This window comes from Malus sylvestris, chromosome 1 (assembly GCF_916048215.2).
Source record: "Malus sylvestris chromosome 1, drMalSylv7.2, whole genome shotgun sequence".
NCBI lineage: Eukaryota > Viridiplantae > Streptophyta > Magnoliopsida > Rosales > Rosaceae > Malus > Malus sylvestris.
In genome coordinates this window covers 15,711,728-15,772,230 of record NC_062260.1, presented here as the reverse complement: position 1 = coordinate 15,772,230, position 60,503 = coordinate 15,711,728, and the positions used below count along the sequence as shown (strand labels likewise).

The following is a 60,503-nucleotide window of genomic DNA, read 5'->3' as shown; positions in this document are numbered from 1 at the left end:
TTGATGCACAAAATCAGTGGGAACTTTGCTACAACAGAAAATGTTAAGTTTGTGACCTTCGCTAGATTGCTCCGGTCACTGGTGTGGATAAGTAAGTAAATGGATAGGGACAGGGAAGCAAACATAAGATGTACGTGGTTCACCCAGATTGGTTACGTCCACGAAGTAGAGGAGTTCTCATTAACTGTGAAGGGTTTAAACAAGTACATAGGTTCAAGCTCTCCTTTAGTGAGTACTAGTGAATGATTTAGTACAAATGACATTAGGAAATATTGTGAGAGAATGATCTCTATTTATAGAAGATAGTTTCTAATTTCATTCTGACATTGACACGTGTCGTGTTGTGATTGGCTTCTGATGTTGACATGTGTCGCGCTATGATTGGCTTCTGATGTCGACACGTGTCGCGCTATGATTGGCCTCCTGGTTGGAGGGAAACTCTTCTGGGTCCTTGACGGTATAACGTTGACCGGTACTCAGTAGTTTCAGGATTGGTCAAGTATGGTACAAACAAGATTAGTCAAAGTGTTAAAAGTAAATGAATTTGTTTGCAATAATTTTTTTCAATAGCCCGGACTATTATGTAGTTCAAAAAATTGAACGCTACAAATGGATTTTAAGAAGTCGAACAGTATAAAAATTTGAATTTACTTTGTATGTTGGACTATCAAAGAATTCAAACTCATTTTTTTAGACACATAATCCCATATTATAAAATCCAAGATTTAAGGACATAAGGCACACAAAGTAAAATCTACAACTGAATTAAGCACCAAATGTGCAAGAAGACATACATGAATGTATTCACCGTTATCAAGACGTTTCATTCCTATAAAATGGAATATGCAAGTGTTAACATCAATATATAATGTATTATTAGATCAAGATACCACCTTATAATGACTCGTTTTATGTAAGTTGCTCATGAAATTGTAGTAAACTTTATTTTCTTCAACGTTGAGAATCTTGAGACCAATAATTATTTGACAATTTATAGAATCCACAATTGTTAACCTCTCCCTCCCTCCCTCCCTCTTATCGTCTGAGTCACTAACCACACTCTCTCTCACTCACACTCTTTCTCCCCCTATTTTGATCGATTTAGTCACTAACCACACACATACACACTCTCTCTCTCTGAGATGAGGCGTTCAAGCGGAAGGACCCAATATATTTAAAACAGATCTCTCTTTATCTATCTGTTTGAGTGTTTTCCATGGCTTCATTGCTGCTCTTGGCATTCATAACATTGGTGGAGGTCGTGATATCCATGGTCTATTGAGGGCCTGCCGTTGTTCTTCCTCTACGGCCGGTAGTCCCCACTCGTTATCCTGCTCTTGGCGTTCATAACGTTGGTTAATTTTAAAAGCTGAAGTTAAACCAGTTGCTCATCATTCCTCAATCCGTGATCCAACCGGTTGCATTATGCTAGTACATATTAATTGTTCATATGACTGTTGGTGCACTTAGTTTTCTGCTCCTTAATTAAGCATTTTTAGTTAATTTTTCACTCTAGTTGTTCGTCTTCAATTTTTATGTATAGTAGCTAATGTTTGAATATGTAGGTTTTATGTGATGAAAGTAATGTTGGGCTTTCGCTGAGAGAGTTTGAGTTGTTGTTCGACACCAGTAGCGACGTGACGTGGAATTCGTTTCGTTTATGTTTCATAGGTTCCGTTCACTACTTATGACCGTGGTAGCTCATGGACTGCCGGGACGATCGGTTGCTCACACCAACTGTGCATTGGTTTATGTTATCTTCATAGCAACCAGTGCACTTACAATATCACTTACAGAGATGGAGATGAGGTTGTCGGGTATTATGTTTATGATAAAATACATTTTGACATGATTACCCAGCAATTTACCTCTTCTGAATCAATTATTTTTGGGAAAATATTTTAAATTTATTTTTATTTTTTGACAACCATCATACATTTTCTAGTTTATTGACGCTTAATACTTCCCTTGGGTGCTGTCTTGGAAATAGGTGTACTACCCATGAGTCTGGCATTATCAGGTGGAGCCCATACAATGGCATACTTGGGTTTGGCCCAGGAGATGCATTATTTTGCAGTTGTCATCTCGGGGGTTAGCCCCAAATATCTTCTTCCATTGTCTGAGGAAAGATGGCAATGGAGGGGGCGTACTTGCTATTGGGGAGATAATAGACCCGAGGATGGTTTATAATCCACTCGTCCCAGCAGTGTAAGTCTTTATTTTATATGAATTTATTTTGTGTGATTAAGTTTTTTCCTCTAACTAAATTAACTAACTCCTAATTGGTTTTTCAGGAATTATAACGTACATCTTCAGAGCATAGCTGTGAATGGAAAGATGTTGCCTATCGATCCAGCAATCTTTAGCACATCACACAACCGAGGCACATTAGTTGATTCGAGAACAGTGTTGACATATGCAGCGAGGGTTAATTTTGAACGATGCTATGTTTGAAGATAGTCTTATGCAGAGAGAGGCGTGACTTGTTTTTAAGACCAAACGATGGTGTATGAATTTATTTAAAAATAATTTCCTATAAGACTAAAATTTTGAATGACGCTATGTTTGTTTGAAAACGATCTTATAGAGAGAGAGGCGTGACTTGTCTTTAAGACCAAACGATCCAACGAATAACTCACCATTGAAGTCCAAGCCCACATTAGCGTCTTAGGTCTAAACCCAAAGGAGGCTTGGGAACAAGTGAGTGTTTCGTTTCGTTTCGTCATCTCCTTATTTCTCCCTCCCTAACTAATCGACTGCTGCCTCTATTCGTCGCCTTTAATTAGACCCGACAGTTTTTGACACGACACGAAAATAACAGGTTTCGGGTCAACAGGATAACTAATCGGGTCATTATCCGGTGACCCGTTAATAACGGGTATACACGCGGGTAACACATGGGTAACCCGTTAAGAAAAAAATTATTTTGACAATTTTAAAGTTTAATTACTAAAATATTTATTATAAAATACAATAGCCATATTAATATATAATATATTCTATATTAAATATATAGTTTTGTATTATTATTATTATTATATATAATATAAGTTAAAAAAAAAAAGTTTTAGTCATTTTTTATTTTTATTATGAGAGTTCATTGTTATTATTACCAAGATAAATTTTACTTAACATGTTGTTGTCCAAAATTAAAATAAACTAGTATAGTATTTATATAGGCAAGAACTAAAAGGACATACATACAAATATGAAAAATGTGAAAGAATATATAAACACTCGTGATACATCATTATTCCTCCATGAGTAGATAATGGTTACACTTACATCATCGTTTAGATTTTTAAAATCCTCCAAACTCTCATGAATAATGTTTTTTATTTGAGGGTAAAATTAATAATAATTATTGTAGAAGTGTAAAAAATATAAAAAAAAAAATACAATCACTCATAATGACAAGCTTTACAACTTTCATGAAGGGTTCAGCTTCAAAATCTAACACTATAATCCATAAACCTTAAATTTATATTTAACCGTCGATTGTCAATTACGTTTTATTCTTCTTACTGAATTTCATTTTTTAAATTTTCTTTTTTTAAAACATGATCATCTGGCGGATGTAAGAAGATGAACGGTTTAGATCTTTGATATCATGTTTCGATATTTACGGTTAACTGAAATACAAGTTGATGTCATGTAGTTTGTAGAAACTTTATAAACATCAAGCAATATTTTCATTAACCGTAAAACGCTAAACGATCCAAACCGTTCATCTTCATACATCCTCTAATAGATCATGTTTTCAAAAAACAAAATTTGAAAAAACAAAATTTGATGAGAAAAATGAAGCGAAAATGTAAACAACAATCAACGGTTAAATTTTGATCTATGATTTATATGATTATAGTGGCGAATTTCGAAGTTAAGTTCTTCACGAAAGTTGCAAAACTTGTCATTACGAGCGTTTATATATTTTTTCTATATTTTTTACACTTCTACATTAATTAAAAAACTATTAAAGACTTTACTTAAATAACAATAGTAAGATAAATGAGAGTAAATCTGTACCGTTAGATTATATTTCACTTGTATTATTAGAACTTTTTTTGTACAAAAAACCCCCTCATATTTTCCAATTTACCCATCTGATCAAAACAAAAACCCTAAATTCCCTTTCTCCCTTCCCACTCCTGTAACCCTCTCTCCCGACCCGCCGTCTGTTCTTCCTAGCCCCTCTCTCCCGCGGTATGTTCTTCTGGTAGCCTCTCTCAGTATCTCTTTTCTCCTCCCTCGTGCAGTGGACGCCTGGACGGAATAATTCTTGTCATCTCTTCTCTAGTCGTCACTACATCTCTGCATTCTCCAGATTCCACTCCAGGTTCGATTTTACCTCTTAATTTGGCTATTTACTTGGATGAAAAATATGTAAGACTTTGGCTATTTCGTGAATAAGTTCCGTTACTGCTTCCATAGAAACTATTCCTGATGATGCCAAGTACCATACAGCATGAAAATGAGTCTGCAACTGTTAATCTGAGTTTAGGATTAGATGTCCATCCTTCGATGTCACTCCTCGACGTCGGCAAGTTGGAGAAGAAATATGAATGCAATAATTCATTCAAACGAAATTAATGAATGAATTTGTATGATTCATATAAATACATTATACAGAGATAACTGATAGATTCTTTTCGTCTCTTTCCGTCTAAATGTTGTCACAGCCCAAAGATAACTCTTATACCAATGGCCTTGGCCTGGCATGACCAGCTTAATTCTCAAGAATGGGATTTGAGAACTGGATTTGGCACAGCCCAAAATGCGTTTTGTTGCTTTTAAGATTTTTTTTAATTTTTTTTAGCGACGTTGCTTTTAAGTTTTAAGTTGTTAATTTTGAGGCAGATTTGTAAGAATATTAAGTACCTTTTCTACTGCATATATATGTATGGATATGTGTATTGTTAAAGAAGCATGATATACAAACATATATACTTTTTGAGGTAATCTGGTAATCAGTGTTTATACTTTTAGTATGCTTATACTCTCCACTGACATGATATACATACATAAATACATATACGTGTGTGTGTGTGTGTGTGTGGAATGAAGCATATGTTAGAGTACTTAGTACTGATTACTCAGATTGCATATATGTATAGTAATGACAGAGTAGATGGGAAGGAAGCTTGCTTTTAATTGGTGGGTTAGAAGAGTTTGTTAATACTACTATTCTGTCTCTAAAATGATCTGTTCTGTTGCTTGTTAATTTTTGAGTCATTTTGCTGCCTTTGCTTTTATGGTGGTGAAAGATATTGCTCCCACATGTATGTTGATTCTGCTATATTTCTTTGAACTGCTTGTGAATTGCTGATAAAATGGTTCTTTGAACTGCTTGGAAGCCTGCACCATTCTTGCATGGCTAGAAGACTGATTTGTGTTTTGGTTCTAAACAAGCGATTGTGGGTTTGAGTCCCACTAGGCGTGCAACCTTTTTTTCACTCAAAAAAAGTATTATGTTTTTCATTTGATTATTTATAGGTTTAAAATATATTTTCCTTAACGGGTAACGGGTCGGGTCATTTTACCCGTTTAGTTTAACGGGTATTACACGACACTACCCATTAAGATATCTGGTATGATACGAAAACGACACGAACACGGAAAACATGACACGAATGCGAGGTCTACTTTTAATAGGGTTTTTTCAGAGAACACTATACCCAAGCGAGTGTTTTGTTTGGTTTTGTCATCTCCTTATTTCTCCCTCCATGACTAACTGATTGTTGCCTCTATTCGCTTTTAATAGGGGTTTTTCAGAGAACACTATAAAAATAGGGTTTAAGGTTTTTGCACTATCTGTAAACTTTGGTTGTCTCTGTGATTCGAAAGATGGGGAGAGCTAAAAAAGGCCCGAAATTTGCAGTCATGAAGAAGGTGGTCACCTCCAAAGCAATTAAAAGGTAAACACTTTTCATAATTTATTTCTTATTTGTGTTTATTTCTTCAATTTTCTGCATAAAAATTTGGAATTTTATTCGATTTTTGCTATTTGTTTTGAATTCAGCTACAAAGAGGCGGTTTTGAATCCGAACAAGAAGGATCTCACGAAAGAAAAGCTACCCAGAAATGTGTAAGTTTTTCCTTGAGTTTAATGTTTAATTTAATTTTTTTAATTAGAGGTTAAGTGGTTTTTGGGAGCAGCCTCTCCATAAATGGGGGTAAGGCTAGCCGACATTCACCTCTTCCAGACCCTGCGTAAAGCGGGAGCCTTGTGCACTGGGTACGACCTTTTTTTAGAGGTTAAGTGGTTTAGCATAATTAGTTTGGTCTTGTGATTTAGGCCAAATGTTTCTTCCGCGCTGTTCTTTAAACACAACACTGCTTTGGGACCGCCTTATCGGGTTTTGGTTGATACCAACTTCATCAATTTCTCTATCCAGAATAAGGTTAGTGTTTAAATACTAATTGTTGACATTATACATTTAATTGTTTTACTAAAATTATGTTTTGATGTGCAACGGAAGTTTTTCTATACATCTGTGTGTTTATGGTTGAAAATCTTGATACATGGTGGACTTTTTCAGTAAGTTTAATCACATTTTGCTCTTTTGATGAGTTAAAGGTATCGGTTAGAACTTAGAAATTATCTGTAGTGGTCATAGTTGACTGTTTTTCTCCTTCACTTTGTGCAGTTGGATTTGGAGAAAGGAATGATGGATTGCCTGTACGCAAAGTGTGAGTCTTAAATCACTCGTTTATTCACTTGTATAAATTTTCAATCTCCCTGGATAAATTGGTTTTGAATGCTGATTTTCATTACGAGAAATCTGTACCACGTCTTGATTGCAAATGCTGCTCTATTGGTAGCTTACATATCCTTTTGGTAATATTTTGTTTTTTTTTAACAATCTGTTTCTCTTCTGAATTGGCAGGCACTCCTTGTATCACGGATTGTGTAATGGCAGAGCTTGAGAAATTAGGTCAGAAATATCGTGTGGCTCTGAGGTATGTTCCGAACTTTGGTACCTCTTTTATTTCATTGTTAGAAGGTTTGAAGTTGTTGGATGTGCATATGCATGTGCTGCACTAATATCTATGTTCATTGTCCTGTTACTCATTTTATACTATTTCCTTTTACATTTTCTAATTATTCGATTATGATTTTTTTTCCTGTTTGTCAGGTTCTAAGATAACTGATATATTATGTGCATTAATAATTTATGCTCTTCAGTTCTCCAAAAGATTGCGTTACTAACAAAAAATTATTCTGTTCTGACAGGATTGCTAAGGATCCTCGTTTTGAGAGACTACTCTGCACTCATAAAGGAACCTATGCTGATGACTGTATTGTTGAAAGAGTTACCCAGGTACAATTTACAATCAGTAACTGCACTTTCCTGTTTTGCTCTTTGGAGTCTTTACCCCTCTTTCTAGTCAGGAATTGGGGGAGTTGGGATGGTGAAGTAGAGTCTTTAAGGCTGTCACGTTGTATTATAGTCAGTATAATAAGTAGTTGCTATCTAAAATAGATTGGTTGAACTTTTCTTGATTTATCCCTACCAAAGTTGCCGTAGCTCAACTTTTCAGCAATTTCTTCTTTCTTGGATTGTAAAATGGTATATTAAAAGTTAGATGGCTTTCGAAACAAAAAATGCATATTTTCTCTTCTGAAGCAGTTCGATAAAGACTATATTTTTAGATTTCATAGAGTGAATGTGCATCATTTGATTGTCTGTTCTGTCTATTTCTCTCTTCTTGTTAACATTTCTGGAAAAATTTACCGGCCAGATTGTGGTCCTTTGTTGATTCCAGTTGCAGCTTATCAAAATTTTCTGATGCATTCTTATGACTGACATTGACTGACCTTGTTGTTGGGTACAGCACAAATGCTACATTGTTGCTACATGCGATCGAGATTTAAAGAGAAGGATCCGAAAGGTGGAATAACAATTTAGAACCATTTTAAGCGACGCTACAACTTTAATTTAACAACTCCATAACTTTGCTTGTTTAAGTGTAGGTCCCTGGTGTGCCAATCATGTACATCACTCAACACAAGTATTCAATTGAGCGGTTGCCAGAAGCAACCATAGGTGGAGGTAGGCTTGGATACCAAAAACTCACATAAGTATTGTTAATTGCAAGGTTTTTAACCAGGTTGAGTTGTTCGGAAAGTTTATGGGCTTGTGTTATTATTTATTAATGTTGACACTGAAGTGTTTTTAGAACAAATCTAATGTGAATCTTATGGCCGGTTTTTCGAAATGTAACTAGTTTACTTGAGGTAACATAAAACATTTTGTTTTGTTGCAGCTCCAAGATTTTGATGATTGGCGTGTGACCTCTACAAAGCAAAGACTGGTTCTAGTCCGATTCTGAACAATGCAGTTCATCAAGGCTGAATTGCGCACTTTTGGGTTAGGTGAATTTTCTTCATAGGAACCTGTAAACGTTTCTAACATTTCTTTATTACAGTTATAAGAGAAGAAATCGAAGTGCACTTGTAGCAGTGTTAGTGTTATGATTTTACTTATGAAACTCTGAACTGTAGTAATTATATCCGTTTTTCGATTTGTCTAATGCAAGTGTGCAGCCACAAATAGCATAACCATGATGCATCCCACAACAAAAGCAGGGGTTATAACATAATTTTAAGACACCTTCCTGTAAATATAGTTTGACAAGATCGGCCTTTATGAAGTTGCGTACTTCAAATGCACGGAGAATGGTTGGTGTAGCTGGTAATGCGGTAGATATGAAAAGACTTGTAGAGCTCAAATTTCGGAGGATGAGTGGTTTTCAGCAACAAGAGTTAGAAAACTATTTGAGGAGCCGAGATCTGAGTTGAAAGTAGGGGTGGGCGCGATGCGGTTCGGCCCTCAAACTAGAACCGGAATTAGAAAATATCAACGGTTCGATTTGGTGCTGTTTTGCTTAAATTTATTATTAAAACCGTACGGGTGGTTTCAGCTTATGTCAGTTTACAGTTTCAAATACCAAATCATTTGTATGGCAAATCAACAAGGTATTCAAAGTTTTCTTGTATTTTTTTCTTGTTTTTTGCAAGCTTGCGTTCAAATACGTCTTCTAAAATGGTTATACAAAGTTAAAAATAAACAAATTCTTTTCAAATACTAAATCAAAATGCAAATGTCCTAGCAAAAAAAAAAAAAAACCACAATTCAAAATGCAAATGTCCATTGCTACCTACTTATGGAATGTTGGATCTGCTGCTGCTAACAGTGAATGCAATGTGGCTCCTTAGTTTTGAACCAAGCAAATTGAACCATAAATTCCATCGGATTTTGCCGAATATAATTGGTTTTGACCACTCATCTGATGACACTTGAATATTTTTTAGGTTAACACGTTTTTTTACGTGTGTTTATTGGCGAAGTGTATCCAATTCGTTGTGTAGTTTGTTTGTGACAAAATGACAGAAGAACTGGACAAGTAGGTGAGAAACTTCATAGTGCTGCGCTACTGGTGAATTTCTCACACTGGATGGGACCAAAATACAGGAGGTCTCATGCATATGTGAGACTTACGGATGACGCAGTCAAAGTGTAACTATCCAAATTTTGTCTGAGAAGTAGAACACTGATAACTTAAGAAACCATCAAAAGTTGCAAGTCGGTGAATTATTGTGTGTTGTTATCTAATAATTTCAAAACAATAAATTACTAAGTCAAGTTAATACATTCCCACTTGCATTGTCAAAACTTTGATTTGTTCGTCACTTGTTGCCTCAGCTTGTAGTTTACTTGTCAATATACATATCTTTGTAGCGTGATTGAGACGAAATGGTAGACGAATTGAGACAGCGTAATTCATATTCAATCGAAACAAAAACAGTAAAAACGGGTCAATTACTAGTATGCAAATAATAGTATAGTACATTTTAATTTGTTTTATTATTTAACCAAACACATTATCCTAACAAACTATTAAAACTTTGTTTTCCGAACCAACATTTATTCAGAGTTTGAACTACATTGCAGCTCTGGTTTTGGTGTAATTATTGAACTACAAAATTGTGGCAAATATTCGACAAAATTGTGGCAAATATTCGACATATATTGCTAGTCGAAGTGAGAAGATATTCAACAATGTTGCATTGAAACGAAATTGTAAAAAGTGCACGATGCGTTAGACAGTTAGCCTGAAGACATACTTTAGCCAGTCTACATTAAGCTCTGGCTGATCAGTGGTTTGGATAATGCTGACCGGAACTCCTAAACCTCTCCAAATGTCATGCACAGGACCTTCTTCAAGTGAATAAACCTGCAGTAATATAAACAACACGACACAAAACACCATCACATATACCTCCACAATGATACAAAACATTATACTGCCCAGAAAATCTGTATTAACACACAGAATTAGTGTAGATAAACTAACAACCAAAGGAATAATAGTAAAACTGGACCACCCATAGAACACAACTTCTTGTGTATGATCTGGTGAAAGTTTAAGTTCTTCTCGCACGAGTGAAAGTTGTTGAAATTTATTTACCAAAATAAATCTGGACCTCAATTATTCCTAACTTTACTTCGTTACGTACACAAACACTATCATCTGGAATTTGGTGGCTTTGTTTTACCAATGCAAGATAGAAAATATATAGTGAAACAGTCCTTTATTTTTCTGTAAAATTGAAGATACAAAGATACTCAAACCAAACCCCAGATTACAACTGCTTACATTCATTCAACTGAGAGATGAAATGAACTTTTCACATTGCAACACCAGCATCCATGTCCTTGGAACAATTGTTTGATGGTCTGGCTCGAGAAGGTAACCTTCTACCCTTTACTTTCTTCTTCCTAGCCAATTTATTCTCCAAGTCGTTCACTCTGCCGGTCAGGTTCGATATAGCGTGTAGCTGTTCGTTTCCGGCTTCCATGAACTTCTGCATCATTGCCCTGAGTTTCTCATTCTCTTCAATCAGCTTTCTACCACTTTCGAGTTCCGTGACATCTCCATCAATGGAAGATGCCTCGATTGCTACTTGTTTCTCAGGCAATGATTCACTCTTCTGCACTGGAGTGGATTGTATCTCACTGAAGATATCCTCCGCAACAGTTTCAGCAACATTAGGCGGTGCATTCTTGTTGTCCTCGCATTCGAGCTTGCTCTCCTGCATCTTTGCATCCTCTATAACTGTTTCTGCTCGCAGGTGCTCAGAGTCCTTTGTACTTCTCTCAATTGGCACTTCGTCCTCCATAGGCTGCCCCGAATGATGATCATGAATTATGTCCAAGGGTCCATCTTCATGCATAACATCATGAGCTTCGGTCTCAACAGGTAAGCTCAGCGCTTGGGTTTCAATCGATTCAGAGGCCAGTGGAAGAAGATCATCTTTGCGAACTTGTTCTTGCGGCTGGAGGTCTACCTCTACATCAAGAACTGAATCTGAAAGCATCTGAAAGCCGTCCTTCATGCTCTTGAGATCCAATCTCTACCTGCTTCTCTGATTGTACAATAGGTTGCTCCTCCACTGCTCCCTCTTGTCGTCGCTCTAATTGATCAGTATTTGAAGTTCCATCCCGTTGTGAAGTTACATCAAATGCCACACGATGTTCTTCTCCACTTTGTAGGGAATCATCTTCCGTCACTACTCCGACTTCTTCAATTTCCTTGGACTCATTAAGTGCATTGTGCTCATCAGTCATGCCCTGTGGCAGTTCTGCTAGCTCTTGCATCTCTGCTTCCTTTTCCGTCACATAAGCACAAGCATTTGATGAAGTCACATCTGGTGACAGTTCTACTTGTTCAACGATTTCAGGGTCCAGAATGGTAGATTCGTTTAGTGCATTGTGCTCATCAATCATGCCAGGCTCCAAAATGGTAGATTCGGTAAGTGCATTGTGCTCATCAATCATGCCCCGTGACAGTTCTGCTAGCTCTTGCATCTCTAAGTCCTTTTCCATCACACGGTAAGTGCATTGTGCTCATCAATCATACAGTTCTGCTAGCTCTTGCATCTCTAAGTCCTTTTCCATCACACAAGCACAAGCATTTGGTGGAGTCACATCCGGCAACACTTTCCACTTGTTCATCCTTTCCAGGCTCCAAAATGGCAGGTTCGTCATCAGTTACTCCTCGAGGCAACTCTCCAGGCTCTCGTCTCTACGTTTATATTAACCGCTTCGGAAGAGTTTCCTGTCAGAGTATGGTTTCCTTCTACAAGAGATAGTGATTCATTGCATTGCCCAAGCTGAGTAGAACCATTCTCCGTTTCTGCATCTCCCACCGCCATATCTCCAGTATGAGACTGTTCACCAACCACATCATCTTTTGTTTCCACAATGGGCGCAGAACAATTATCTTCAGACTTTAAGAAACTTTCCACCTGTTGCTCTTGATCACCATCTCTGCTGCAGCGTGCAACTCTCTATGATTACAACGGCCTGGTTCCTCGGCTCTCAAACCAGGCTCAGGTTCGACATTCCAAAGCATTTCCCCTTGACAATGGTCTGTGCCATGATGACAGCTATCACTGACACCATCAGGCAATCCTTCACCAAGTCCCGTCACTTCCTCTCTTCGCTGCTCTAGCTTGCAGTTACCGTTGTTGGTGTTCACACCGAGCTCCTCCATATGCTTAACAGTCCATACCCCCTGTGTCGGATTTTGAGACTTCTTAGCATTAAACTCGTCAAGCTTTTCCTGCAGAACTACAAGCTCCCTTGCCAAGGATCTTCTAATGTCTCTGGGGCTTGGTAACAAACCCTGTTGAACAACCACCAAATAACCAGATCAGCATAGTTTTAAAGCGAATCCTACAATCTAGAAACTTTTAGATTCAGGTGCCTCTTTCATTGCAAAGACCAAGAATCATCTAAGCACAAACTACACACGTCAATTACTTTTAAACGAACACTATAACAAGATGGTTCACAAATCTGTCCATCTCTAGACGTGTTTGAGTGCGTGCGTGTGCATCTATCTCCATCCTTCTCAGATTCCCGAACGGTTGGATTCCTAGAAACGTCCTCCTTAGAATTATCAGGAATCTTGGATGTGCATTTATTCAGAGTTTGAACTACATTGCAGCTCTGGTTTTGGTGTAATTATTGAACTACAAAATTGTGGCAATTATTCGACAATATATAGGGAAACGGTAAACACACATCAATTTTAGTTTCTCACACACCTCTGTTTATTCATTCTGTTGTTTTCATTTGATTTAATTTGATACAGTGGCTAGAAATAGAGAGATGTGTGAGAAGCTTGTGGAATGCAATGCAAGGTACGAGTGCCGGTTTTAGGTTTTGTGAGCTTCATACAAGCAAGCTCAATTTTAGTGATATGAGTTGGTTGTATTGTGCGACTTTTGTCCGTTTTAGTTTTGTCATTTCATACTCCGTTGATTTGATTACAATAAATAATGGCATGCATACAAATGAAGTCTGAGACATGAGTGAGAACTTGGGGGAAGAAAAGAATAACAAAAGATGTGCTTGAAGCATCTTTCGTGTCGCAAATGACCCCTTATCACAGTGGTAGAAAAGTGTTGAACCCTTGCATAACAGCATGAGTGGCTAATCTAACATCTAATCTAACAAAATTTATCGTTTGACAAAAAAAATAAAAAAAAAATCTTTCGTGTTGAAAATTGCATCAGAAATAATAAAAAATTCAACTTCACCCTTGTCGTATTTACCGACCGTTCTTGTTAAAAATGTACCGAGAATGAACAAACGGAATTGGAGAAAGAACAAGAAAAACTTTGACAAATTTACCGCCACTCGTCGACAGTAATGACCAGAACAAAGGGTGCATTTTCTTTTTTACATACAAAACCTCATGCACATTACAACTAAGTACACCCTTCCTCACAAAAATTAAAACTAGAGGGCAACGAGAAAAAGAATAATCAAATTAAGCTCCTACTTCCGGAGTTCCTAATCCGTAAAAATCAAATTCGACCATTAAATCCTCGTAACAATTGTTATGTTCGTACCATCTGTGGCTTCTGGTGGGGGCTTTACATACTTCCCGATTGCTTTTTGATGCGTTCGCCTCCTTATTCTGTTTATTTTTTCCTTACTTTTCTTCCTCCTATTCTCTTTCTCCTTATGCCGTAAATGTCTCTCTTTTTCATAGATACCTTGCCAGAAGACCTCGCCTGTTGATGGCCACAACCACCGCCTTGTGGGGTGCTCAAGATCTGATTCCTCCGCCAAGTCCTCGTCCATGCTCTTTAGGGTAGAGTATGAGAACCATTTGATCCACATATGACCTTTCCTGCTCTTGAACCTATGTTGCTCCTGCATCACACCAGTCTCAGGGTGCACATATACCATCCGCCTCACACTGTGGTACGCCCAAACATTTATGAGTAACTCAAGAAGCCGTGAATAGCAATGTTTGTCCTACAATTTGCAGATGCACACATAAGTACAATACAGCAAAACAAAATCAAAATTTTATCAGTAGAAGAATATTATTCAAGTACAAGCAAATTACTTTTGACAAACTCAAATAACAGCGGCCACTTGAATGGTGTTCATCATACATTTGTGCATCCATTGCATCTCCAAACATTCTGCACACCCACAAGTTCATGTTAACATTTAAAGAATAGCTTTCACGGTAGATTGTATGGTACATCATTTCTGAATAGACGCCAACAAGTGCAATATTTCTTACCTAGAAAACATTACAAACTCTAGGAAGGACTTCGTTGGCAAAGCCCAGCTATGCATGACAGACCACGTGTCCCCATCCACAGGCATGGGCGGTATAAATTCCAAATTGTAGTTTACGCCATACATCCTTTTAAGAGCCTCCGAAAAAGCAAACCTTCAATTTACCATGTGGAAAAATTAAGTCAAAATCTAACTCACATTTGAGAGAGAAAGGGAAGGTTCCGCGAAAGTATTAATGACAAGAATCAAATAAAGGATCACCAATCTTACTTGCAATTTCCAGCATTTATACCATCACAGAATGACCAAAAATCTTGTTTCAGAGGATTTCGTGGATCATCATCCATGCGTGCCCAAAAGTAGAGTGTGTCTCCATGCCTTCGTGTTTGAATAGCTTCTAACAATTCATTTTCAGCTATTCCAGATAACGAAGCCTGTTCCAGTCCCCATTCCCCATGTTAGATATAAAGGATCATATATAAAAGAATGGGCAGAAAGATGAAAAGAATTCATTTTTTTGTTTAGTCGCTTTCCATTCTCCTTTTCATTTGGAGACTGAGATCCAAGAATACCCCAAAAGTGGTTATACTAGCCACAACTATTCAGTGCACATGCTGCTTAATTTATTTATCAGAAGAGAACGTTATCATACAATTCATTTGTTGTTACTTTTCTTCTATGTGGATTTTATTTTAAAGCGACGTGACTTGTATAACATTTGTAAGTGCAAGTAACAACATTAGTCATTGACATGACGAGATGAAATACCCTAGGCTTCCTAGCCCATCATACATACGCAACTGGTTTGCACACACATGATGCCTATTGTTAATAACGGTGTACATATGCAATCATCTTTTAATGCCCCAGCTAGACAGTTCATTCAATTAACTCAATGCGTGTACTCAATAATGTTGCAACACTTTTATTGCTTAAACACAGAATTTAGAAAACATATTTTGAAACTTGCTAGATGGCTAAGATACTGTTATCATATGATACCTCTTCTGCTCAGAAAAAGCAAAACTAAAATGGAATACGAAACCTAGATCTTTTACTGGTTCCAAGGCCTTTTGACAAAGCAAATACGGCCTTCCAACATGCCACGAGTATAAACTGCTATGGTTCACTATGAAACTTCCAACAAGATCAAGAGGACTAGATAAAGATATAGATATGGGTATTTCCAGATGCTAGGAAGCTTGCTGAAATCATGTGTACAAACTACAAATGTAAGGTGTACAAACTACAAATGTAAGGCAATCAATACATAAACATCAGGAAGATCGGTACAGAGAGACAGAGAGAGAGAGATCCAATACCTTCCTCGCTGTTATTCTCCAAGACTGAAACCCTATCCATGCGTTCTTATGTATACGGTCAATTCGGTTTGCAATGGCAAAGAATGCTCCATGTTCACCAAGTACATCTCGATAATAAGGTTTGTTAAGAAGTGGAAGACGAGAAGGTGCTTCAACATCATCAGCCCTAGGTCTTCGACCTTTGGTGGACTACAAGAATTTAGTTTATGCAACAGTCAGAGGAAAATCTAAAACAAACAATCCCTACTAAATTGACAGCAAGGGATCTGACAACAAAGTGGCAACACAGGTTGTGTAGCATGCACCTTCAAAATCAATTTGTTTTGGACAGAACAATCACAATGGACATACGCATCCAAATAATGTTCAACTAAGCCTCTAAAATGAATACAAGAAATGACAAATTGGAGAGCTTACCAGTCCGATTCCGCGATAAAGAGATTTTAGGTGTAAGAAAGGCCAGGTTCCCTCACCAATGTAAGGTTCATATATACACAATGGTTGGCCTGTCCTTTCAAGCTCCCCTTCATCCCTTTCATGCAAATCATTCTTGGAGCGATCAATTCTTTTGGCATTTCGATACACTTCCTCCCATGTTCCATGCGATTGAACACTTCTATCCTTTAACTGCACAAAATTTCAAACTGTGGGTACTATATATAAATGGGCAAAGCTCCAAAAGCAAATAGAGGAGGCCCATGAATCGGTTCAATACAATAAAGGGAAAAAAAAAATTACCGCACACAACAGCCCTTACCATTTCTTCCTCTCTTCTTCTCTTGGTACTAACCATCTGAATGTATTTTTCTTCCTCCCATATACTATATATAAATGAATAATTGGTTGCAGAGGTGGCATTCAACCTCTCTTCTTGAGTACGATTGTACTGCTCCTCGAAATCATCCAAAAATGCATTACTTCTCAAATTTCTATCTAAGTATGTTGAATTTGATACTGCTTCAAATAAGTGCCATTGCCATCTTTCTTTCAATTTGGGAGGGATTTTTACAACATCCCTGGGCAGTGCAACTTCTGACGGAAGCATGAGAACATTTTCGAGAAGTGTAGCATATCCTTCGACAGTTTCAGACACCATTAGGCTTTTTGCAGTACCTCTCCCTATCGAGGCAATACCGCGAGCTAGAGGTGATAACTTTCCTTTTGATATAACTTGCAGAAGGATTTGCGAAAGAGCCCCAATATTTTCCTTCGGAAAAAGGTAGCCATTCACTCTATTATCAACCTGATTGTTAATGCCATTACAATTAGTAGTCCTCTTTGGAAACAAAATTATGCAACAATTTAACAATCCAAAATTCAACAAAAAGGAATCATTATGTAGGTTCACATCATGGTGCTTGAGATGCATTGTAAGCAATCATCATTACATGGCAACACATTTTATGCCCCACATTTCAGCAAATCCCTGCCAATAGATTCTACCTGGCCAAATTCTACAGTTTCCAGATAAGCTTAGCCACTTAACATTATTATAAGCGACAGTGGATTTTGTATGCCGATCATGGTGTTTGAGTTTGCCCCTTTTTAATTTTGTATGCCAGGTAGGGGACAAATTTCTGAGACTTTAAAACCAGCATGTCAAATTAAGGGACAATGTGCCCAGATAAAAGAAAAATGAAGAGGATGTTGACCTAATTGAGTGGAAAAAAGATAAATACAGAGTAATGCATGACGAGCATAGAAAGATTAACAGTGAAAAGGATCTGTATTGAACACCATCCCAAGCACTTGTTCCTGATTTAGTTTCAGTTCAACTTAGAACTCATGGTTATGAATGCTTAATTATAAATTTTTCATTAAGATATAATGTTTGATCATTTCAAGACATACGAGTTTGTAAGGTCAAGAAAAAAGTTTGTAAGGTCAAGAAAAAAGTACTAAGAAACATACATGTTTCCTGATCATGGAGAGATCTGGGGCAACAATTGGTTTCTCAAGGCACATCGCTTTGACTAAAATGTCTGGAAATGATTGCTCTTCAAGGAAGGATCCATATATCACAACATCAGACATACTGAGAACATTGTCTGCATCCATATCAACAGCTACATGCTTCACAATGCCACTTGGGTACTTCAAACTGTGAGCAATGGCCTAAGACCAGATCAACCAAAAAGAAGCATAAATAACATATCCTCAAGCTTCCTATAGAAAAATATCTATCTCCAAACAGTTTGAAGCAGAGTTCAGTTACACACCTCAACGACCGAACTGTAGTTACTTGCTGAGTCTCCATTCAAAACAATGATTTTGAGATGAGAATAAGAATTGTTAACCAATGAGGAATCCTCCAAAAGCGGTAGTACAGCCCGTAGAACAATGGAATGTTCCAGCCACAAGCCCCTATACAAAAATTGGCTTCCCACAATTGTAATTACAACGTCTTCAGACTCAAAACCCATCCTGGCACGCAGATTATTTTTGTCTGAATCCATTAGAGAATCTGCCTTGCAAGCTTCGGCAGGAGAACCCGGAATAACAAAAAAGTTTCCAGCATCAAATACTGAGTAAATCATCTGTGAAAGTAAAGAAACCAATCAAACTTCTAGAAATTTGGACAATCCAAAACTAATGATGGCATGGGTAACAAGTCAGATGAGAGACCTTATTAAGTATTGCAAAAGAAAGGGCCCGCTGATAGAGCTGGGCAGGGAAGCGTCATAATTGTCTAACACTATCACATCTACAATATTTAAATGATTGGTTCATTGGATGATGGTTACCACTCAACAATAAGTGCTTGTTTATTTGTACTGCATTCCCTAACTGATAAGACATCTGACCTCGACACTGAGAATGTAATATGGTGTGTAACTTCATTTATTTTAGTAAATTGTTCACTCCCTTGAGGTTAAGCCAAATGACAAGACGTATATGAAGTCTAGGAGGAATACACTCCACCCCTTTTTACTACACGTATGTTAACAGCAGTCTTCTATAGATGTTGACCCAAAAAAGTCTTCTATAGATGTTAACCTTGGGGGTTGGGAATGTGATTTAATCCTTTTCCTTCTCCCCTAAAACAAACAGATGGACCATGAAGCAGACCAAATGGACACAGTAAATCACGATTCACGCGTATGATAACGTGATAGAATGAGATGTAAGAAGTTAACAGGTGCTATAAAGTTAAACACTTGTTTGCTAAATTATGGCCTATGGGGTTGAGCCCACAAAATGGCAATATAAAGGCAAGTAATGACCACTCAGGTGTCCCAGAAGAACCATGGAGGGGTATAGACACAACCTCTTCATGTGTATGATCTGGTGATATAATGATAATCAACAATTTAACGAGTGCTATAAAATCACACTTGTCAAATAAATCTTACTGGCAGAAAATGATTTGGGAAGACAACAACAGTAGATCGGCTGAAGAGTCTTTTCCAATCATTTAAAAGTTCAATCTGCATATTTGAAGAGTACTTTCTTGATCGAGCAGCAAGTGCCTGTTCATGGATTGTCCATATTATAGGTAAAGACTTGAAAGGCTCCTGCAGAAAACTGCGACAAATAAAATCATTCATGTTGTTTGATAGAGAAGTTTCTGATGGGAAGAACACCAAAGCATCAACTATATTTAAGAAATACACACTAAAGCAAATGGCAGTTTCAATGGAAAAATACATGTTCAAATGATGTTAATAATTAGGAAGATCATGAAATTTATTGCAACTGAATTACATATCTTACCAAGAAAAGATGCCCTTTGCTTCAAGAGAGTTCACAAGTATGCCGTTATAACTGCAAGACACATGTTTTGATCAGATTCAACCGTCAATAGATCTAATTAACTGAACCATGCTCATTTACATTGACTTATTAAACAATGTCAACAAAATCAACCAAAACGGATGTAACATCCAGTCACAAGTCACATAAATTTCCAGGAAATCAAGGTGATGTTACATATCCTAACAACGATTCAAATATTCGCGGGAATTTGGTAATTCATTCAAACAAAGAGGAATCGTGGTGTGAGCATGGGATATGGTCCCAATGCAGCATATAAATACTCTCCAAAAGTAAATAGGATTAAGGATGTTGCATACAAACTATAAAAAAGATGAGTATTATAAGAACATGAAAGGCCTTATGTAAAGAAATGACGCGCATATTAATTTCAATAATGCTTCAAATGGTGTCAATCAAACACAACATATGTGCTAGTTGAAGTGAGAAGATATTCTACAATGTTGCATTGAAACAAAATTGTAAAAAGTCCACGATGCGTTAGACAATTAGCCTGAAGACATACTTTAGCCAGTCTACATTAAGCTCTGGCTGATCAGTGTTTTGGATCATGCTGACCGGAACTCCTAAACCTCTCCAAATGTCATGCACAGGACCATCTTCAAGTGAATAAACCTGCAGCAGTATAAACAACATGACACAAAACACCATCACATATATCTCCACAATGATACAAAACATTATACTGCTCAGAAAATCTGTATTAAACACAGAATTAGTGTAGATACTTATAGCGCAAAGACTAATCCATGAGACATGCATGTCCCTGGTGACAAACTAACAACCAAAGGAATAATAGTAAAACTGGACCACCCATAGAACAGCATATAATCTACGTATTCTACAATGTTATTGCTAAATTCGAAGTCAAATTACCGAAAGCGTGTATCCAATCTCCTGCAATGCAGCTGCAACAGTCACCATCAGTAACTGTTGTGAATCGACCGACAGATCTGCAAAAACCTTCAAGTAAAAGAACGAAAGCAGAAGGCCCAACAAACGAAAATAATCAGTAAAGAAACAGAGTAAGCAAGCACTAAGTCATACAAAACCCAATGAGTCAACAGATCCCAGCATGCAATACATTACAAGTACAAGAAGCCAAACCCAAAATACTAATCCAAAACAAAACACAATATCTGGAAATCAACGAAAAGTTGTCCGAAAAAATCGAATACTTACGATTGCAAGCTGAGGTTTTCTGTACCCAAAACGTTGCTGTCGCGTCCTGTTGAAAGCAGGAGAGAGACTAGCCTCTCTAGCTTCCTTCTGGAATTTCTCCAAAAGCTTTGAAGGCTCAAATCTAATGTCTTCCCCAAAATCCAACAATCCCAAGTCCTTCAAAAACCTCAAATCCTCCGAACTCCATCCCACATTCTTCATCAAATCCTCTGACTTTTCGTTTTCAATCACCGAACCAGGCAAGTACATTTGGAACAGCACCACAAAGAACAGAAACACAGCCACAGTGCAAATCCACTGGAGGTAATCCAGCCTCTTCAGGAGCAGAAACCTTGAAAACTTCGATCTGGGTCTCTGCAAAAAAGGGCTTCTGCCGTTCGATGAAGACCGCCCAAGTGGGTCCCTCTTCGACGGGACCCCACTTTCCAACGAACCCATTTCAGCTAGCTTCTCCTTCCCATCGATTCACACTGAAAAGCTTCAACCTTTACACGATTTTCCTTCAAAACCAGATCAAAAATCGAAAACCCACATAGCTTTTTATGCAAATTGAAGAACCCACAAAGCTTTTTCTGGAAATCGAAAAACCCAGAAAGTTTTCACGGTCGTTCACCGACACAGATATCAATGGCTTGTGCGTGCGTGTTTTCAGATAAGCGTTTTGATTTATCAAAAGGAAGCTTGTGAAGTGAGTCAAAGAAAAGTCAGAGATTTTTGCATAGGCTGAAGAAGCGGTGAAGGTAATTGGTGTTCGATATTGACGTGGACTATGAAAAGTTAATTTTTTTCAGATTTATTTACGAAATATTTGGGGAGAAAAATAAGGGTTTCTTTTGTGATCTAAGAAAGGAATTAGTACACGACATGATGTGTCCTAAGAATTTTATTTCTTTGTTCTTTCATAAATAGTTTCCCAAATTGATTTAAAATATTCCAACTAATGTAAAGATAGCATCTTTGCACCAAGGTTATATAGAATTTTGGGACAAGGAATCTCTTCGGATTTTCTATGGTAGGATCCGTTCATCATACGTCGAGCTGCAAGTTTTCGTTAAGTACTATTTGTGTTTAATTTTAAATAAAAAATTTATAATAATTTATGTCCGCACAATATACAATAATGGATAAAAAAAATATCCGGATGAGATCCAAACCCAGAATTTTAAGTAATTTTTTTTGTTGGAGAGAAGAACTTCACATTGATCAAAAGGTTTTTAATTTGTCAGCATTTGATATTATAATCTGCTTGATAATTTGTGTATACATCAAGTTAATAATTAAGAAATCTTTTGTGTCAAGCTTATTTTGATTTTATCATTATTTTTGTCGTAGTGAAAAGTTTTACATATTTATGTAATTAGAAAATCCTTCCGTATTGTGACAATCCGTCCCTAGTTCTACGATTTTATAAATTTTAAAAGAATGAATTTACGAAAATGCCCTAGAGGTGAAGGTTTTGACTTTCATAGACCAACGTGTAGAGAAACGTATGACTTATTCACTTAGCGCATTTGTGTAGTACTCCTTGGTACGAACGCAAAGGCGAAAGCCATTTGCGAGTTCGGATTATATCGGTATAGTTATTGACATTTGAAATTGGTTATTAAACGTTTAGTTATAAATTAATTCAAACTCCCACCATGTGGGAGTGGTAACCAATCAATTTTAAGAGAGGAAAATGAGAACCAATCAGGAAGGGAGAAGGAAAGAAAAAAAAAAAAAAAAAAAAAAAGAAACCTTCCCGTCGGGCAGTGCACCCGCACACCCAAACCGGCCAAAATCAGGCCAATTTCTACCATTTTGTTTCGTGGAACATCATATCCACCACCTGCAACATCTTCCCCAATCTTTCTTCTTCCATCTTTGCTCAAGATTGAAGAGTTTTAGGCCCAAAAACGCGAAGAACATCACCGAAGCATTGGAGGTGTTCGATGGTGATTCCTTCGATCTGGCGAGTTTCACCACCCACCACCACCCTTAATCAACTCCTTTTGGACCCAGAAACAAGACCCAAGCAGTTGTAGGGGTGTTGAAACATCGAGTAAGTCGAATCGAAGAACACCCATCTTAGGGTTTCCGGCGGGTTTGAGTAAAATTGGAGCCTTTCCCGGCTAAATTGGACTTGGCCACAGATATAAAACTTGTTCTACTCATTAAGATCTTCATTTCTGTAAAATTTGGTAATTTTTAAAAATAGTTGGATTTTCCGACGAATCGGGGTTGCCGACCGCCATCTGCGGCGGCGCGTGGCCAGCGGATTGAAGATGTCGTTCTAAGTCATTTTAAGTGCCTGAGTTCATAGTTGATATCCATATGATGTGAATGGATTATTCTAAACCTAGGTTGATTAAGCTATATCACTTGATTAATATATGAATCGATGATCCGACCGTTGGATTGTTACTAAACTTTAATATGTAATAACACATAATATTTGAAGATTATAGGAATTGACGGATTGGGAATCCAACTTGTGGATCTTCCCGAATTGGATTTGCAAGTTCATAAAATAAACGTTAACCTCCACCTTGTTTTGGCAATTGACGGAGATCCAACCGTTGGATCATAGTGAAATTTTAGGATAATATTTTAGAAGCATAATGTGCATCTTTGGAAGTTTTTGATCCAAAATCTGAAGAGCAGGTCTTTCGGATCGAGTTACATAAAGTTATGGACCCTACCGTCGATCCTTGACCGACGGTTGACTTTTGATCAATTGTTATCAAATCATTCTAAAACGTCTTTAGGGATGTTTTTTACGTAAGTTACATGATCTATTGATAAGGATTCTGAGATGTGATTTGAAAATTGTCCTAGGCGCCGTTCGTCTGGGATGTCTCGATGTACATGCTAGGAAAATGGTAGGGCGGACTCTAGGTGAGTGAATCTTTTCCTTTTTATCGTGTATATATATATATATATATATATATATATATATATATATATACATGATTGATAATTTCAAAAATACTCTTAAATTGAATTAAGCAATTTGTGCCATGTTATATATATTTATATGTTCTAAAGTACTATGAGACAGTTGAGTTTAGATTATGTCATGGTATATCCATATGCATGTTACCTACAAATAATTGATGTGAACTACGATTTGCTTGATCCCTGTTTAGGGTACGTAGGCAGTCTAACGAGACATTAGATGCAGCCATACAATAAATGAGATTAAATAATCGAGACAAAAGCATTGTTTGGGGAATTGAGCGATGTGAAGGAATTTGGTGAAAGGGTGAGATTTAACCTTATGATTTTGGTGGTTAAATGTTGGTCATAAATCAATGTGTGAGAAATTGAGAGATTGAAGTAAACAATCGTAAGTAATGATAGTTAATTAAACTAATATTTAGTTAGACTTGTTCCCGATAATTATTCCCAAAATAAATAGTTCAGGAGTGGGGCGTTGCAGATTATGCATATTTCGCCATGTTATATATATGTATATATTGGTAAATGCTATGACATGGTTGAATATTAGATTGCATGATGGCATATCCATATGTATACTACCTGTAAGTAATTACTGTGAATGCCTTGAAGTGCGAAGAGGAACGCAGGACGCATAGGTAAGTTCAGGTGAGTTATGGTGTTACTTGAAATGATCAAGTTATGGCATGACCATATTTATGCTTTAGGCAACTCCGACCTTGTCATACAGGTTGCAATAATAGGCAACTCTGACACTGTCGTACAAGTTGCCCATAAGTCGTATATGTTATAATAAATGCAATTAGAGCTCATAAACCTGCACCCCCGTGTTAGTGCTCATGCCCGAGGCCAATGCCTAGCCTTCACGTGATCATTCACCTCCGGTTCCGACTCATAGGTGACTTGCGATACTCCGCACAGCCTTCACGTGATCGTAGCACTTGAGCGTATTTATTTACACTGAGTTTGTCGTACAGACCACTTTAGGTGGTTCCGACTTGTGTGTAGGAATGAGTAGATGAGCTATATATGTGACTCTGACTTATGAGCTAGCATTGATTAATAAGATATGGATGAGTCGTACAGGTCATTATAGGTGACTCCGACTTATGAGCTAGCATTGATTGATGAGATATGGATGAGTCGTACAGGTCACTATAGGTGACTCCGACTTATGTACTAGCATTGATTGATGAGATATGAGTGCAGTCGTACAGGTCACCATAGGTGACTCCGACTTGCGTGCTAACATGGGTCATTAAGCACATGATTATTTATATTGCTAATGAGATGTTATGTAGTGGTATACTTCTGGATTTACTGCTAGTATACTTTTGATTTCATATTTATACGTAGTATGATTTTCTGGAAACTATACAGGTTTTACAGTGAGGGGTTACTACCTTTGATAATTGAAATGATTTTGAAAATCTTTGTGTTACTCACTCACACTTTCTATTTTTGCACCTCTCCAAGTTCTAGTAGCAAAGTTTCGTATTGACGAGTACTTGTGACACTTCCCAGTTCATGTGGCTCCTTATGATGGTATAATTATTATCTTACCTCACTGTACTTTTCTTATGCTCTGTATCACGTGTGAAATAGGTCTAAAACCGTTCACCACGCACTCATGTATCTAGGCAATTTTAGGTTCAAATTTATTCACATTTTACAAATTATCACACTTTATAGCTTCGTCACCTTCCAGGTGTTGGCCAGCACAACTCAATTCGGAGTCCTAGTGGACATTCCGGGTCTGGGTGTGTCAGTTTGGTATTAGAGCATAAGTTGGGTAGTATTGCGTTCAGCACACGCATGATGTGAACATTTTTTTATTCTTGAACCTAATTTCCGAATCTTGCCACCTCGTCGAATACGAAAAATGTGTTAGTTTTTCCTAAGTTTTGGGCAGTTTTGTCAACTTGTTGACGTTTTAGAAGATCATTTTGGCGAACGCCTCTAAATTATAAGGGAAGAATTTCCCTACCAAGGAAGGATGTAGATTTGGGGATAAGTTGATGGCCTTGAAGCAGGCCTACTATTGATAGTTATGTATCCCAAGGGGGAGAATTTCCTATCAATTCCACTACTATCTAGTCATTTCTTCTAGTCTTTTCAAGTTAGGAAACCATTAATAGTCTTGATTCCTTGGCAGTACCCGTTAATGTTTGACTTACCAGAATCTTTATGAAGTTTTAGTTTTTGTCGAAATTTTCAGAAATGTCTCGAGTGACAATGTAGTGTTATAGGGGTAGCACTCGATGAAAGAACATCTTGGGATAATCACTTTGGTCTCTAATAGCTCAAATTTTTCCAAACACGCAGGTGATCGTTCTGGATCTTCAGGGGGAAGATCAACTTTTGTTTAAGTCCATTCTAAAGTAGATTACTAGAAAATTTTATTTTTCTGACTTTAGAACACTCCAACTAATATTAAATTCCACATTACTTTTGGTGCTATACTCGTCATTTTGATGAGCATTGGCACATGAGTAAGAATCGTTATATCTAAGGTCAATAGAAATTCCCAAAGTGGTCAGTTTTTTTTTTCCTAGAATTATGGAATCAGTTCCTAGTACATTTGAAGGAGGTTTACCTTTGGCATCAATTCTCAAATTTTTATTTGGGATTCTACCAAATGTGAGAAGTAGAACACACCATTGATCCACCTTGTGAACATCACATTTATTCTCCCGATTTCTTATAAACCAACCTTTGTAACTCGAGTTTCCTTGTGTAGTTTGATAAATTCATAATAGTCTTGTAGATGACTATCTTACATATTCTATTAACGAGATTAAATTCTTCAATTATCAACAGTTAGCTTCACATAAAATTCCTCGAATATTACCTTTGTGTAAATTGGTACTTCTCTTAAGAGATGTGATTTTCAATGATATTCTTTTCTTTTCTCCCAAGGTAGTAGCGGAAGAAAGTTGGAATTCTCACAAAGTATTGTGAATTTCAAGATATCTTTGGTCTTGTCGATTTTATCGACATATTGTTAGCAATTTCTCAGCTGTGGTGTTTTTCTTCACATACCAACCGAGGAAGGTCAATTTAGTTGAGATGTTGAATGTGAATAAAGTTTCTAACAAAGAACTGTTGCCTTACCTTACCTTTTCTTTACATCTTTCGATGACATTGATCATTTAGAAATCCATGATGACGTGTTCTTTAGATATTTTAATTGTGGGGGAGGTAACATGACGATGAATCGCTTAGACTTTCCAATGGTTAAAATCGTTCGAAATGAACCATCTTATTCATGACTAGAGTAAAGTGTTATTATCTTTATTTGAAAAACCAAATGATACTTCTTGGTGGTGAAACGTGTTAGAGACCTTTATCAATCTTGGACTTTTCAAATATATTCTCATTTGAAATAGGTTAAATTCTGATAGCGGTAGTGGAAGAACTAAATCAACTTTTATGATCATCACAATTGTGCAAATGTATTACTTTTTAATTCAGCAAAAGATTTATGTATACTTGAACACTTTTGGCCTGTCCTATTTCGCCTCAGTTGGAATTCACAGGTATTGTTTTGACGTTAGTTGCAAAATATCAAGAAAGGGTTTGAATGGTTATAATCACTTCTTGTATATGAAGGGAGTTGAGAAATATCATCATACACCTTTGGAACGAGGTATCTTGTACATGTAGTGATGATGATGATGATGTTTCGATGTTTATAGATCGACTTGACAAGTCAACCCATTTTTTTCATTGGCCTAGAAGGACTACATTTTTGACCACTTGATATTATTTTTAAATTAAGCAAATTGTCTAGAGGATTGCTAGGACATTAACATTTAGTCATGAACATTAAATTCTCAAATCACCCAACAAACACTACTAAACAAATCTTAACCATTGGTGATTGAATGTTCCAGAAGCTACCGTTGTAGTGAGATGTTATACATTAATTTCAATTACCTTGTATTTAAAATTTGATGGACTTATTTGACCCTCAAATTCTCGAGTATTATGTTAGCCTTCTTGACATAATTTTCGCTAAAGTCGAGAGAAATTCAATAGGAATCTGCTAATTATGGTGTTATGAATTGCATTGTTGAGTTATGTGGTGTGTATGTTGTAATAAATAGTTATTTTTTTTAATTGGTTGTAACTATGGTTACAATTTTTGGTTTCGAGTATGACATTGTTAAGGCGTACTGTGAAAATTTTATCGATAGCACATGACCGAAAATTTTATCCATAGTTGAATGATCGAGATTATGATATAGAGAATCTTGATATTTGTTGATGTTACCCGTAAGGGTAGTGCGTGAACACGATCAAGACTTGGATAAGATAATTTATGCTTATTTTTCCATTGGGGGGCATGATGGTAATATTGCACCTTCGGAAATCGGTTACTTACTTATCGGGACAATAGTGAGTTGCTGGTATTACGGGTTGTTGACTGTAATATTGGAAACTTAAGTGTTGAATTTGTTGAACAAGTAGACATCTAGGTCTATCTACGTTTAGTTATTTAATTATTGTTTGGGCTTGACCCAAAGATAGCACACACTCATCTTCGAGGCACGTGACGCTTATGGGTGTCTAGGTGAAGTTTTCTATTTTTTGTGTTGTTTTCAGTACAACTATTTTAACTTCACTTTATTATATACGTGCTTCGACATTACGTTGTTATACATCTATTTTTCTACCTTGTGTTTTATAAAGGACGGTATATTTTAGTATTGTGCTAAAGGAGAAGGAAAGTTTAAGTTTAGAGGCATGAAAGAGGAATTACTGCACTCTGACCGCGACGAAATGACATTCTCTGTTATGTAACCGCTCTAGCTTGATTTCCTCTTTCCATATGTGTATATATATATACACACACACACTTTTCCCTATCTTTTGGAGTACATTATGTTTAGCTAATGATTTCCAATTTCGGGGATGAATTTTTTTTTAAGGTGGGTAGATTGTGACAACCCGGCCCTAGTTCTACGATTTTATAAATTTTAAAAGAATGAATTTACGAAAATGCCCTAGAGGTGAAGGTTTTGACTTTCATTGACCAACATGTAGAGAAACGTATGACTTATTCACTTAGCGCATTTGTGTAGTACTTGTTGGTATGAACACATAGGCGAAAGCCGTTTGCGAGTCTGGATTATATCGGTATAGTTACATACATTTCAAATTGGTTATTTAAAGTTTAGTTATAAATTAATTCAAACTCCCACCATGTGGGAGTGGTAACGAATCAATTTTAAGAGAGGAAAAGGAGAACCAATAAGGAAGGGAGAAGGAAAGAAAGAAAAAAAAAAAAAAAACCTTCCTGTCAGTCAGTGCACCCGCACACCCAAACTGGCCAAAATCCGGCCAATTTCTGTCATTTTGTTTCGTGGAACACCAAATCCACCACCTGCAATATCTTCCCCAATCTTTCTTCTTCCATATTCGCTCAAGATTGAAGAGTTTTAGGCCCAAAAAAGCGAAGAACATCACCGGAGCACCAGAGGTGTTCGACAGTGATTCATTCAAGCCGACGAGTTTCACCACCCACCACCACCCTTAATCAACTCATCTTGGACCCAAGAATAGGACACAAGCAGTTGTAGGGGTGTTGGAACATCGAGGAAGTCGAATCGAAAAACACCCATCTTAGGGTTTCCGACGGGTTTGAGTGAAATTAGAGCCTTTCCCGACTAAATTGGACTTGGCCACAGGTATAAAACTTGTTCTACTTATTAAGATCTTCATTTCTGTAAAATTTGGTAATTTTTAGAAATAGTTGGATTTTCCGGCGAATCAAGCGGCCGACCGCCACCCGCGGCGGCTCGTGGCCAGCAGATTGAAGATGTTGTTCTAAGTCATTTTAAGTGCCTGAGTTCATTTGATATCCATATGATGTGAATGGATTTTTTTGAACCTAGGTTGATTAAGGTATATCACTTGATTATTATATGAATCGACGATCTGACTGTTGGATCGTTACTAAACTTTAATATGTGATAACACATAATATTTGAATATTATAGGAATTGATGGATTGGGAATCCAATTTGCGGATCTTCCCGAATTGGATTTGCAAGTTCATAAAATAAATGTTAACCGCCACCTTGTTTTGGCAATTGACGGAGATCCAACCGTTGAATCATAATGAAATTTTAGGATAATGTTTTAGAAGCATAATGTGGATCTTTGGAAGTTTTTTATTGAAAATCTGAATAGTAGATCTTCCGGATCGAGTTACATAGAGTTATGGACCCTACCTTCGATCCTTGACCGACGGTTGACTTTTGATCAATTGTTATCAAATCATTCTAAAACGTCTTTAGGGATGTGTTTTATGTAAGTTACATGATCTATTGACAAGGATTATGAGATGTGGTTTGAAAATTGTCATAGGCGCCGTTCGTCCAGGACGCCTTGATGTACATGCTAGGAAAATGGTAGGGCGGACTCCAGGTGAGTGAATCTTTTCCTTTTTGTCGTATATATATATACACACACACACACACACATGATTGATAATTTCAAAAATACTCTTAAATTGAATTAAGCAATTTGTGCCATGTTATATATATTTATATGTTCTTAAGTACTATGAGACGGTTGAGTTTAGATTATGTCATGGTATATCCATATGCATGTTACCTACAAATAATTGATGTGAACTACGATTGGCTTGATCCCTGTTTAGGGTACGTAGGCAGTCTAACGAGACATTAGATGTAGCCATACAATAAATGAGATTAAATAATCGAGACAAAAGCCTTGTTTGGGGAATTGAGCGATGTGAAGGAGTTTGGTGAAAGGGTGAGATTTAACCTTATGATTTTGGTGATTAAATGTTGGTCATAAATCAATGTGTGAGAAATTGAGAGATTGAAGTAAACAATCGTAAGTAATGATAGTTAATTAAACTAATATTTAGTTAGACTTGTTCCCGATAATTATTCCCAAAATAAATAGTTCAGGAGTGGGGTGTTGCAGATTATGCATATTTCGCCATGTTATATATATGTATATATTGGTAAATGCTATGACATGGTTGAATATTAGATTGCATGATGGCATATCCATATGTATACTACCTGTAAGTAATTACTGTGAATGCCTTGAAGTGCGAAGAGGAACGCATGACGCATAGGTAAGTTCAGGTGAGTTATGGTGTTACTTGAAATGATCAAGTTATGGCATGACCATATTTATGCTTTAGGCAACTCCGACCTTGTCATACAGGTTGCAATAATAGGCAACTCTGACACTGTCGTGCAGTTAGAGCTCATAAACCTGCACCCTGGTGTTAGTACTCCTGCCCGAGGCCAAGGCCTAGCCTTCACGTGATCATTCACCTCCGGTTCCGACTCGTAGGTGACTTGCGATATTTCGCACAGCCTTCACGTGATCGTAGCACTTGAGAGTATTTATTTACACCTAGCCTGTCGTACAGACCACTTTAAGTGGTTCCGACTCATGTGTAGGAATGGGTAGATGAGCTATATACGTGACTCCGACTTATGAGCTAGCATTGATTAATGAGATATGGATAAGTCGTACATGTCATTATATGTGACTCCGACTTATGAGCTATCATTGATTGATGAGATATGGATGAGTTGTACAGGTCACTATAGGTGACTTCGACTTATGTGGTAGCATTGATTGATGAGATATGGATGAGTCGTACAGGTCACTATAGGTGACTCCGACTTATGTACTAGCATTGATTGATGAGATATGGGTGCAGTCGTATAGGTCACCATAGGTGACTCCGACTTGCGTGCTAGCATGGGTAATTAAGCACATGATTATTTATATTGCTAATGAGATGTTGTGTAGTGGTATACTTCTGGATTTACTGTGAGTATACTTTTGATTTTATACTTATACGTAGTATGATTTTCTGGAAACTATATAGGTTTTACGGTGAGGGGTTACTACCTTTGATAATTGAAATGATTTTGAAAATCTTTGTGTTACTCACTCACGCTTTCTATTTTTGCACCCCTCCAAGTTCTAGTAGCAAAGTTTCGTATTGACGAGGATTTGTGACACTCCCCAGTTCAGGTGGCTCCTTATGATGGTATAATTATTATCTTACCTCAATGTACTTTTTTTATGCTCTGTATCACGTGTGAAATGGGTCCAAAACCGCTCACCACGCACTCGTGTATCTAGGCACTTTTAGGTTTAAATTTATTCACATTTTACACATGATCACACTTTATGGCTTCATCACCTTCCAGGTGTCGTCCAATACAACTCAATTCGGAGTCCTAGTGGACATTCCGGGTCGGGGTGTGTCAGTTTATGGCTAGATTAATTCCATTTTTCATTTCTTAATATTATCAAAGCTGTTATTCAAACAGTAATAAAATATTATTACTCAGTACTATGGTTTGATAGTATTCTTTTTCTTATAAGTGAGAGGTTTTAGGTTCGAGTCTCGTGAATGGCGAATTTAATACTGAATTAGATTGCTCATTGTGTGACTTAGCTGAACTCCTCCTTCCATTAGTGTAAATATATAGATGTACTAAAAAAAATACACTAATAAAATATTAACAAAAATGGAAAAATCCACTAAATTAGATTTATACAACGAGTTGGGGCCTGTTGGGGATGATGCCTTGCATGTTATCTGATTGACATATTATGCATGATATAGGATTTGGATCCTCTCCTAAGCAAAGGAGATGGAGCCTCCTGACCTAAAGACACGGACCATTGGATTTTGATCAATTACTACAATTATTATAACTTTTAGAGAGGTTCCCTATTTGTAGCCGTTGGATCACAATCCAACGCCCCGTGTGTTTAGGTGAGGAGGATCTGTCTCCCTTGCTCATGAGAGGATCCAAATCCCATGATATATATAGGGCCTTTTATGGGGGAGGGATAAATATAGGGATTAGTTATGGAATCTATTCTACATCGAATTTCAACGATTTAAACTGTTTATATTGTAAATCTTGATTTATAGATCATTCTTGTAAAAATTCAATACAATTCAAAATCATTTGCCATTCAATTGTCACAATGAAATTTCAATGTTTCTTAGACCATATTGTTCGTCAATTTCTTTGAGCTTAATTAGATATCTTAAATATTTTCGATTGAGTTGCAACATAAAAAGTAGACGGTTTGAGTTTTTAAAGTTTGATGTCATTTAAACCCCACAACTAGTCTCATTTTTTTCAAAAATAGGGATGCCTTGTAAGTTGTCTGACTGACATATGCATACACAGTTCACACTTACTTTTACATCTCTCATGCCGGCCTCGAATCGAATGAAATGAAGAAAATAAATTATCAAAAGTTAATAATAGTGTGTGACTTATAAAAATAAATGTGTAATAGCATTATCCATATATATATATATGTGTGTGTGTGCGCGCGCGCACCCTTTATACGAAGGGTCAAAAAAATAGAGATTAGATGTGAGGGTCACTCCATATCGAACTTCAACGATCCGAACGTCTATTTTGTAAGTCTCGATTCATAGATCATCCTTGCAAAAATTCAATTCAATTCAATCTGAAACCATTTGCCTATTTAATTATCAAAATAAAATTTCATTGTTTCTTATATAACAAAGTATTTGTTAATTTCTTTGAACCTAATTAGATGTCTTAAACATTTCCAATTTGGCTAATATTTTATAAGGATAATCTATGAGGTGTAACTTGAAAAATGGACAATTCGGATCATTAAAATTCGATGTAGTGTGGACCCCACAACTAATTCTCATTTTTATATAAAAAAAATGAGAATCTGTTCCTTTAAAGATTTCTTATATATATACGAAAAGTTTTCCCCTTCTGAGATTTTATTTATTTTTATACCACTCCATTACATTACCACTTGACACAATCTCAATTATTGTTCTTGATTTGGAAATTTCTGAATAATTTTGTGCCCTAAACTCATATTTTATACTAGTGGTTTAAAAGGTTCCTTTCCAAGTAAATTGACAAATTTTGACTCCGAGTGCAAGGCATTCATTCCTTCTTTTGGAAAACAATCAAAAGCTCAGTCTCTAATTGGAATTGAATTCCAACAAATAATGTGAGTAAAGAAGATCAAGGGGAGGCATGAGGTAATGTTTGTACAACTAGTTGAGCCAACAACACCACATTCCCTTCCCTTTCCAAGTCTCTTACAAAAACCCACCGGGCTCGAAGGTCACACGAATTTGTAGGAAGCATTTCCTGCGGGCATCGATACAGCTGAGCTTCTATGGAAACAAATATTAATCATGTCATTCAATCTCATATTCTCCCAAGAGGAGACTCATCCGTGTGATCATCGACCAGCCATAGATCATAATCATGGAAGCGTTTTATCTTCTTCTCAAAACCCAAGATATAATTATTGTGAATTATGACATGCATCCCTTTAGTTTCTCGCACCCACGTCTTGTTCTTAAAGTATAATCCTCCAGTTGGGAATGCTGCCTGTGGCAGCAGGTAGAGATCCACCTGCAGAAAATTATAAACATAATCACTCAAAGGATCTAAATAATTTGTCAAGGTATATCAAGCACAACTTTCAAAGTGAACGTACTTTGTTAACAAGTTTGTCTAATGCCCAATTAAAAGCAGGTTGATCATTTGCTTTTTTTTCTCTGGACCATGGTTGATCTTTAAGTTCCTCGATCCACTTCTTCATAACTAGCTTTGCTCCACTGGTTGGACGTAGAAAAATCATACAGCTGCATATATAAGTGCGTCCTTTCTTTCCTGGAGGTGGCAGATCATGAGAGTGGTTCAGAGGTTTGACCTGGTCGCCAAAATAGAAGAATTATCGCTTGTAAACATAGCAAAAGTGCAGATATATCTGCAGCATTAGACTAGGCTGCAGACTCCAAATGAATAATACCAAGAACTGCTACCACTAGATCACCGTTATCTGATATATTTTAGTTTTTAGACATACAGCAGCGAGCAGGGTTTAACGACAAATTAAATAGAGATTTTGGCAGTCACTTTCTGTATTTAACTGGTGCCAAAAGATATCACCATATATCCACTCAATACCCAAAGCCTCACATCCACCGAAGAACACACAAAATTGAAAGTTTCCCTTATTGCGTAAGGAAAAATTAAGGAAAGTTTAAGGTTATGTTTTACTAATAATCAAGTTTGTGCTGAACACACCTCCCGGTGTCTGATGAACATGAAATTTAGGACAGCACATGCTTAGCATCTGTTCCTAATTTAGCACATCAAGTAGCTAAAAACCAAAACTAGGTGTACTTACTGGGGTCATGTCATCTGTGAAGTACACATCATGGTTTCCTTGGAAATAGGGAAACGGATCAGCCAACCACACCATATCAACATCATTGTACATAACATTGTATCCAAGCTCCAAAATCTGCAATAGGTGTCGCGGCCTTCGGGAAGTAAAGTTGAAGAATCCCTACACTAGGAAACCAATCAAAATCACTTTTGAAAGGCAATAAGTCAACAATTCAAGAAAACAAACAGTTATAATCATCATGTGCAGTTTCACAGAACAAACATAAACACCAAGAGAAGCAATCGAAACCAAAGGGCAAAAAAGCAGAATTGAGGGGGGAAACAATGTACTGGAGCAAAAACCTGATAAGTTCAATTTTTTAGAAGTTTAAGTAACGAGAACTTAGGCAGTTCGTGTTAAGTGGGGGCGGGAAGCAAACAGAACAATACATTAAAAAATTAACATTTCAATGATCAATGAAATTTGCATATCTAATTCTTCATTGTGCTAATGATGTGACAGGAAGAAACACTAGTATTCCACGCCATATATTGAAGGGAAATGATATTAGTGCATTAGTATTACTTCAATGTAATGATCAATGAAATTCGAACATCAAATTAAAACCCGAAAACAGAACCTCAACTGCACAAGCAAAACTTGAGCATCGCAACATTAGAACAAAATCAACTAGCAATTATTTCAATGAACCAACTTTAACAATCCCAACTATATGCTAAAACTCCAATGTAACTACAAATCAAGCCAAACCCAGATGCAAGAATCAGCAATTATACCTGAGAACCAAACTTATGGGCAGTCTGAGCATCCGGTGCAGGTGGAACCAGGACGGCGTGGCCAGGCCACCGCTCATTGACCTTATAAAGCGTGGCATAGTCTTCAGCAATCACAAGCACCTTGTCCTGGTGCTTCTGCCTTGTAATGCTGATCAACCAGTTGTTCAAAAAGGGCAAGTACGGCTGGCTCACGGCGCAAACAATCACCGTCCCGTTCCGGGCCACAAACTCCGCCGCCTGAGCCAACGTGTAGTCCCGCCACTTGGCGGTCGAGGGCCTGGTGGTGTCCGAGAAGAAGCTCTCCCGCATGCCCACCCAGGGGAAGAAGACGCCCATCACCACCAGGAGGGAGAGGAGGACCAGGAGGGTCGTGGGGCTGAAGATCGAGTAGGGTTTTTGGGAATTGGTGGAGGAGCGCGGGGAAATCGGGTACGGATCCGAAAGCGGGTTGTGGATTGGTCTTTGGTACAAGAAGGAGGACATTGTTGTAGAGAAATTTATGAGTTGGGGTTGATTGTAGAGTGAGATTTTGAGATGGGGTTTTCGGAAATTGCTGAAATTCGATGGGGAAAGTGTGAAAATTGGATTTTGTTTATGCAGAAGCTTCTGGTTTTGGATGTAAAGATGCAAACTTTGGATGGATTTTGCAGTTTGGAATTGAAAATTGAGTTAGATTGTTGAAATTATCGAAATTTAATCAGGATGTGAAAAGTAAGAAGGATGGTGGCGCTGATCGAGTGATCGGAGTCTCTCAGTCGGAGTGTGGTGGTTAAAAACGAGCAGATCAAAGCTTTGAGCCTCTGAGGAGGAGTTTGCTTCGGTGTTGTTTTGGATTTAGAGGTGCCGATCTGTTCTCGGTGTTCGAATCTGATTCATCAAACGACAAACGACAAGTCGTTTGCTTAATGTCACCCAGCCTGGTGGGGTAAGTCGTTTGCTTAATGACACCCAGCCTGGTGGGGAAAGGAAGAAGTTTCACGAGTGGGTTTGTGAATGATGGGAAATTTTCTAGTACATGTGATTAATCAAGTCATCCGTATGACACATTTCACGAAAATATAGATCCCAACTGTTACTGAACATTTTAGCTTACGTTCTTCGTGTAACACGCTTCACAAAACTATGATCAAAGTATAAAATATCGATGATATCGAAAATATCAATAATAAAAAAACATGAAAATTTCGATAGAAATATCGGGATATTATCGATATTGATAAAAATTGAATAAAAACAACGGAAATTGTAAGAAAAACTTTGAAATTTTTATTGAAACTTTGCATGATGTTTATTTAGTCAATTATCTATTAGTTTATCACAAAAAATTTGAAGGAAATGCATTGCATGATAAATATAACTGATTTAAGTTGATTATATAGCGAGCTGGCAAACATTTTGAGTGTAGAAAATATATAGTAATTAATGAAAGAAGTTTAAACACACCATAATCATTTATATATAATGAATTAATACAATATTTTACACTTTATACATTGTATGGTTAGATACATCAGTGACTTAGCAAAGTCTAAAATATCGATGATATCGAAAATATCGATAGTCCAAAAAATATCGGTAGTAAAAAAATACGGAAATTTCGATGAAAATATTAAGATATTATGAATATTTTAGACCATGAGTATGACCAACCAACAAAGTAGAAAAACCGGTCAATCAAACACATCTTTAGACGTAGTCTAGCCTAAAAGCGGATAATTCAGTAAGATACCAGAAACCAATGAGATAATTATGAGGTGCAGCATTCTACAACTAGACAGTTCCCCAACCACTTCATTACAGGGACTTCTGTGCACAATTTGCTCGTTATTAAGCAGCCCGGGGAAAAAAGAAACAAGAATTTTGATTTCAAGCAATTGATAAACTAACGGCCAAGGGGATTTACAGGCAAATTGACCCACACAATGTGGGTGTCAGCATCTTTAACTTGTTTGTTTTAATGAGGTCTCACGAGACGGATCCAGCCTGCAGCTTATTCGATTTCTGTTTGGCAAAGAACGCTGATAGCACACTTTTGCTGCGAACAGGGACACGCACTGTGTCCCGTCTTGGGTTCTCAAATGACCTGTACGCCGTCATTGGTTTCGAACCATCTACTGCTTCCTGCAAGGAAAATAACTTCTCATCAGCTTTCAAATTTTCCATCTTCTGTAATACGGAGATCAGAACTTGGAGGACATGATCACTCTACCCTGTGTCCAGCACCCAATGTTTGCTTAACCCCGCCAGAAGTAGGTAATCCACTTGGTTGCTGAAGCTGAGTTGCCAAGGATGTAGAGGCACTCCCTTCTTCATTTTCTGCATTCAAATTAGTCGAAGCATAAAGAACTATCATTTCTCTATTAAAACTTATCTATTCACGGCTAGGTGATGTGATGACGTAACTTTCCAATTCAACATACCTACAAGCTGGAAAACACCAGCAGTGTTAACGGAAATTTTTGTGTCTCCAATGCTGCACAAAGGTAAATATCCCAAAACATTTAAGCTTTCTTAGAAGTATCAGGCCCAATAGATAACCAACAAAAACAAGTTTGTACCAAGCACAGCGAAACCATATGCAAGATTCTTGTTTCTCATAGGAATTACCTAGTCTGAGCCTGTGGAGTCCCCTTCAAGGTTGAGTTCGTTTCTGAAGCTAAATGCCAAGAAAGAGTTTTTGATGCAGCAGCGCCTAAATGTTACACATTGTTGAAACGCCAAACTCATTACTTGTGCACAATAAGAACTTGTACAATCAAATGCCATAAACTAGAAAAGCTTAATCGCCCAATGAAAAGTGGACTCATAAGTCATAAGCAAGCATCCAACGGAACGTGACATACTTGAAAACTGAAGATGTGCTCTTGCTTGATAAGGATGTTGCCTAGTGTCAGTCTGTACATGTGGACTAAAATGTACCTTCTTATTCATGGAATCTAGCAAGGAGAGAAATGGAAATAGATGTAAAAAATCTCATCACAAACAGGGCAACTCTAACAAGAAGTTGACAATATTGTGTCTTACTTGGTAAAATGTAGTGCTTGTGATGTCTCGGAATGAAGGCCAACAACTGATGCTGCCTCGACCCTTCTTTATCCATGTATGTTTGACATGTAAGAAGTTTCTACATTGAGAAATGAAGTTTGTTAGGATAACCTCTATCTATTTGATACGCTCTCTATTCCAGCGTACAGAAATTTGAAACCTCACCTGATTTAGGCAAGTAACTTTCAGATCCATGGTTGAGACGTCTGAGGTTTGCTGATCAAGAAGGTCAGTTAACTTGTAAGCCACAGTGCCAAGGTGATCAACGGCATTAACAAGGGCCCGTACAGCATAATCTTTCAGGTTATCCAGTACCCTGATGCATAAATTTAAAATCAATGCCAGCAAGCAATGGAGCATAGAATTCCAGGTAAAACCGAGAATCAAACAAGCAATGATAAAAGCATCCAGATATGCATGACATGCTGGAGTATCACATCATCCCCCTTCTCAGACACTTGCACAGGCAAGTTTTACCAACATTTCTCCAACCCAGTAAAACAAAGATCCTTACATTTGCTTCTGTTCGCTATGAAGATAGGACTTTTCGCAATATTCCGCTGCAGAATAAAGCTGAGGCCTTAAGTTCTTGAGTTCCTGAGATAGACATAGCAAACAGACTATGAGGATCCAACCATTACAAAAATGCCCCTATTTTTTCTCTTCAAACCGCAAAACCGTATAATTACAAACAAACGTTCTTAACACAAACCCTCTGAAGTTGGAACAAGAAAAGGCTTTGCGCTACATCCATTGGTTTACATAAAACCAGTACAGCTACATATTGCCCAATTCAGAGAATTTAAATAGCATTACCAATGCAACAGTAGCTACCATAAAGAACTCAACTTCCTTAACAAATGCTTGGCATTAACAGCTCAAAATTCATTGCTAATCATTATTCTCGGAAACATAAACACCCAACAGATTTTTAACTTTCAAGCTAAATCATCCGAAACCCCACAAATTCGATCAATTCATAAAATGCAACAAGCCAATCAATTTGAAACGAAATCAACTTCAGATCCAGTCCCAAGATCGAACCTGCAGGGCCTTGACGAAGCTCTTGCTGCGCTCCATGGAGACCTCGTCGAATGTCATCGCCGGGTTGCCCGGGTTGCCCGGTCGGTGCTGCTCCAGCTCCATTTCTAACCGAACCAACGATCAAAATTACTGGAAATTGCAGGAAGACGACGCAATTAAATATGTAATTACAGCTGCGGTTAGTTTGGGGGGGGGGTTAGGTTTTGGTAGGAGTGTGAGGGAGAGAGAGAGAGAGTGTGGTTGAAGCAACGCCGAGAGGTGGTGGGTGTTTTTCTAAATTATTGGATTAATTTAATTTTAAATTTAATTTGGAGTTAAAAGGAAGGGAAAATGACAGCGTATTTATTGCTGAGGCGAGAGAGAGTTAGTGCGCTCATGTAACGGAAAATGGCAGTTGGAAGGATGCTGGCTCGAAAATTTAATTAACGGCAAGAGATTTGTCGTTTTCTGAGGTGGGTTTGTACGCTGTTAGCAGCATATGATTCGTTTCTTTTCTTTTCCTTTTTAATTTTTCAAGTTTAGTGAAACTAAAAGTAATTTGACAATAAACTATTTCGGTATTGGTTTGGTTTCACAAAAAACGCTTTCAGATTTTCAAAAATCCATACAAAAGATAATTGCTGGTTTTTTAAACGACGATGTCAATATTTTTTGGCAGTATGGCTTGTCAGTCACCGACAAATTCATTAAGTGCTCGACTAAATAGCTCACTGATAGGTTTTTTTGACAAAATTTATCTGAACTTTTACACTAGTACTCCTTGTGATATTTTTCTGAATCCGTCATGAAAGCTGTATTGTCAGGCAGAATCTTGAAGTTGACAAAACCTTAAACTCATTAGGATTATGCAATGATGAAGCAATGACGGTTTGCAGTGGGCAATATGTATTATGTAGCAATGATTTGAATTGGGATCCTAGGCAAAACTACAGGCAATTGGCGGATCAACATTATGCAATTCTCCCTTACAATTTTTGTTTCATGATTCTTTATCATAACTTACTACGGAAGATAACTAGTAGGAGTGGGCTCCGAAAATCAAAAACGAAAAAAAACGAGCAGAATACCAAACCGAAACTGAAAATAAAACGATTGAAACCCAAACTAAACAATATTGGTTCGGTTTTGGTTTGGTGGTTCAAAAATTGAACCCAATGAGATGTAAATTACTATTTTTTCAATTTATTTTCTAAGTTGAATTGCAACCATTAGCCTAATTTTAACCCAATACTAGGTAAATAGACTTTAGGACCAAATATGTTGAAAGCCTTATTTCTTAGATATTTTTTAGGCTGTTAATTAAGATTTGCGATGATAACTTAGTGAGTACTTTTTTTTTTTTAACAAATGTTATTATTCATACTACAGAGCAAATAATTAACTTGCAGTTAACGTATTATATTATAACATGTAAATTTCTTAGTTATACCAGGTGGCCGTGATTCAACATACTTTGTAACCGCGGTGAAGTCCCGGCAGAAGAATAAAAACCGCGGGAAGTCCCAACGGGAAGGCGTCGCACGTGTGTGCCCAACAACCAATCACATACTTTAGTTATTTTAATTAACCGATAATTCCAATTTATCCAAAACAAAACATAATATTATCCAAACAGATTTTCCTTTCCCTCTCCAGCCAATAAAATCCCCAAACCAAATATTACAAATTTTCTCGAGAAAATGGCTTTTTCTTGCCTTTTCTGAGCCCCAAATTCTCCGACTGAAAATCTGAAATCTCCCAATGGTACTTCTCATTCCTTCGCCGGAAATATCCAGAGTTTTCTGCAACCCTAATCCCAATCTCAAAAACTTTAAAATCTCCACAAACATTGATAAATTTGGGTTTGGTTCTAGGGTTAGGGTTTCGTCCAAGGTTAGGGATTGTACGGTTAGGGTTTCGGAATTCGACCAAAATGTGAGGCTGTACGGACAGTTTTCGGCTCCTGTGAAGCGAGGAGGTTCGAAGCCGAGCAAAGAAGAGGAAGAGAAGCAGGATTACTATGTGAATATGGGGTATGCGATTCGGACTCTGAGGGAGGAATTTCCTCAGCTGTTTTACAGAGAACTCAGCTTCGACATTTACAGGTTTGGTCTTTGTTCTTCTCTGTGTTTTCAATGTTTTGCAATTACTCTTTGTTTGGTTGCTGAGAAATGTAGGGAGATTGAAAGAAAGTTGATGAATTTTATGTTGTTTGTTATATTGGTTTAGATTGAAATTGAGAACTTTGTCAATTGATCAATTTAAAATGTTTGATTTCGTTATTTTTCGTACCTTCAGTTTGGTTGCCAAGAAAGTTCAAAAAAAAGAAAAGAACAATTAGTTCGTGGGGAGTTTGAGTAAACCAAAAATTTAAATGCTTTCGGTACTTTGGGACCTCGGAGTATGAATATAAGAAATCTTTGCTACAAATTTGCAATTGTGAACTCGGAATTCGTTGTCATTTCTTTTACCTAGTCATTATGTTACCCCCAATTGAGGGTCAAGTCTAACTGAAGATTTGAACATGATACTATCTGTTCATCATTATAGTTCCATAACATCAGTTCTGTTTCGATTGACTGTGTATATTGATATTTGCTTTCATCTGCTCATTAGAGCTTTAGTTTGGGATCATTAGTTGACTCTAAATTTATATCAGTCTGTATGCTTTGAACTTGCAATTTTGGCCCGTATGACTGACAAATTTGGTCCTGAACGGAGCTCATGTACGCCCTAGTTAATAACTTTTATAGGGTTTGGCTATAAGACTTTCAATAGATAAGGGAGTGCCTTCATGATGAAGCCTCCAGGGTGAGGTATATGCAAACTGAAACAAGATTGTTGGAATATTGGGTTATGTGTTGTCGTATGCTTGAGATTGCCAGTACTTTTTGAGGGTTTGCAAATGTAGAGTGTTCTGTTGAAAAATGTGCATGTGTAGTCCTCATAAAAGCTTCTGTACATTACATTTGGTTTTGTTGGAATATTGGGTTATGCGTTGTCCTCACAAAAGCTTCTTTACATTACATTTGGCTTTGTTTAAAAAGATGCTAATGATTGTTCTGTATTCTGCATAGGGATGATATCACTTTCAAAGATCCAATGAATACCTTTATGGGCATTGAGAATTATAAGTCTATATATTGGGCACTGCGTTTCCATGGTCAAATATTTTTCAAGGCCTTGTGGGTTGATGTCATTAGTGTATGGCAGCCCATGGACAATGTAATCATGGTTCGCTGGACCATCCATGGCATTCCACGAGTCCCTTGGGATAGTCGTGGTCGATTTGATGGAACCTCTGAGTACAAACTTGACAAGCAAGGGAAGATCTTTGAGCATCGGGTTGATAACATTGCTCTCAATTCTCCACCTCCAAAGTTTCAAGTGCTGACCGTAGTGGATATAATGCAATCTCTCGGATGCCCCTCAACCCCAAGGCCAACATATTTCAAAATTTCATCTTCTTTGTCTTCAAAGAGAACTTGATGATGCTTTAAGATGTCCCAAAATTTTGGCGTATGCCGTGATATGGCCTATACTTGAGTACATATTGAGCTAGGGCTTGGCAACTACTTAATGGTAAAAAGTTGGTTCGGATTGCAAAGGTGTTGCCCTAGTCGACACCGGCACTGCCAGACTTTGGTTGATGAACTAGCACTTCCGAATAGATTGTACTAATCTGCTTAAAAACTACTCGTTCTGAGTGAAAGTAGTATATTGTACAACCCTTGTATATTCTGTATAGTATGAGATGATTGTGGATTCCGTAGAATTTCTGTCATTGTAATATCATATCGTAGAAAAAACTGAGCACCAGTGAAAAACTGGCATGAGCAAATGACACTGTTTTGGAATATATATGACCAAAAGTAGTTGTTTCAAGAAGGGGTCATTTGTGGAGATGTTCTAGTTTGAGAGGCACTTCGGTGTGACTTACCGCCACGTGGTGTTACAATTCTTTTTATGTTATAACATGTTGGCTACTCATATTGTAACACGTTGATTAATTCGGTGTAGGTAAACAAAAGATATAACTCATTCCTTACAAATCTATTTCGTACAAGTAAACATGTTATACTATAACACAAGCTACTCATATTATAACAGGTCGATTGGTAATACTAACGTGGTAGTACAATGATCACACTCAAACTATTTTGCCTAGTTATTACACTAGTTTCGAATCATTATTAGTTCTTTCTCTAACCACCATATGATACTTAGATGTGCCATTAATGTTGATAAAGTTGGGGTATGGTTTGTGAAAATGAATTCACTAAGGGTGAGTATACGAGTCTTTGCATCCGTGGCCAATGTAAAATTATTCGGTTTTTACTTTTAATATTAGAAACGGTCTGATTTACACCCGACTCGTGTAAAACCATGTCCAAGACTGAGTCCATATTTCTTATGTGCGGGTAACCTAGCCCAGACCGTTTAAGGGTTGTTTTATCACTTATTATTTTATTAGCGGTCGACAATGAAGTCCACGATCCATAATTTCATACCTAATCTAACACTAACAAGTAAAATATCAATCAAATTTATGAAGTTTTGATTTTCTTTAGAAGATTTGTTGGTATTGTCTTTGTTAGACATAATTCTAGTGGTATGATTCTCGCTTAGGGTGCGAGAGGTCCCGAGTTCAATTCTCGGAATGCCCCTCTTCTCAAGCAAATGTTTATCAATGTGATTAGTGCGTACGCACCTCAAGTAGGGTTGGATACGAGTTCGAAGGAGAAATTTTGGGAAGATCTTGGAGACTTGGTGCAAGGAATTGCTCAGACGGAGAAGTTATTTATAGGAGGAGATTTAAATGGACACGTGGGCAGGGAGACAGGCAACTATGGAGGTTTTCATGGTAGTCATGGTTTTGGGGAGAGAAACGAGGATGGGGAAGCTATCTTGGATTTTGCAATGGCATATGATCTCTTCTTAGCCAACACCTTCTTTAAGAAGAGAGAAGAACATGTGATCACCTACAAGAGTGGGTCGTCAAAAACACAAATAGATTTTCTTCTAATGAGGAAAGGGGATCGTATAACTTGTAAGGATTGCAAAGTTATACCAGGAGAGAGCGTGGCTAATCAACATCGCTTGTTGGTGATGGATGTACATATCAAAAGAGTAAGACAAAAGAACAAGACTTGGAAGTGCCCAAGGACTAGATGGTGGAATCTAAAAGAAGAAAAACAAGCCATTTTCAAAGAGAAGGTAATCACCCAATGTGTGTGGGATAGAGAGGGGGAAGCTAGCCAAATGTGGGATTCCATGGCTAGTTGTATCCGAAAAGTAGCAAAAGAGGTATTAGGAGAGTCCAAGGGCTTTGCCCCACACCAAAAGGAATCTTGGTGGTGGAATGAGGAGGTACAAACAAAGGTGAAGGCTAAGAAGGAATGTTGTAAAGCCTTATACAAGGAGAGGACCGATGAAAATGGTGAAAGGTATAGAAAAGCGAAGCAAGAGGCGAAGAAAGCTGTCAGAGAAGCTAAGTTAGCGGCTTACGACGATATGTATAAACGACTAGATACCAAAGAAGGAGAGTTGGATATCTATAAACTATCTAGAGCAAGGGAAAAGAAGACAAGGGACCTAAACCAAGTGAGGTGCATCAAGGATGAGGATGGAAAGGTTCTTGCTACAGAGAACGCGGTTAAAGACAGATGAAGAGGTTATTTTCATAATCTTTTCAATGAAGGACATGAAATGAGTGCTTCTTTAGGGGAGTTGAGTAACTCAGAAGAGTGTAGAAACTACTCTTTTTATCGTCGAATCCGGAAGGAAGAAGTGGTTGTAGCTTTGAAGAAGATGAAGCATAAAAAAGCAATAGGCCCAGACGATATACCAATCGAAGTGTGGAAACTTTTGGGAGAGACAGGTATAACATGGCTCACTGACCTTTTCAATAGGATTTTGAAAACGAAGAAGATGCCAAATGAGTGGCGAACGAGCACTTTGGTGCCTATCTACAAGAATAAGGGCGACGTACAAAATTGCATGAACTATAGGGGTATTAAGCTAATGAGTCATACAATGAAGCTCTGGGAGAGAGTCATTGAGCATAGATTGAGGCAAGAGACACGGGTTTCGGACAACCAATTCGGGTTCATGCCAGGGCGCTCAACCATGGAGGCAATCTATCTCTTACGAAGATTGATGGAAAGATATAGAGATGGGAAAAAGGATTTACACATGGTCTTTATAGATTTGGAAAAAGCGTATGATAGGGTCCCAAGAGACATTCTTTGGAGGATTTTAGAGAAGAAAGGAGTACGAGTAGCATATATCCAAGCTATAAAGGATATGTATGAAGGAGCAAAGACTGCCGTAAGAACTCATGAAGGACAAACCGAAAGCTTTCCCATAACTGTAGGATTACATCAAGGCTCATCCTTAAGTCCTTACCTTTTTGCGTTGGTAATGGATGAGTTAACAGGACATATTCAAGATGATATTCCTTGGTGTATGCTTTTCGCAGACGATATAGTGTTGATAGATGAAACTCAGGAAGGGGTAAATGCAAAGCTTAACCTTTGGAGAGAAGTGTTGGAATCTAAAGGTCTTCGCCTAAGCCGATCAAAGACAGAATATATGGAGTGCAAGTTCAGTGCAAATGGAGGCCAAAACGAGTTAGGGGTGAGGATCGGAGATCAAGAAATACCAAAGAGCGACCGTTTTCGTTACCTAGGATCTATCTTGCAAAAGAACGGAGAATTAGATGGAGATCTCAACCATAGAATACAAGCTGGATGGATGAAGTGGAAGAGTGCATCCGGCGTGTTGTGTGACCGCCGTATGCCACTGAAGCTCAAGGGAAAATTTTATAGGACGGCAATAAGGCCGGCGATGCTGTATGGCACAGAATGTTGGGCGGTGAAACATCAACACGTACACAAAATGGGTGTAGCGGAGATGAGGATGCTTCGTTGGATGTGTGGGCACACGAGAAAGGATAAGATTAGGAATGAGGATATCCGGGGTAAAGTAGGAGTAGCCGAAATTGAAGGAAAGATGAGAGAAATCGGTTACGGTGGTTTGGACATGTGCAAAGAAGGCCTACTGACGCTCCGATTAGAAGATGCGACTATGGGACAGAGGTTCAGGGCCGAAGGGGTAGAGGAAGACCTAGGAAAACTTTGGAAGAGACTCTAAGAAAAGACTTAGAGTACTTGGATCTAACGAAGGACATGACACAGGATCGAGCACAATGGCGTTCTAAGATTCATATAGCCGATCCCACTCAGTGACTTGGATTTTCCAAGTCTCCAACCGAGAAGTTTTCCTCACTCGGGAAATTAAGGGAACACTACCCCAACCTACATGCTCCACTCAGAAAGCTTCAACTTACAAGCTTCAACAAAAGAAAATTCAAAGAACTTAGCGAAGAAGGCTTTGGTGTATTTAACACAATACGTTGAAATGAAGGAAAGCTTATTTATTGATATCCCCGATAAGCTACAAATATGTACATATACATGAGTCAAAATAAACACACAAGAGGGAGCCTTCACAAAGGTTGCTTAGGAGAAGTCTCAGCAGTCGGTAGAGCCCCAGAAAGAGAAGGCACCGGAGGGGGATCATTTGGAGCCTCAGTACTGGACAGAACCCTAGAAGGAGGAGGCATCAGAGGTTGATCATTTGGAGCTTCATTACGCGGTACAGCCCCAGAAGACGAAGGCAATAAATGCCTTTGGAACAAACCCACAAATCTCTGATGATCAAGTAAAACCTGACCATCAGTTTCCTTAATCTGGTCAAGCTTCCTCTTCATGTTTGTAGCATAGTCATGTGCGAGCCGGTGCAACTGTTTATTCTCATGCTTGAGCCCCCTAATCTCCTGTTTGAGACTCATCACTTCAGCCGCCAATGATTCAACTTGGCGGGTTCGAGCAAATAGGCGTTGGGCATATTAGACACAGAACCTGCACACTGAACACTGAGAGCCAGCGAATCCTTAACAGCTAACTCATCAGACCGTTTGGAAAGTAGTCTGTTATCTTTGGGAGTGAGAAGGTTCCTGGCCACCACCGCAGCGGTCATATCATTCTTCATCACGGAATCCCCAACGGTAAGAGGACCAGTAGGGGAGACGAAGGATGGGCGCCATATGTTGTCTGGAGAAGGCGGGGCTGCCTCTTCAACAAGGTTCAAGTCAAAACGACGGTCGGAGGGGCCAGACATTTTCAAAGGTGTTGAAGAGAGAAGAGGTCGGACAAATCAAGATCTTAGAAGTGCAAGAATGAAGCTTCTACTGGTGGAGATTCAAGTGTGCTTTGGAACTTAATGCCAGCCCCTATAAAAATCTGCACTCGACGGAGCTTCAGAAATCGAAGAGGCGCCTGCTCAGAAATCGAAGAGGCGTTTGCTTTCTCAAAAGCTGGGCTGCTTAGAGATCACGAGGGTTGATCTCAGAAATCGAAGAGGCGTTTGCTTTCTCAAAAGTTGGGCTACTCAAAGACCACGAAGGCCGATCTCAGAAATCGAAGAGGCGCTCGCTTTCTCAAAAGCTGGGCTACCCAGAGACCACGAGGGCCGATCTCAGAAATCGAAGAGGCACCTACTTTTTCAGCCTTGTCAGCACCTGTCACACGCACACTCAGCTTTGCGGAAATTATAGGCATTCTGTCAAAGACTTCTGGGGAAGTAGAAAACACATGAATCTTACTGTTCAATCACCCACTTCCCACACGCAACAATAGCTCATGGGTACCACAGATAACTTTGCCAAAGTTCTCTGCCAAAGTTGAGCACGTGAAGCTTGCAGCTCTCACTACATCGCTCTGACCAAGAAGGGTAAAAGAATAGCAATTTTAACACTCCCAACAAGATTGCTTGCTCCAAAATCGAAGAGGCACCGCCCTCCGAATCTCGAGAGCCAGACTCCCAACATGATTACTTTCTCAAAAATCGAAGAGACACTGCTCCTCGAATCTCGAGAGCCAAACCCCCAGCATGATTACTTTCTCAAAAATCGATGAGGCATCGTTCTCCGAATCAATCGAAGAGGCGCTCGCTTTCTCAAAAGCTGGGCTGCTCAGAGACCACGAGGGCCGATCTCAGAAATCGAAGAGGCACCTACTTTTCTAGCCTTGTCAGCACCTGTCACACGCACACTCAGCTTTGCAGAAATTATGGGCATTCTGTCGAAGACTTCTGGTGAAGTAGAAAGCACATGAATCTTACTGTTCAATCACCCACTTCCCACACGCAACAATAGCTCATGGGTACCACAGATAACTTTGCCAAAGTTCTCTGCCAAAGTTGAGCACGTGAAGCTTGCAGCCCCCACTACATTGCTCTGACCAAGAAAGGTAAAAGAATAGCAAAGAAACAGCACTAACAAAGTTTAGACACATAAATTTTGAAGGTCTAGCTACCATATTATTACCCACAAGGGTAAAGGAACAGTACCACTGCTGGATAATTGAAAAGTCCCTGTGTGTCAACCTCTGTGCTTCGTGGCAAGGTAGACTAGCAAACATGCCCAACCTTTACTCACATTCGAGAAAACACTCCCAACAAGATTGCTTGCTCCAAAATCGAAGAGGCACCGTCCTCCGAATCTCGAGAGCCAGACTCCCAACATGACTACTTTCTCAAAATCGAAGAGAGGGTAAAGGAACAGTACCATTGCTGGATAATTGGAAAGTCCCTGTGTGTCAACCTTTGTGCTTCGTGGCAAGGTAGACTAGCAAACATGCCCAACCTTTACTCACATTCGAGACAACACTCCCAACAAGATTGCTTGCTCCAAAATCGAAGAGGCACCGCCCTCTGAATCTCGAGAGCCAGACTCCCAACATGATTACTTCCTCAAAAATCGAAGAGACACTGCTCTCCGAATCTCGAGAGTCAGACCCCCAGCATGATTGCTTTCTCAAAAATCGAAGAGGCATCGTTCTCCGAATCTCGAGAGCCAGATACCACAGACCACTTTTTCAAAGTGCTCTGACATAGTTAAAACATGTGAAACTGGCAGCTCCCACTACCGTGCTATGACCAAGCAGGGTAAAGGAATAGCATTACTACTTGTTGTTAGGGAGACTCCTATATATGTCGACCTCCATCCCCAACGGACAGGCAGACCTGCAAAAATGCTCAACCCTTCATCATATCTGAGAGGGCACTCCCAACGAAGCCTTTCGAATATTCAGCTTTCTTTCCCCCCGATAATACCTCTGCAAACAAGCTATACTAGAGCAAGAATATCTCATATCATCAGGGTTAAAAGCAAGAGTATCCCATATCATGCTTTTTCCCTGTCTTTTCTTTTGGCCTTGTTTTTACCTGCAAGACAAGGAGAAAGAGAGCAATCAGTCAGCACTTGGAATCAAGCTTCCAGCCAGGAACTGACTGCCTGGAACCCCTTACCTGATTACTTACCTGGCATTGCTCTCGAGTACTCATCTTCAACATCTTATGTTTCCAGGGAAGATTCCGCATCTGCTTGAGGAACAGATAGGGCAAGTGCGAAGGATACAAGGAAGCATGTGGAGACAAGCGTAACAGCACACGTGCCGATACATCCATTACTCTGTCAAAAGCAAAAGTATCCCATATCAGCAGGGTGGAACGTACTCTAGATTTGATGGACTTGTTTTGACCCTCAAATTCTTCAGTCGGCCTTATACTCTGGAGGAAACCAGAAAACCCTCCAGCTCAGTTCAAGAATAAGCCTGTGGAAAGTTACTTCTTCAAAAGCAAAAGTATCTCATATCATCTCTTCTCATTTTTCTTCTCTTTATCCTTCATGCTGCTGCAAGATGGGGAGAAAGTGAACAATCAGTCGGAGCTCTGATTGCTTACCTTGTCTGTCACCTCTTTCAGCAGACCCCCTAGCTCGGCGACTTGGGGGACTCCTACTACATGGTTTGTATCGCGCTTGACCAAGCCTGAAACTACAAGTAAGCTTCAAGTGAAATTGATACATTACCTTGTGCATCTCCACCAGTTAAAGATACCACCCCTGGATGGAGGAAGAGTACTTCCAGAGAAGATGCCACATCTACCTATGAGACGGATAAGGCAAGTCAAGACGACACCACACTCCGATACTTAGAAGTTTCGTGATTACGAGATCATTCTCCCACAATATTTCCTAATGTCATTTGTACTAAATCATTCACTTGTACTCACTAAAGGAGAGCTTGAACCTATGTACTTGTGTAAACCCTTCACAATTAATGAGAACTCTTCTATTCCGTGGACGTAGCCAATCTGGGTGAACCACGTACATCTTGTGTTTGCTTTCCTATCTCTATCCATTTATATACTTATCCACACTAATGATCGGAGCAATCTAGCGAAGATCACAAAAAGCGACCGTTTTCGCTACCTAGGATCTATCTTGCAAGAGAACGGAGAATTAGATGGAGATCTCAACCATAGAATACGAGCTGGATGGAAAGAGTGCATCCGGCGTGTTGTGTGACCGTCGTAGGCCACTGAAGCTCAAGGGAAAATTTTATAGGACGACAATAAGGCCAGCGATGTTGTATGGCACAGAATGTTGGGTGGTGAAGCATCAACACGTACACAAAATGGGTGTAGCGGAGATGAGGATGCTTCGTGGGATGTGTGGGCACACGAGAAAGGATAAGATTGGGAATGAGGATATCCGAGGTAAAGTAGGAGTAGCCGAAATTGTAGGAAAGATGAGAGAAAATCGGCTCCGGTGATTTGGACATGTGCAAAGAAGGCCGACTGTCGCTCCGGTTCGAAGATGTGACTACGGGACAGAGGTTCAGGGCCGAAGGGGTAGAGGAAGACCTAGGAAAACTTTGGAAGAGACTCTAAGAAAAGACTTAGAGTACTTGGATCTAACGGAGGACATGACACAAAACCGAGCGCAATGGCGTTCTAGGATTCATATAGCCGACCCCACTTAGTGGGAAAAGGCTTTGTTGTTGTTGTTGTCTTGTTATACAACATACAATTGAAAACAAATTTGTTATACCCGTAAGAACTGGATCATTTAAAACGAATCCAAATGAGCCAATTCTACTTACAAAAATACATAACTGCAGACCAATTCGGACTAATTTATTGAAAACAAAGTCGAGTTTGAATCCACCAAAGTGGACCGTCGAGGTAAGCATAGCATCTCACATCTTGCCCAATGGAATTTGAATTTTTTTGTGTGGTGGCTATGTTGACATACAGGCTTATAAATAAATATCTGACCTTAATTTCACCGTGCAAACCACCCACCAACCCCATCGACAAATATTTTTGGTGGGATATATGAGTAGTTGCAAGCCCTAAAACGAAAACCACCACATCCAAATGCGTAAAATCCACGTTTGTAGTTATCCACAAAAATATGAGAGCGAGTGAGTGCATATAAATTGGTACGGTTGGAAATGTTACTATATTCTGCAAGAAAACCACACGAAGTTTCCAATATTTTTATCAAGTTAACTATATAACGATTTTTTTTCAAATACTTGTTTGCTTAAACGTCCACGCATTCAGTACACATGCATGTCCAAAATAAACGAAACAACGTGGAAAAGGTCAAAAAATGAAGACGCAGTCCTTAACAATAGTAATTTTATGATGAAACTACCAAAAATGTACGTCCTATTTTTTGTAACAAATAATTACTCTGTTTTCAAATAATATACTTTTGACAAATATGGATAAAATTAATTTTAGCTTATCCGACATATCCTTGCGGGTGGTTAATCGTATATTCAGTATTAGGGTTTGACTCTCGCTTCTATTTTATCATTAGAGAAATTTGGTGCCCATAAGAAAACTGAATGAACTAATTAAGTGCCTCTTAATTTTGGAAATTTTTTGTTAAACACAATTTTGCATGAGTTAAGGATTACGAGTCTATGATTGATGACTGCTTATATTTTTATTTTGTCAAGAATATGAGACTCACACTAAAGTTAATACCAATCATTTCATTAGCGGTAAGTAATCCATGTGTAACAAAATTCTGAAGAAAAAAAAAAACAAGTGATTATTTGTACACCTAATTTTTATCTTTAGATATTTTATTTTTTGTTGGCACACGTAATTAAATTTACAAATTTTTCTGGACACCCATGTAATTTAAAATATTCCTAAATTATCCGTATCTAAAAAACAGCGAAAAAAATGGTACAAGCATCCCTCCCTCCCAAAACCAAATGGTTTGATTTTATTTTGATTCAAGTTTCAAAACTATACAGAACCGAACCGCAAAAAAAAAAATCAAATTTCACTCAAACCTACACCGAATCAAAGCGTGCCACCCATATTTAAGTATATTCTTGGCAGAGTAACTTATATTCGCATCTCTATAACCCTATAGAAGGAAATAAAAAACAAAAATAAATATCTACATCTATATATATATATATATATATTTTTTTTTTTTTTTTTTTTTTTGGAAGTGATATCTATATAGATATTTTTCCATTGAAAAGGATTCTTAAAGTTGCTTTGCTTTACAGCCACAGGTGCTCCCCTCCACAAACAGAGGCGTGGTGCGCTTCTAAGCAAAGCCATCGGTTGTCTTTTCACGCCACGCGTGTGCATGTGAGCCGCGAGCCCGATGCGTACATTTCCAAATTGATAATCATATAAAATTCAGTAGTTTAAAAAAAAAATCATATAAATTTCAGTATATGATTTGGTGGTATTTATTTTTATTTATAAATAAGAAGTTTTATGTTTAAATTTCGCATATGTCAAGTTCGATACTAAATTAGATTACTCATTGTATGACTTAGTCAAACTCATTATCTTCTTAATATAAGATATGTCATTGTACTAAAAAAAAAACTCTAAAATTAATGTAAAGAAATAAATAAACATGACTTGAAGACAGCCACTAGTCCTAAGATTCTGTATATTGCATGACTTTTAGCATAAATTTCATTTTCTTAGTCTTTGTCACAAAGAAAAAATAGATTTAAAAAATTAGAAAAAGTAAGTCGGTAACTACTAGTATCCTATTAAGTTTTACAGGTGGGCGCGGATTGGCTTGGCATAAAAAATATAATCAAACCAGCATTCAATGATTTGGTTTAGTTCGGTTTGATCAATATCACTATTGAAACATAACAAAACCAAGTTATTGTAATTGGTTTAGTTCGGTTTGGCTCGGTCGTTTTAAGCCTAATCCCCACGCATTGATAAAAAAATGTACAACATTTCAAGACATGTAGAAAATTACATGTCACACATTCCAGTCTGATTAAAAGATTAAGTTTTCTAAACATAAAAATTTCATCAAGTTAACTAATACTAAGTTTCAATCATATAAAATCTCATGTTAACATACAATTTATTTGTTACAATCTCAAATAAGCCTAAAACACAAACAAATCTTGTAATTAGTATTAGTCATTACAACTTATAATATGTAAACACTTACTGTACAATGTACATGTATAATTAGACATCCAAATAACCTATAGTATGTTGAAATGTAGTCACTTAGTACTACGGTCTAGTGATATTCCTCTTCACTTATAAGTGAGCGGTCTTAGGTTTGATTCTCGCACAAAGGTGAATTTGAACCACATTATTGCTAGTCCATTGTGAGACTTATCCCAATCTCTCATCCCTTAATGGAGATAATATCGTTTGTTAAAAAAAAAAAGTATGTTGAAATGTAAAATAAATAAAATGATAATTAAAAGATATATAGTCAATTTAATTTGATTTTGATCGGTTTCAGAAGTATCAAAATCGAACCAAACCAACATAAAATCGGTGTGGTTTGATTTTTAAATTGTTTTACCTTTTATTAGTGAATTTCTATCATTTGATTTTATTTAATTCAATTGGTCCGACGGATACAAATTAAGAAAATGTATTTGAAGTAAAAAAAAATACGTGGATAGCATCTTGGAATAATAACACTATTTTGTACCGCTAGAGCCTGGAATCACGTGACTGTCACCTGCTTTAGGTTTTTATAAATGCGGTGTTACGTATTGAGTTGGTTTTAAAAAGTGGACGCTGGACCGCGTGCCTCGCTGCAAACAACAAAACTCATCCTCTCAACTTCCCCTGTTTCCATATAAATCTGATTCCAAATATGATTTTTGTTAGAAATAAGAAAGAGAATCACATTGCAACCCAAAAACAAATCCAAAGAAAACCCAGAGAAATTGAGAGATAAGAAAGAAATAGTTTGAAAACAGATCCAAAAAACCCAAATCAAATCTGAGATTATCCCAACGTCCTACTGGGTTCGTTTTTTTTGTTCCAAAGAAAAAAACTGACCCATGAACACAGGGATTTTCTCGGTTTGATTGGTGTGTGGAAAGAAAAAATTGTTTACTGTTCATCTTTTTTTTTTGGGTGAAATTGTTGTTGGGATTTTATTGTTGTTCAAAAATGGAGGTGGAGAAGAAGTATATTTCTGTAGAGGAGTTGAAGAAACACAACAAGCCTGGAGATTTATGGATCTCTATCCAGGGCAAGGTCTACAATGTCTCCGATTGGACGAAAGATCACCCCGGCGGCGATACCATTCTGTACAATCTGGGTGGCCTGGATGTTACAGACGCGTTCATCGCTTACCATCCCCGCACTGCATGGCAGTACCTCAAGAAATTCTCCACCGGAATTTATCTCAAAGATTTCGAGGTCTCCGAAGTGTCGAAAGATTACAGAAGAATGGCAACGGAGTTTTCGAAGGCGGGTTTGTTCGAGAAGAAGGGGCACGGCGCTCTGTGCTCGATCACCATCATTTCAATCATGTTCTGCCTCTCCGTGTACGGAGTTTTGAAGTCCGACAGCGTTTTGGTGCATTTGATGAGCGGGATGCTTCTGGGGATGTTGTGGATAGAGGGAGCTTACGTCGGACATGATTGCGGGCATTACCAGGTAATGCCAAGCCAACTGTGCAACAACATTGCCCAGATTGTTGCCGGTAATTGCCTTACGGGAATCAGCATCGCCTGGTGGAAGTGGACTCATAATGCCCACCACATTGCCTGCAACAGCCTCGATTACGACCCGGATCTCCAGCACATTCCGGTTTTCGCCGTCTCCACTAAGTTTTTCAATTCGATCACCTCGATTTTTTACGGGAGAGTTTTGACATTTGATCCTCTGGCTAGGTTTTTGGTCAGCTACCAGCACTTTACATATTATCCGGTTATGATGGTGGGGAGGGTTAATTTGTTCATCCAGACATTCTTGCTCTTGTGTTCGAGGCGGGATGTCCCAAACAGAGGATTGAACATCATGGGAATCCTAGTTTTCTGGACATGGTTTCCTCTCCTCGTTTCGTGTTTGCCCAACTGGAGTGAGAGGGTTATGTTTGTGCTGGCAGCATTTGCAGTGACATCCCTCCAGCACATCCAATTCACATTGAATCATTTCTCCGGCGACACCTATCTCGGTGCCCCCAATGGCAATGACTGGTTCGAGAAGCAAGCCGCGGGGACTGTCGATATCTCCTGCTCAACTAAGATGGATTGGTTCTTCGGCGGGCTGCAGTTCCAGCTCGAACATCATTTGTTTCCGCGAATGCCTCGCGGACAACTGAGGAAGATTGCTCCTACTGTGAAGGAGTTGTGCAAGAAGCACAATTTGCCATACAGGAGCTTGTCCTTCTGGGAGGCCAATAAGGCCACACTCAGGACTCTAAGGACTGCCGCCGTCCAGGCTAGAGACCTGTCGAATCCAGTCCCGAAGAACTTGGTCTGGGAAGCTTTGAACACTCATGGCTGAGACCTCTTGGAGAGCATGTCAATCTATATATATATATATCTATATACTGCCCCACACCACACACATCGGTTTGTTTACATTTTGCCCTTTTTTTTTACAAGTTTGGGGCATCTATCTAGGACGAAGAAGCAGATGTGTTTTGTCGATTGTGGATTTGGTATCACTTTTCATTTGGCATTTCTCTTCTGCATTATATGATTTCGGTATGTTTTGTCTCTGAACTTGCAGTAGAAAAGGGGATTTAACTGTCCATTTTCTGAGTTTTTATTTGGTACAAAATTATAGAAGTGTATCTCTCTGAGACTCTGCCCGTTTGTTTTGGTTGGGCCTTTTGTAAGACTTGCAGATCAAAGTTTGATGAAAGGCAATTTCTTTACAAGTTATTTATGTGTTTTCTTGTTCATTCCGTTCTTTCACTAGTTTAGAAATTTTCTGTGCCTGACGGCTTTTACCGATAATAATGTTTGATAACACGCCAAAACAGTATTCATTCCACATGATATAGACACTTATCGATGCGATATTGGAGCCATTCATCTCTGTAGGGTGTGTATTCAAGGGCAAAGGAATGCCATTATAACCCTTTGTTCTGGGGACTGACGAGAGTAATTAGTATTTAAAGTAACACCTCCCTTTGAGAGAGATTTTCAGACTTTTCAATGTTACAGTACACTGTCGCTGTGACATCTCAAATTCAAAGTCTTTAATGAATCAAAGAAAAGTGGTTGCGATTTGTACCACCAAAGATTTTATTCATTCTCTAGGCCACAATTTATGCAGGCAATCTTGCTTTCATGCTCTGTGGTAGAGAAACTTTCTTGAGCGAAAGACAAACCAACCAAAAGTGGACTTTTAGGCTTTTAGCTACTATAAAAAGCTACGTTTTGAAGCATCTCAAAACATTAAAGATTGAAAAAAATGATATTTGATGGCTTATGTGGTAAACTAATATTGAAAACTTTGAGTTTTAACGAAAATGACAAAATAAATGGTAAAATGAATAGTACTATGATTGACTTTTTAGTGTAAAAATGTGGTTTTTCTTTGAAATGAACAATACTAGAAGCTTTTCGTTAAAGTTCCTTTTAAAATTTTGTACAATTTTTTACTCCACCAGATTTGTTAAATAACAAATTCAGTATATAATTTGTTTCATCTCTTTGTGGAGTCCAATTATTGAGACAACAAATCAAATACTTGAAACACAAAATAACATTTATTATATATTTCATCACATCTACTAAAATTAAATGAATTTGAACGCAACTGTCAAATTTGATAGTAAAAGGCTTTGCCTTCAATTCACTCAGTGCCATGTAGAAAATTGAAGGCTCGGTTGAAGACAATTTGCTGCCATTTTTTACTATTGTATGTCCATGTAACAGTTTTAACATCTTCAAAGCTCTGCAAATCCCTTGATTCGTTTAATCAGTTTATTAAGAAGTTTGATAAAAAAAAAAAGGTTTATTATGAAGAAAATAGATTTTCGTTTTATAAAAAAATGGAGAAGCTAATGAACAAGAAGCACTTGTGGTGTAGTGGTTGTCACATCCTAGCTTGGGCCCCCACCACTGACACACCCCGATCCGGAGAATCAAGGCGTGCTGGCCGTCACGTGAGCGTGACGTAGCCAAAAGTGCGACACGGAAGCAAGATATAACAGAAATATGAAGGAATTTAAACCAATCACTAACAGAACAACCTACTAGCATAAAAAGGGGAGTTAATAAGTAAAACACACAAGTTCAGAGCATAGGTCTAAGTGCAGTCAAGTAGGACAATAATTAAAGTACAACACCCGCAGGTGAGTCCTACATGAAGAGCGTCTGTCAGAATGCCGAAAAAGACCTCGAGAGCCACCAACTGCTAACTAGAACCTGGAGGGGCACAAAACAAAGATGAGTGGGTCAGTAAAACTAAAGATTTTCCAAAACATTTCATTTAAAACATTTCTAACCCCTCACCGTAAAACCTGTATACTTTCCCAAAAAATAGTATATAGACATATATATACACATATCATCAAAACTCAGCTCACCATCTATCAAGATAACATCTCAGAAAGAATGTGTCATGCCATGCCAAAATATAATCAGAATGCATCAATATCAATCAGGTGAAATAATAAATCAACCGGAGACCCTACAATGGTCATGTACGGCTGATTCTATAGCTCAACATCCCACTCAGCCGGAGTCACCACAGTGACCTATACGACCCAACTCTGCACGTCACTCGGAACTACATATGGTAGTCTGTACGATGAAAGGTGTATAAATACGCTCTAGTGCTTCTCTCATCAATCATCGGCGCGCATAACTAAGGTCACCCACTAGTCGGAATCACATCTAGTGATCTATACGACTAGCATGTCGGAACTCTCACATGGTCTGTACGACATCCACCTACTTGGATCCAAGACGAGCGTGCGGTGTGGTGAATAATAATATAAGCACTAACACCTAGGGTGCAGGTTATGAGCTTTCAATGCAATTCACATAAAATAACTCATCTGAATAATATAAAAACTCACATGTGCGTCCATCGCGTCAATTCACATATATATGCGTCAATTATCAATTCAAATATCTCAATAATTGCATGCATGGCAATTTAAATCATATTTTCATATAAACGCATTTTCTGGGAAAAACAGTAGTATATAGGTAATACGAAAACAAAACTGCCCATTCACTGGTAAGTCGATGGGTCGTAACCCCCGTGACGTCCCTGGATGCGCTCGTCCTCGGGATAGGTGTCACCTATATGCGAAACAACTATAAAAACGTTAATTTAAACACATAACCAACAATTCGAAATAACTTCTCATACGATGCTCAATTTGGGTATATAAATATACCACATCGACCTACTCGACGTCACGGATGTCGAGAAATTTTTAGAAAAATTTTTGGAAGCCGCACGCGCCCCCACGCGCCGGGACAGGCACGGGGACATGCGCCCCCACGCGCATCACCCCTAACCTCAGCTCGCCGGACTGAACTTTCCGGTGGCTGGAAAACTGGGAAATTTCGATTGCCTTGTTCTCCTTCGTTTCTCAACCATTTTCTTCGTATTTTATATCAATTTGAAGCCCCAAGCATGTAGTTTCACAATATACTACTTTAAGGCTCTAAAAACAGCTAAATCTCACCGGAAAATTCCAAGCAAAACCGGCCAAAATCGAACCTAGTGATCTCGATGTCCAAAACCTTCAAACGAAGTACTCTGAGCTTCCTTGGGACCTCACTAAGTTCACTATAAGCTTAGAATTCCCTAAAACACAACATTTCATGTGTGCATGAACAGTGACACAAATTGGGGGGTTCGGGTTTCACGTGATAACGAAGGTTCCACGTCCTAAAACTAGCACCAATCAACTCAGAACATCACAAGGATGAAGAATCTTACCTTGTTTGCTTTGATCCACTGAGTTTTGGGGAGTTTTGGCGAGGTCCGTACGTATGGGTGCGAGAGAGTGAGAGAATCGTGAGGGAGGAGAGAGAGTGATACGGGAAGAGGGAGAGGACAAGGGGGTGTGAGGTGGTCCAACATCTAATCCTCACCATCCATATCACCTAATTCCCTAACCACAATTTTATAAAACCAAAATTTTAATCCAAAACTTAGAAAATTAATCCAAATAACGTCACACACACATACCTTAATACCCGCTAAGGTTAAATCCGACATTTCATGTCCCCAATAATATGAAATCCCGGAACGGGCTGTGACAATCTCCCCTCCTTATAGAATTTCGTCCCCGAAATTCCCACAACCAAATAAACCGCTTAGTACCCATAGAATAATCTTGGGTACATCTCTCTCATTCGATCTTCTGTCTCCTAGGTAGCTTCTTCTACAGAATGGTTCCTCCACAACACCTTCACCAAACT

At 38.2% G+C, this 60,503-nt stretch overlaps 6 protein-coding genes and 1 pseudogene across 7 annotated transcripts; 3 read left to right on the top strand and 4 right to left on the bottom strand.

The window, feature by feature from the left end:
• The first annotated feature begins 4,090 nt into the window (after positions 1-4,090).
• Positions 4,091-8,535, top strand: LOC126630832 (uncharacterized). Of its 2 annotated transcripts, none has more exons than XM_050301804.1 (10): positions 4,091-4,336; positions 5,845-5,915; positions 6,020-6,085; positions 6,296-6,401; positions 6,648-6,690; positions 6,888-6,960; positions 7,235-7,322; positions 7,837-7,893; positions 7,976-8,054; positions 8,269-8,535. In XM_050301804.1, the coding sequence occupies exons 2-10, from the start codon at positions 5,845-5,847 to the stop codon at positions 8,280-8,282; spliced, it is 597 nt and encodes a 198-aa protein (XP_050157761.1). In that variant the 5' UTR covers positions 4,091-4,336; the 3' UTR covers positions 8,283-8,535. The 2 variants fall into 2 exon arrangements, with proteins under 2 accessions (XP_050157761.1, XP_050157265.1); XM_050301308.1 differs by having other exon boundaries at positions 4,092-4,336; positions 5,762-5,915.
• A 2,045-nt stretch (positions 8,536-10,580) lies between these two features.
• Positions 10,581-12,720, bottom strand: LOC126613894 (BAG family molecular chaperone regulator 6-like; annotated as a pseudogene).
• Positions 12,721-13,591: 871 nt separating this feature from the next.
• LOC126630036 (uncharacterized) lies at positions 13,592-21,597 on the bottom strand. Its single transcript, XM_050300378.1, has 14 exons — positions 20,894-21,597; positions 20,588-20,674; positions 20,217-20,326; positions 19,652-19,702; positions 19,291-19,462; positions 18,157-18,474; positions 17,849-18,052; positions 16,695-17,180; positions 16,355-16,564; positions 15,938-16,126; positions 14,886-15,049; positions 14,617-14,769; positions 14,434-14,512; positions 13,592-14,339 (listed from the first exon to the last, which is right to left on the bottom strand). The coding sequence occupies exons 1-14, from the start codon at positions 21,329-21,331 to the stop codon at positions 13,896-13,898; spliced, it is 3,105 nt and encodes a 1,034-aa protein (XP_050156335.1). The 5' UTR covers positions 21,332-21,597; the 3' UTR covers positions 13,592-13,895.
• A 12,187-nt stretch (positions 21,598-33,784) lies between these two features.
• LOC126629940 (UDP-D-xylose:L-fucose alpha-1,3-D-xylosyltransferase MGP4) lies at positions 33,785-36,748 on the bottom strand. Its single transcript, XM_050300116.1, has 4 exons — positions 35,848-36,748; positions 35,069-35,230; positions 34,373-34,588; positions 33,785-34,287 (listed from the first exon to the last, which is right to left on the bottom strand). The coding sequence occupies exons 1-4, from the start codon at positions 36,328-36,330 to the stop codon at positions 34,078-34,080; spliced, it is 1,071 nt and encodes a 356-aa protein (XP_050156073.1). The 5' UTR covers positions 36,331-36,748; the 3' UTR covers positions 33,785-34,077.
• An 825-nt stretch (positions 36,749-37,573) lies between these two features.
• Positions 37,574-40,244, bottom strand: LOC126632205 (protein ABIL1-like). Its single transcript, XM_050302854.1, has 9 exons — positions 39,937-40,244; positions 39,407-39,489; positions 39,058-39,208; positions 38,872-38,971; positions 38,691-38,783; positions 38,455-38,539; positions 38,268-38,320; positions 38,057-38,163; positions 37,574-37,968 (listed from the first exon to the last, which is right to left on the bottom strand). The coding sequence occupies exons 1-9, from the start codon at positions 40,036-40,038 to the stop codon at positions 37,813-37,815; spliced, it is 930 nt and encodes a 309-aa protein (XP_050158811.1). The 5' UTR covers positions 40,039-40,244; the 3' UTR covers positions 37,574-37,812.
• A 1,314-nt stretch (positions 40,245-41,558) lies between these two features.
• On the top strand, positions 41,559-43,803 carry LOC126629643 (uncharacterized). Its single transcript, XM_050299740.1, has 2 exons — positions 41,559-42,020; positions 42,993-43,803. Exons 1-2 carry the CDS (start codon positions 41,677-41,679, stop codon positions 43,402-43,404), a joined length of 756 nt encoding a protein of 251 aa, XP_050155697.1. The 5' UTR covers positions 41,559-41,676; the 3' UTR covers positions 43,405-43,803.
• An 11,058-nt stretch (positions 43,804-54,861) lies between these two features.
• Positions 54,862-56,990, top strand: LOC126630962 (delta(8)-fatty-acid desaturase 2-like). The gene has a single exon (XM_050301132.1). The coding sequence runs from the start codon at positions 55,264-55,266 to the stop codon at positions 56,605-56,607; it is 1,344 nt and encodes a 447-aa protein (XP_050157089.1). The 5' UTR covers positions 54,862-55,263; the 3' UTR covers positions 56,608-56,990.
• Positions 56,991-60,503: the final 3,513 nt, after the last annotated feature.

What these genes read in the sequence shown, in the direction of transcription:
- LOC126630962 (XM_050301132.1), top strand. Translation starts at nt 55,264, where the DNA reads ATGGAGGTGGAGAAGAAGTATATTTCTGTAGAGGAGTTGAAGAAACAC.
- LOC126632205 (XM_050302854.1), bottom strand. Translation starts at nt 40,038, where the DNA reads ATGGAGCTGGAGCAGCACCGACCGGGCAACCCGGGCAACCCGGCGATG. An exon ending in CATAGCGAACAGAAGCAAAT is followed by an intron (nt 39,209 to 39,406) that starts GTAAGGATCTTT and finishes TTTATGCATCAG; the next exon opens with GGTACTGGATAACCTGAAAG. An exon ending in CAAGCACTACATTTTACCAA is followed by an intron (nt 38,784 to 38,871) that starts GTAAGACACAAT and finishes TCTCCTTGCTAG; the next exon opens with ATTCCATGAATAAGAAGGTA.
- LOC126629643 (XM_050299740.1), top strand. Translation starts at nt 41,677, where the DNA reads ATGGTACTTCTCATTCCTTCGCCGGAAATATCCAGAGTTTTCTGCAAC. An exon ending in CTCAGCTTCGACATTTACAG is followed by an intron (nt 42,021 to 42,992) that starts GTTTGGTCTTTG and finishes TATTCTGCATAG; the next exon opens with GGATGATATCACTTTCAAAG.
- LOC126629940 (XM_050300116.1), bottom strand. Translation starts at nt 36,330, where the DNA reads ATGTCCTCCTTCTTGTACCAAAGACCAATCCACAACCCGCTTTCGGAT. An exon ending in TCACAGATGACATGACCCCA is followed by an intron (nt 34,589 to 35,068) that starts GTAAGTACACCT and finishes TTTGGCGACCAG; the next exon opens with GTCAAACCTCTGAACCACTC. An exon ending in TAGACAAACTTGTTAACAAA is followed by an intron (nt 34,288 to 34,372) that starts GTACGTTCACTT and finishes AATTTTCTGCAG; the next exon opens with GTGGATCTCTACCTGCTGCC.
- LOC126630036 (XM_050300378.1), bottom strand. Translation starts at nt 21,331, where the DNA reads ATGGGTTCGTTGGAAAGTGGGGTCCCGTCGAAGAGGGACCCACTTGGG. An exon ending in AGATTGGATACACGCTTTCG is followed by an intron (nt 20,327 to 20,587) that starts GTAATTTGACTT and finishes ATACTGCTGCAG; the next exon opens with GTTTATTCACTTGAAGATGG. An exon ending in ACTACAGTTCGGTCGTTGAG is followed by an intron (nt 18,053 to 18,156) that starts GTGTGTAACTGA and finishes ATCTGGTCTTAG; the next exon opens with GCCATTGCTCACAGTTTGAA.
- LOC126630832 (XM_050301804.1), top strand. Translation starts at nt 5,845, where the DNA reads ATGGGGAGAGCTAAAAAAGGCCCGAAATTTGCAGTCATGAAGAAGGTG. An exon ending in ACCTCCAAAGCAATTAAAAG is followed by an intron (nt 5,916 to 6,019) that starts GTAAACACTTTT and finishes TTTTGAATTCAG; the next exon opens with CTACAAAGAGGCGGTTTTGA. An exon ending in AAATATCGTGTGGCTCTGAG is followed by an intron (nt 6,961 to 7,234) that starts GTATGTTCCGAA and finishes CTGTTCTGACAG; the next exon opens with GATTGCTAAGGATCCTCGTT.